The 61,371-nt window shown below is 39.8% G+C and overlaps 3 protein-coding genes across 3 annotated transcripts; 1 reads left to right on the forward strand and 2 right to left on the reverse strand.

Moving 5' to 3' along the window:
- Positions 1-24,234: 24,234 nt before the first annotated feature.
- errfi1a (ERBB receptor feedback inhibitor 1a) lies at positions 24,235-30,648 on the forward strand. The gene is made up of 4 exons (XM_030135109.1): positions 24,235-24,434; positions 27,104-27,305; positions 27,485-27,570; positions 27,792-30,648. The coding sequence occupies exons 2-4, from the start codon at positions 27,157-27,159 to the stop codon at positions 28,829-28,831; spliced, it is 1,275 nt and encodes a 424-aa protein (XP_029990969.1). The 5' UTR covers positions 24,235-24,434; positions 27,104-27,156; the 3' UTR covers positions 28,832-30,648.
- Positions 30,649-41,141: 10,493 nt separating this feature from the next.
- Positions 41,142-44,467, reverse strand: LOC115419924 (mucin-3B-like). Its single transcript, XM_030134998.1, has 9 exons — positions 44,239-44,467; positions 43,929-44,053; positions 43,682-43,746; positions 43,374-43,576; positions 43,084-43,249; positions 41,730-41,894; positions 41,568-41,638; positions 41,366-41,437; positions 41,142-41,253 (listed from the first exon to the last, which is right to left on the reverse strand). The coding sequence occupies exons 1-9, from the start codon at positions 44,465-44,467 to the stop codon at positions 41,225-41,227; spliced, it is 1,125 nt and encodes a 374-aa protein (XP_029990858.1). The 3' UTR covers positions 41,142-41,224.
- Positions 44,468-44,684: 217 nt separating this feature from the next.
- Positions 44,685-58,562, reverse strand: LOC115419925 (cell wall protein DAN4-like). Its single transcript, XM_030134999.1, has 9 exons — positions 58,535-58,562; positions 57,920-58,195; positions 46,553-46,930; positions 46,242-46,366; positions 45,969-46,033; positions 45,660-45,862; positions 45,369-45,534; positions 45,014-45,089; positions 44,685-44,738 (listed from the first exon to the last, which is right to left on the reverse strand). Exons 1-9 carry the CDS (start codon positions 58,560-58,562, stop codon positions 44,685-44,687), a joined length of 1,371 nt encoding a protein of 456 aa, XP_029990859.1.
- Between the last annotated feature and the right edge of the window lie 2,809 nt (positions 58,563-61,371).

Below are 61,371 nucleotides of genomic sequence, written 5' to 3' on the forward strand. Positions count from 1 at the left end.
ATAAGTTGTCAAATTTGGATTTGGGTGTCTTGTTTCTCTGTTTTTTACCTCCGCCAAGGAGGTTATGTTTTTGTCGGTGTTGGTTTGTCTGTTTGTGTGCAAGATAACTCAAAAAGTTATGGACGGATTTGGATGAAAATTTCAGGAAATGTTGATACTGGCACAAGGAACAAATGATTAAATTTTGGTGGTGATTGGGGGTGGGGTGGGGGTGTGTGGGGGCACTCATCTGCCTTGGCAGAGGTCTACACTCTCCGAGTGCTTCTAGTTATTTTTGTTTTTTAAATAAAAATGGAAACACTGGCTACTATCATCAGCCCAGCCAAGCTAACCCTAAAGCCATCAGCATTTAACTCACATTACTGTTATCACCCCATCACTGACCTGAATTTTCCAACCACTGTTGATGAATTTCAGATGAAGGCTCTACCTCTGTATTTTCCAACTGCTCATTAAGGTGCTTAAGTGTATCACTATTTCAATTATTTTTAGTGCCGCCAGCCCAAGGGCAACTCTGTGGCTGAGATGAAGACGGGAGAAATGAGAGGCCAGCATAGGGATGGAAAAAATGATAAAAAGTAAAGAAAAAGAAAATAACTTAGACGGATGGATTGCGATCATCAGAGGAAATGTTCTGAGGTCTTACATATCTTCAAAGGACAGCTTCATATCCTTAATAACCACTGATATATAACCACTGATACAACCCAAGTGGCTTGTTTTAAAACGGCGCCTATATGACTATGTTAACATTACACTGAAACACTGCTTTCTTCTGTCTGTGCAGGGCTTTGCTTCTGTCTTTGAGACTGGTGGAAACAAAAACACAATTCTTCTCCAGTTCAAAACTAGAATCTAATGCAATCAGCTTAAGATAATATAAGACTTCTGACTGTTAGTCAAATCAAGTATCCATCTTCCACAGTGACAGTTCAAAGTTACAGCTTAGGCTAAACTGTCAAATGCGTTTTTGCACATCTGAGGTCTTTGCATTTTATCACTTATTGCTTTGATTGGGCACATGCTAAAAATACATCCCCTTGTGGACAGTAGACACTATAGATAGTTATGTATAGTTAATTAAGTTTTCATGAAGACATAAATGTGACCTATGTCTCTGTCACAGATGTTTGTAATGTCTGAGATTTCCATATTGCTGAAGCTGTGACACAAGTCAGTCAGTATCAGATCATTTAATCTGCAGGAGGGAAGTGAAAACCCACATGGGGAGACCATCTAAATTTGAGACACCCCAGATTGACTTTCCTGCTGCGAGATGACACATTAAACCACTGAGCCGACCCACCATGATGGGATAATTTGTGACTTGTAACAGGACATTTACAAAAAGTGTAAACCTGGAAAACAGGAGTGCGGTTTGCTCTGTTTCCTGTACGCCAGGTTTGACCCAGCTCTATTTCAAATATAAAGTAAAAGACATCTGAACCTCCTCACACCATGTATATTGCATTTTATTTGGATAGATGACTCAGTTTGTGCTCTTGAGACACAGGTTTTGCGTCACTGTGGTGACCTTACAGGAAAATCCACATTGCATTACTCCAGGCAGGTGACAATACCAGTCATGATGACAGCCTAGCACCATGATACAGGGCAGGGCTCTGAACAGGACTGAAGACCCCAGACGCTACTCCCTCGATTAAATCAGACTAATAGTCTTGCAGTTATTGTACTTTATCAGAGCAGCCAGATTTAACTCTCTTTTCTGTTACAGTGCTTAACACAACCTTTATCAGAGGCTCTTATCCTTAACCATAGCTAGTGCAAACTCTACCTGTGTCTGCTAAAGACTCCCCTCCCATGAGAGAGATCAGTCCTGTCTAAATCTGTCGATGTGTAAACACAGACACTCCAGCTGCAGACCCTCCGACTGACTCCGGTGTGACGATTGATAACCTGCGTGCTCCTCCTGACTGACAGCAGGCTTGCGTGTGAAGATGCAGGCTGTCTCACATCTATAAACGTGAAAAACCTGGGGAAGGGGGTGGTGTTAGAGGCCTCACTTAAATTGCAAAACACCTGTATCTGACTCATGCTGTGTTAATCACACACCTTTACGGCAGTACAGCCCTGCACTGTTCCACGCTGACTGACTGAGGCAACGAGGGCCGGAAATTAAAAAGAGCTGACACCGTTTGATCTATATTAAACCTCATATCTTATTTTATTATTTATTAAAATCACATCTATTTATTCATGCATTCATAATTTTTGCATTTAGTACAACTCAGACTGCTCAGACATTTTCTATTCTATTCTATTCTATTCTATTCTATTCTATTCTATTCTATTCTATTCTATTGTTCTCCAATGTTGTGTTTGTTGTTGCTGTTGCATTTTTTGTTATCAAATATTAAGAACAATGAATTATTAAAACTCATATTTGGAATAAAAAAGAAACCCTAAGAAAATACAAAATTAAACGCCAGTGGCAGTGTTTTCCCCTTATTTTTCACTTTGTCCTTTATGTTTACTTGCTTTACTTTGCCAATGGGACTATTTAGAAAACTGCACCTGATATGTCAGTGTGTGTATGTATTTATATATATATATATATATATATATATATATATATATATATATATATATATATATATATGTGTGTGTGTGTGTGTGTGTGTGTGTGTATATATATATATATACATATATACATATATACATATATGCAGGATGGGGAAGCAAAATTTACAATGAATATTTAGTTGTTTTTTCTCAGCAGGCACTACGTCAATTGTTTTGAAACCAAACATATACTGATGTCATAATCATACCTAACACTATTATCCATACCTTTTCAGAAACTTTTGCCCATATGAGTAATCAGGAAACCAAACGTCAAAGAGTGTGTGATTTGCTGAATGCACTCGTCACACCAAAGGAGATTTCAAAAATAGTTGGAGTGTCCATAAAGACTGTTTATAATGTAAAGAAGAGAATGACTATGAGCAAAACTATTACGAGAAAGTCTGGAAGATACTATTAAAGAAGAATGGGAGAAGTTGTCACCCGAATATTTGAGGAACACTTGCGCAAGTTTCAGGAAGCGTGTAAAGGCAGTTATTGAGAAAGAAGGAGGACACATAGAATAAAAACATTTTCGATTATGTACATTTTCTTGCGGCAAATAAATTCTCATGACTTTCAATAAACTAATTGGTCATACACTGTCTTTCAATCCCTGCCTCAAAATATTGTAAATTTTGCTTCCCCACCCTGTATATATATATATATATATATATATATATATATATATATATATATATATATATATATATATGTATATATATATATATATATATTTTTTTTTTTTTTTTTTTTTTTTTTTTTTACCAGCAATACTGACTGTGACTGTGTCCATTCTATTTTCCCAATATGTAACTTGTTTTCAGCGTCACAAAAGCAGAACCACGTGTACACAAACAGAGTTTTACTAGTGTCAGATCCATGTTAACTCCTCTTAAGTGGACTGATATAGAAGATTAGCAGCGATGAATGGCAATCCAACATATAAACATCCACCAGCAGTGTATGTGTACGTTTGTGTGTATGAGTTTGTGTGCAAGCAATGAAAAGAGAGAAAAGAGGTGAAGCATACAGGAGTTTGCGTGTGTGTGTGTGTGTGTGTGTGTGTGTGTGTGTGTACTGAGGGTAAAGTGGATGGTTGACTCCACTGGAATGTGGCGCTGACTCAGTCCGTCTGTCAGCCACGGCCATGTCCGCTCTGTGGACTTATTCACACTCGACGACCCTTTCAGGGGGGCGGCCTGTTGCCTCATGTTGGATTTCCGGGAGGACTCATAGAATTTCAGGGTAAAGAACTCCAAGAAATTCAGGATCATGACTTTGTTTTGGTTCAAACCTGACTTCACTGTTGTGAATCCAACATGTCAAATCTTTTTATTTAACATATCAAAACTTTTTCAAGTAGGCAGGCAGGTGCAGTAAAATGAATAAATGTGAATAAATTGTGGTGTTTGGACTGTTTGAGCTTTAAGAACTAGTTATTGACCTCTAATTTATCAAACAGTGCAGCTATTCCAGCGTTCTGCATTTCTTTCACTGGATATAATTTTAAGTTCACATATTTTCAGGAATAAATATGAGAATTTACAGTATAGCAAGTCATTTTCCTATTTTACCTTTTAAAAATTATGTCAAATATTTTCACATTCCATTTCAGCAATGAAACGAATCTTCTATACATTACTTTTATAACTGATTCCTTATTGTTGTCCCTTTATTTGTTGTTGCGCTTTGAGCTCAAACATGCTATTATTTACAATAGTTAATAAGGTGACTCTTCCAACCATGTCTTTTGCAAAGACACATGCAAGATACGTTTGACTCAAGCGTAAACATTTTCTTCTCTATGGCACCATCTGCAATAACAACTTGTGTCTTCAGTTTCCATCCATCAAATCAGTGTGTGATAATGTGTAATAAACACCGCCGCCTCATGAGGCTGCTAGTATGCTCATGATACCCATCAGTCGTACTTAAATGTGTTAAATGAGAGAATATGAACACAGCATCACTCACAGACGTAAAACTGGAAACCCCCTGACCCCCCCATACCACTCCACTAAAACCATCTACCATGAATGTCCTGGCTGCTGTTTGAGCTCAGTCTGACCGCAGCAGTCAGACTTATCTCATGCATGTGATTGACTGGTGTTGTCATGTAATCACAGTTGTTGCAGGAGAAAAGGCTTTGTCTTAGCCTCCCACACCCCTCGTCCCACCCCTCCAGACAGACAGAGATCTGCTGTGTTTGAGTGTCTTCCTCTACGGGCTCATCAGTACTCCTCCCTCTCCAGATGCTGGCCAGGGAAGACGCCATCGGGACCGAGTGTCTGTCTTTCATTTTGGGATTACCTGGGCCTCCTCCCTCACTGGGGTATCAAAACAAAACATGTCAGGACAGAAGAATGACTGACTTCTGATGCTGTTTGTTCCTAGTCAAAAGCGTGGCTGTTGGTCAGATTTGCATTAGTTTGTTTACATTGATCTATGTTTACAACTGAAGCTTACAAATGTTTCCATCCTAAATTGGCCAATTGCATAGAATTCCTTTAATCTTCATAAAAATATGGTTGCTCTTTAGTCTCTACTTCTACTGAATATATAGTTGGATGTTTCTGCTGCTGAGCTGTGTTAAATTTCTCACACTAAAGTGCCGTGCTGACTTCCGCTGGTGTGCTCGAGTATCAAGTATGCAGAGTCTAAATCATCCAGATAGACTTAAAATATGTCTATCCGCAATTGATCCTGAAGGATCACTGTCACCCCCCCAAGCAAACAGCAGTTTCTCATAGCCCTCACCTCCCAGCCAGAAAGCACTGCTGAAAGTATGTGTAGAGACAGCCACATTAATCACACTGCTGTATAACATGCCCTTTACAGTATTTCAGATGCAGCTTTTGCGTGCATGTGTGTGTGTTTGTGTCTGCACTTCTATCTGTCACCGGTGCAAAACTGTCTCGCAGCGCCTCTTCTCTGACAGAATGAAGTTTGTGGCATGAAAGACAAACAACTCATGAACATACACACTGGGACATGCCACATAAGCACACATAAACACGCACACACTTCCACACTACTTGAACCCCGGGGCAGAATGCCAAAGAGCTGCTGGAATGTGACCCGGTGACCTTGGCTTACAGACTTCCACATGGAGACCGGACACTCGGATGGTGTGGATCGGAAGAGAAGGCCAGAATAGCTCCGGTGTCCGGTAACGGGAGACAGACAGTGTTTGTAAACTGTGGCCATATGACACACACAGAGCCTGCAGCCCACATGGGTATGTACGGACCCAGAGTTAATGCAAACACATGTTCTTATGTTCAGAGGTTCGAAGGCAGGCTGATGGAGAAGACTGACGGGGGGCCCTCGGTTTGAGATCAGTGTGTTCTTTTTCTGTTGTACTACACTGGGTTAACCTTGCAGCCACACATTTTTTCTGCTTTCATAAATCCTGACTTTCCTGTTTGACGTTTAAAGCTTTTTTTTTTTCTTTAAATACAAGCATACAGAGAGAAGCTAAGTTAAGTCATGCAGCAGTGCTTCAGTCTGCAAAGTATACAGTACAAACATTCTACTTGTACATGTGGGTGGACGCAGACTCTATGATGCACATTTATGGACACTCGTATCTCAAATTGCAGGTTTTGCATGTGTTCCTGCACATATACATGACCTAAAACCCACAGCAGCCTCAGTGCCAAATGTTGCACAATATGCTGACCTGTTTTTCCCTCCTGAGTGCATGCAGCAGGATCCAAGTCATGCATCAAAGATGGCAAAGATAAAGTCCATGAAAGCTGTTAAAAGTGTATGACAGTTTTTATAAACAACATCCTAACTAATGGACAGTTTGAGCATCACAATGACAGGCTGGATTTATTTTCTAAAAACCTGATATAAAGGAAAGTCCCCATATTACATTAGCTTATGGTGGTAAAATCAACATTCTGCACTTAGTCTCAGTAATTGTAATTTATTAATGCTCCATGGAAAGGTTTTTTGTTTTTGGGAGATTATACTGAGCTACAACAGCAGAGATGTTTAGTGTAAATCATTCTTTTATTCCTTTGTACAGACAGGCCAGGGGTAAACCCCACCCTCTGTGCTCGGCAAAAGGACAGAGATAGATGTGACGGATCAGGTCCAACCAGTCACAGTGACAAATCTTCAGTGTTGCCCCACAATTATCTGACAAACTCTGCAATACTCACTCTTAAAAACCCTTTGATTTCTTGATAACTCTTTTTCTCAAGTTTCAACAAAGTGTTTTTCACTTTCCTCTATTCATTTATGGAAGACTTTGTCCAGCAGAGGTGATTCCTCATCAAAAATAAAAAAAAAATACAGTCATAAAATTAACAGAAGGTCTCTGTAATCTAATACAATTTAATGTATTCATGATTATTACAGCAGAGCACTGGAGCAATTTCACTTCATGATGTGACGGCCAACTCAGTCAGTCACTACTCTAATTGAAAGTAAACGGCTGAACATATATGACGCAGGAGGCAGCCAGCTTTGAATACTTGGAAGGCTGATTCCAGTGTTGTGTAGTTTGTCCCCTTGTTGTCTTTTTGAGCACACAGGTGTAGATCCTACCTGAGGCAGACCGTCTGGTGCCAATGGGTCATAAAGCAATCAGACAGCAGCAATATATTCCTCTGCCTATCAAATAGCTAACAGAGAAGGAAAGGAGCAGCCTGTTGATCCAGAAACAAACAGCAGACTGGCCTGTCCCCTCCCCATCTGGCCCTGGATGATCTGTTTTGGTCTCTTTCAATCACTGTCACTTCAGAAACAGATTCCCGGTGCCACATACAGACACTCCAGCCGTCCTCCTCTGTGGGTAGAGTTACCAATCATACACTCAGCACTTAGACTGACCATCTAATTTTGAACTAAACTATTGGAAAGGTCTTAAAACAAAGCTGTCGCTGCTAATCTTTGCGGAAAGCCGCACTGTAAACGTATAACTCTATATTACAACAAATTTGATACTGTTCAGAGTGTTTGCCAGGAAAGATTTCCACCTGATCCATTTCTATTTTCATTAAGTTTAAAGCAAATTAAGCTATGCCCAGCACTACCCTCACAACATCTATTCAGGTCAACTATTGAGAGATGCCACTATCACTAGGGCAACAAGTTAAACAAACAATGTGTGGGTTTTGTATGTGTATGAAACACTAGACTCAAATCAGTCAGCCACACAAAATGCAGTCAGTGGGAACTGAAGGATGTCTGCGCCCAGTTCAGCCTGTATTTTCAACCACGTCCTGTCTTTATGAGACATTGTGGGTGGTGGGAAGTTTAAAGCTGTTCAGACTTTTTTTAATCCATGTTTACCACAGTGAGAAACTCTGTAAACACAGGGTTTGCCACAACGTTATTCCAACAAGTCCTCATACATGTATTCTGAGCTGACTGAGGTCTTTCCATAGAGGAGCTGATCTGACTCTTAAGTGTTTAACTTTTCCCACACTTTTTCTAACAGTGTGGCACAGAGCAATGACAGCTCACAATAATAATTTAGTAATTTGTTTAAACTGACCAGAGTTGGAAATAATCTTCATTAAATGAATAAACCTGTGTGGTTGTGCTCAGTCTCTGCATCTGTTTAGCTGCTGCATGCACTTATTTAATACAGTATTGACAAACTCACATTGGTGTCTGTGCTGTTGAGTAATCGTGCCATATGCAGTCTGCACTCCAGGAAAGTTTTTTCCATTTGTGTGTCGCTGTGTGGCTTCTGTAGACAAAGAACATTTAACATATCCAATCAGGATACTCCCTTAGGCCATGAGACAGCTGGTAAAAACTGATTTATATGCAGCACATGTGAGTGCTGCAGGTAAGAGTACACACAAACTACTCTCTCTCTTTTGTAATCACAGGCTCTTATCTAAGTGTTCGAATGAGGGAGGATTTTATCAGCTTATAACACAAGCTGGAGGGAAACAGAGTGTACGCAAAGTGACCAGGCAGGGACATGAAAACAGGAAAGAGCAGCCAGGTGGTAAGACAAACAGAAGATTAGGTGATCATATATGATCACATTCACACATGTTGGGACAAGAACAATAAATACTCTTGAATGAACACTGCGTGACAGCTCATTTTCAAAACTTCTCTCAAATGTTTTACTTTGACACATAAGTAAAAGCAATATTCTTTGCAGGGAGGTAGTTTGTACATAAATCGCTGACCCTGTTATGCAATATAGAAGTGTTAGATTACACATTACAGGAAGTATTTGTTTTCTTTTTTGGTTGATTTTTTTCCATATATTGTGAACTTTTGGATCTGGAATTTCTTTTGCCTTCTTATGTTCAAAGTGAAGTTTATCTGTATGTGTAATACGGCTATGAAATGGACAGTTTATTTTTGATATGTATAATATTTTTGCATTTTATTTATTTTGACGTGTTCGATTTGTTAAGTTACTTTGAGGAACTGACATGGGACTTTGTGATCAGTACAAAAAGATGGGGTAAGAGGGTAGGAGTATATAAATTGAACTTCATCCCACTCCTATTTGAATGTTTTTTGTTTTGTTTTGTTTGTTTTTTTTTTTTTTGTTTTTTTTACATTTTTTTCCCTTGTTGTTTTAGGCTTTTGATATTCGACATAAATTAAATGAATAAAGTATACAGGCACATATACCAAATACTGTGTAAACTGTCTAAACATTGAACAAAACACTTGACATAAACCATAAACGTCTCCCAAAGAATAAGAAGCAGATACTTTAGACTTCTTGTGGTGACTACATGTATATATTTGTTCAAGTACTCATCACTTATAAAATACCTTCATTTACTAAATCTTTAACTGACTTCACTCACACCACAGCACCTATGTAACTTATTTCTATTTTTCTGGCTGTTAAATGGTTTTTGTTTAATCTTATATATTATTCAGCTATTCCCATAGACTTTTTCCCATCATTTCGCTGTGAAATATTTTATTGTATAAATGCACCGTGTGTCATTTCAAAACAATAACAAAAGTAGATGACATTATGACATGGTGAAGGATCATGGGAGTGGCTCACAGACGACATAATGTTCTAAAGTTTGATTCACAGTGCATTAAGTGATGGATACACTCATTTTTTCATTTCATTTCAATGAAGTAATTGTAAGTAGCATTAAACATTGATGTAAACATGACCATATGAAACCATTAAATTGAATAAAATTGCAGATTTCTCTTAAGTTGAACATTTTTTGGACACTTTTGATGTAACCTTAGAACACAAGTTGACAAAATGTAATATAAAAATACAAATACAGGCCTAGCCATTTTTGGATACACTATATGGGCAAACATACTGGGACACATCACACCTACAACTTCTCATTCATGATGAACTGAAGTATTATCAAAATAAAAATATTTATGTCATTTGTCAATAATTAGCGCAATAAATGTCAAATCAGTATTTCTTTCTATTTTTTTCTTGAGTGAGAATTGAAAGTCCAAATGGTTACTTATGGTTTAATATGATTATTTATGGCCAGAAATAAAGAGGTAGAACATTTAGAGCAATTATAATGATTAAAAATATTAAGTAAAACTGAACTGAAACAAACTCTAAGGCATTTTGTAAGTGTTTTAGATGACTGAATGTAAATGAACCATACAGATGAAATGAAAATATTAATAAACTTGTAATATGATATCCATCCATATAGTGTTTTTAAAGTGCAAATGTAACCTACAATACCACTGATATCTGTTTTTTTACTGTGTGGCTGGGAAATAAATGCCATTTTGCTCTGATGAACAACCCAAGAATGACCGCATAAAAGAATTCTTAATCTCAGGTCTTTCAAAAACAAAAGGTAAGGCCAAACTCTTGAACATAAAGGATGAAATGGAAAGTTCCTTAAGTCTTGCAGAGCTCAGTTATTCACCGTGGAAGCATGCTACACACCCTTACTAGAGATGGAGTGACACTCATGACAATGTGCATGACTACACGCTTTGACAGAATGCTCTCTGAAGGGTCGTATGTCACAATTTGGATAATTGTGCGCCTACAATCAGCCACCAGTCACTGTGGCTCCAGTGGTGAAGTCTGTTGTCAGTGATGTGAGCGCTGTGCTCCTACTCAGGGTCAGGCTGCACTCCTTGAGAGCAGACCCAGAGTAATGTCCCCGTCCCATAGCCATATGCCGACCAAACCGCATGAGTCAAGCCTTTGTGGTAAGAGTGGGTGGCTTCTCCTGTGACTACTCCCTGACCCATCTTTCTTAAACTCCCTCACACTCTTCCTCCTGATTTCCATTTGAATCACCACTCAGAAATGAATGTTTACTTCCTGAAGGTTTAAATATCATCAATACTACACTGACTTCGAACAACATGACACATCTCTGTTTGCTGAACTGAAGTCGAGTCACATGAGAAATCTGCCTTACGTCACATGGACACATGCCTGTGCAAACATAGAAGACCAGTAGACAGAAGGGAGTGGTGTTTGTGCTGTTGTACAAGTAAGGTGCAGGCCACTACGTCCATCAGTTACATCTTTGCCATTACAAAATCCATTCCTCCTCTGTGTGTCGACTGTTGTTCGTAGTAACAGGCAACAGGGGACTGGGAAAACACATCTACTGTCATGTCTGCTTAAGAGCCTGCTTCTTCTCACACTGAGTGCCAACACTATGCTGACATACTCCATGAAGTGCTGCCAGGGTTCTAAGCTCTGCTGTTCATCCGGTGCTGATGTATTTGTCTGACACTTAATGCGCATGTGAACATACTGTACGTAAAGTCAAACATAACCTCAGTACATTTCAGTTTTAAATATCCTTTATCTGTTTCCTATTAGCACAAGGGAAGGGAAAAGTCAGAAGGAGCAGAGCTGTTGTTGTCTCTCTTTCAGCTGGGTGCTTCCTGTCCTGATAGGGAGCTGAGTGGAGATATCCCTGAAAGGAACTGTGGGGTAGCAGGGTGCCCTGGACCCCTTTCAATGACTTACAATCTTATCTGCCCTGAGTTTGGTATGCATCCACTAGTTAGTGCAGGGAAAAGTTTGGGAGAGTGTGTTCAACTCACCCTGCCTCCCCTGTCAGCTGCACACTGTATTGTAGGGATGTGCACAGAGCTCAGGAGCTTATGTCTATATTTGTTGAGGCAGCAAAATGATTTGTATTAAAATAAAATAGGTGTCACGGCTGTCCTGTGTTTATCCCCCTAATTCTAGAAAACTGAATAGCAATATAACACTCCACCCAAAATCCCAAACTATGTAGACTATATATTCAATATCTATACAAAGGTTCAGCATACATTTGTGTAAATAAACAGCAGAATGTGTCTTTTTGGATTCCCTGCTCAAGGTGTGAATGCATGTTACTTCCTGAAAGCTTCCTCACCAGTCTGGGGCACGTAACCATGGTAACATCTCGCGTCCACCACCATGTGTGTGATACTGTGGACTGTACTGGCATCTGATACAATGTACTCTGTCATTATGTGTAATACTATAGATTGTATGATTGAGTTGCATCATGGGATATTTGTCCTGGAAAAGTGTCCAGATCATGCAGAAATAATATGTAGCTCACATATTGGTCCCATACTATGGTTTAGGACAGGGGTGTCAAACTCATTTTAGTTCAGGGGCCACATTCCGCGTAATTCGATCTCAAGTGGGCCAAACCATTAAAATAATAGCATAAAAACCTATAAATAAGGACAACTCCAAGTTTTTCTCTTCATTTTAGTGCAATAAAACATTAAATTATGAAATTATTTACATTTACAAACTATCTTTTCACCAAAAAGATGTGAATAACCAGAAAAAAATGTAATTTCTTAAGAAAAATAAGCTAAATTTTAACATTATGCCTCAACTTATCACTTTTACATGTGCATTACACACAATGTTACACAAGCATAATATTGTTGAAATTTTGAAGTTTGGAATGTGTAACTAAAATAAGAATGTCTAGAATATTATGTGCCAACTTATTAACACAACTTACAAATTGGATCTACAAATCCACAAAACATTTAGTATTAGACAGAATATTGTTAAAATTGTACTTAATTTTCAGGTTGTTCGCATTTTACTGTAAGGGTTATTAGACTATTATTTTACTTTAGATCACATTGGGCTCAAACCAGTTCAACGCCTTTGACTGTTCACATCTTTAGTGTAATTTTTGCACTCCATAAAATCTTGCCGCGGGCCAGATTGGAACCTTTGGAGGGCCGGTTTTGGCCTCCGGGCCGCATGTTTGACACCTGTGGTTTAGAACATACTAAAAAATCTTAGATACTATTTTAGCCTCCTAATTATATTCATATGGCATTTCAGACACCACCATTGTGTCCTTCTGTGAAGTACTGTAATAACTATGAATACTTAGAAATACAGTAGACAGTATCTTTTTTTTTTTTTTTTTTTTTTTTAGCATTATTCTACCCGTCTAACCTTTCAGCACTTTATGATTCAAGTGGTCCAAGACTGTCTGCACCTCCTCTTGAGGCTTGAGAAAATGGAGCCTGTGACTAGATTTTGGCAAATAACAGTTCTTTTCAGGAAATTGACAGCTTTAATGACCAGTCACTGTCAAGACAAACACTGCACAGACTCCAAGACGACTGACAAAGCTCCTGTAACTTCATGTTTCCATTGCAACATGAAATCTATTGCTATATTACAGTCCATACAGAAAGGATGAGACAAGTATATTTAAAAGTTTTTGGGATTTCTGCCAACTAAGGCTTTAAATGAAATGGAAGGATACCTTTCATGAATCCAGCAATAAACACACACAACATAGACATAATTGAAAAGAAAATCACTTGCAAACTACCATTCACTTCATAATTCACACTGAGTGGGCAGAGTGTGTATAAACAAGGTAGTATTTTACTGCCAGAGTTAAAGGATAATATATCAGACTAAGTTGTTTACATGAAAGGGTTTATTACAACTTATTTTAATCAGAATGCACTGCTTTGTTTCAGTTTGTGCTCTCCCCTTTTGTTTCCATGTACATCAGCACAAAGACAGTGATGAGGAACACCAGCTATTTGACAAGCTACATTCTCTTTTTTCCCAGAATACAAATACAGTCTACTCTCGTTAAACCGCCCGCCGTTATACCGCCATTTTCGCTCACCGCCGACCAAAACCATTGCACAAAAATCCCCAATGCATTATTCCATTAGCTACCGCCATTTCCGCCTATCGCCATCCGCCAGCCCAGTTCCATGCACAAACAACACTTATACCATTGATTTCCCGACCGTTATACCGCCAGTGTGATTGCCATCGAGTACACATAAATTTTAACAATGCACTGAAACAAACGCGCCAGACGCTGATCGCGACAAGCTACGAGTAGGTCTACGGAACGGCCACCGTTCATTTATCGCAGAACACTCAGTAGGTCAGGATGTCGGGAAGAGGACGTGGGATTAAGCCAAAGCCTCAAGATGATGGGGTGTCATTTCCCGACACGGTATAATAATGCTTAAAATGTTTCCCCACTTTAAATGATCCCTTACAACATAACAGAATCAAGATTTATTTAGAAACGCAATTAGAACGGGTTAGCGGAGGCAGCATAGACATCATATAGTAAAGACATGCACATTATGGACACAACCCGTTGTAACGCCATTTTCGCTATACCACCAATTTGGCCGTGAACGGAAGGTGGCGGTATAACGAGAGTAGACTGTAATTCCCTAAATATTTGTCTCTGCCTTTCGGTCTATCACTGTATTTGTATTCGACGCCTCTCCTACTGTATACTAAACAATTTCCATAGCTGCAGAAAGTTCTGCTCCATCAAACCTTCTTGTCTTGAGCACATTTTGTTTTGTCGCCTCACAGAGCCTCCCCTGTCAAGCCACTTCAGTCTTTCATTGTTTGGCTCTTAATCTGAAAGACTTTGACTGAAAGATTTAATAGGCATTTTTTTAGTATTTGCAGAGTTGAAGCAGCGTGCAAAATAAGCTTCTTTTGCCACTTTAATGAGCATGAACTTAATTAGTGGGTCCTAGTGGGAACACTTGGCAAACTAACCTAAAAAAGATTATAGCTCGGTGGGAAAGGCCCAAAGCACATTTTGTTCCGAAGCATATTGTTTTATATAAAACATATTAGACTGTGCTGATGTTCATCTGCCAAATATCTTTTTAAAAGTCATGTTTTGTATATTGTATAAACTCTCTTTCGACAAACCTGTCATCTGTCTGGGGACACAGTGTTTTTCTCTGTCATTTTCAGCAAGGTGTTATTACTTCTGCCACACACATTTGTTGCTGCTATCATTTCCTTCTGTCAACTTACATTTTTAGATGCCTGCTTTGTGTTTGAACTCTAATCTGAATAAACATTTGGAGACGCCTCTCTGTCTGTCTTGTTTGTCTATCACTCACTGTGTCCTTCCCAGTCTCATTTACACAGTGGTGACCTGAGAGGTTCTGTGGGAACTCACATCCATGTGTGTTTTTGTGTGCCTGCGGTCAAGCTAAATGTAAATATTAAGCTCCTCTTCCTCTGACCTCCAGGTTCTGTGGCAGATATGACTGAAAGAATGATATGAATAAAGTGATGAGCAAACCAGAATATACTGAGTAATTGTGACCTAGGTTAGGTTTCTATATCAAAGAAACATGACGAACCATTGAACAACTGGCTCTTGTCACTTATAAATGAAGTCTTGTGTGACACACAAGTGACACATACTCATGGAAAATTACCTGTGCTTTATAGTGCGATTCTTGCTGGAGTGTGTGCATTTGTTTTAATTAGGTGAGGCTAATTATCAGCTCATAGTTCAGAGAGAGATTTGCTTAAGGGCCATTATCTTTAGTCTGGGGTGTTTGATCTCCATCAAAGCCCATGGGGGAAATCTGTGTGAGCTGATATTTTCATAAAGCTTCCTACTCCTAAGAAATGAGCTGTACTAATCTGTGAAAAACAGCTTAGTGTTTTTTCTTAGTCTTTTTTTTTTTCTTTATAAACAAAGAGCGTTTGTTCATATTTTCAGTCTTCATATTGTGTCTTTTGAGTACAGACATGCTTTGTCATGAAAAACAACATACAAGGCTCTTGAACACTACAGGAGTGTTACAGTGTGCCTTTTCCACTTAGACATGAACCTCTATTTAAAGCCAGCCCTTCAACAAAGGCAGTCTGAGGTCAGAGGAACATGTACGGGAGTGTGATATCTCATAGAGAAGTGTAAAATGACACTTGCTTCCTCGGTTGAGGATAGCTCAGAAATCATGGCATAAATGTGGTTCGAGGCTTAAACAAATCTGTAAGATTATTTTGGAGAATGCAAGAGGAATGATGATCATTTTTGGTAAATATGTTTGTATGTTCACCATTTGTGAAGTCTATACTGTGCAGGTGTGTGTGTGTGTGTGTGTGTGTGTGTGCACGTATTTCTCCATGTCTGTGTATTTAGGAAAGTCTGTTTTTTTACTCGACAAGGAAGTAACAAGTACATTTTGCCCCATGTGCACACACCTCCTACACGCCTTCAGGCTCCAGAGGCTCTTACAGTGTTTGGTCTGGGGCGGCTCCCTGGCTGATTTACTTCCTTCGAGGGACCGCAGTAGTATGACAGTGTCTCCAAGGTCTGAAGATGGAAGGAAGGAAAAAATAAACTCTGAGTTTTGTTTAATGTACAAAACATAATAACTGTTAATTCTACCTTTCATTGCCTCTTTATACAGAAGCTTCCTCTGGTACTGAATAAATCACTGTATGACGTCTATTTCTGGACCCAGGTATTAAGATCTCAAGAACATCCAGCTTTACTTGTTAAAATAGTATGTGCAGCAGCAATAACCCATTATTTTTCTGCAGAGCTGAGAATAATCTGCTGGCTCCAGGATAATTACAGCCCTCATTTGAGCCTGACTTTCAGTGTTCTTTCCACCCAGAGCTAAATTTACAAAGCAGTGAAGAGGCACCATAAGTGATGCTTGCGTATTCTCATGTATTTTGTCTGTTACTAGTATTAGAAGTCAAAACTTGCTATCGTCTACACCTCTAAGAAACCCCCACTTCCACCTGCCCACTCAGCTTCTCCTGATCTGCAGTTACCACAGTTTAAAAGCCAGTTCCTGACTCTAAACTTCTGTCTCTGCAAAATAGACTTTTCAGCCAACCTGCACTCTCTGCTGCTTCACTGTCAGCGTTCTACTTCCAGTTCACATCTTCAGCTGGACATTCCCTGGTTTTGATTCCCTACTGCCAACTGCGACTAACCAGGTCAGTCCACCTATTTTCCACTCTTCCCTGGAGTGTACCTTCAACCCTCCTCCTGCTGTGTCTTACTCCACTCGACCTCCTCCACACCTACCTTTTAAGTGGGTCCAGTCTGGATCCTGTTCTCCATTCTCCTACCTGACAACCTCTGCAATTCTTACCTTTTCAGTCAGTTTATTAAAGAGTCAACAAAGGTCACTGATTGCCAGTGTCTTGAACTTGAGTTCATTTTTCTGACCCATATGTCACAAAAGTATTATAATTCATTTAAAGGTTAACTCACATTATTTTCCCTGTAGGTAAATTCAGTCTTTGCATTTTGCCCATTCTAATACACACAGCACCTTGCACTGGCATTAGCACATACGGAACAGTGAGCTGCCATTAAAGGCACTTGGGGACCGACTCCAGATCTTCATCTATATCTTATTCAATGGCACTGACAGGAAAATCAACCTACAAATAAGGAGAAACCAAAGGATCTGGAGAAAATCAGAAAGAATAGGTTTACTTCACACAGAAAGGCTCTGGTCCAACTGGAAATAAAACAATAAACCTTCTAGCTGTGAGGCAGAAGTGCTAACTTTTGACCATTTTGACTAATATGAGCCACCAGACCTATTTCTAAGCTCCTTGAGTGAGATTATCCAAGTCTTAAAACTCTACAGAGATGGAGAACTGGAAAGCATTGTCCAGCCTGATAATCCAGATTGTCCCAAGCATAAAGATTTATTCATTATAGTATTAGGTGGTAATTTGTGCTTTGTATGGTCTGTATTTCACTGCATTTCACAAGGGTTTACTAATACATGAATCAGTAAAGGTGTAGTAAGGAGGCAACAGTTCAGTATAATTTACATGTTCTTTCTGCTGGACCTGTAATAAGAACACTTGTAAACCTGGGCCTTTGAAGCCTCTGCGGTTCTTCTGTAATTCTAATGGTTGCTGTGAGTTTGCGTTAACTCCTGAAAAACAGGTGGAGATGGTGGTTAAGTTATTCATCTGGCCTTTCTTTCAGCACATAGCCCCCAGGCAATTGCAGTCTTCGAACCTTTATGACTGAATTTAGGACAGGACCATGCATTTCCACCTACGCATACAGTCCCTGGAGCACCACATTTTGCCCCAAACATATGCATCAGCACAGCCAGCTTGCTTGTTGGGAATGGAAACTGGGAGCCGGGCCTCATCTGCATTCTCCAGAACCCCTAGGCTCAGTCATTAAGGGGCTTTGCGTGAGCAGTGGTGCAGATTATTTGTACTGTTTATGTGGCTGCTGCCCACTACCAGATCAGGTAGACCAGCCGACTTTCATAGGATCCCTAAATCCATGTGTGAATAGAACAAAAGGCGCTCTGACAAAGCGCATAAACTGCCCCGAATGACTCAGGCCCAGTCATCAGGCACCGATTCATACATACTCACACACAAACACAAATGAGGAAACAAGATTTGTTCAGCTCGCTGACTGCAGATCATCTGTGGACTTCCACCGCATCCCTCATTACACATGTGTTTTTCTATCTTTACTGTGTATCAAGAGAGCAATGCTTCCTTAACCTCGTGGCTATTGATTTATACCCTACTCCATTAGAAGTGCCCCCCTTTGATGGCCAGCCTGCTGATCTCCTTGGTGGACAACATCTGAAATCTTTATCAGCTGCTGGGCCATTGGTCCTGGTGCGTGCTGTGTTTCTAATATTCCCCATGAGTAAGGCTGAACTAGGAAACCAGAGGAAGCACAAACTCCTCCAGCAATCAGTTGTTATTTAAGATTAATAGATTGCTACATTAACCTTCTCTACATGCTGACATCAGGAAGACCGGAAACCTGCGATACTCATCGGCTAAATGCCAGAAACTCCTGTTTCTGCCTTTTGAAATACAATACAGGCATTACATTGTGGGAACTTTAATGCATTTCCTCACATGGCCCTTCAGGAGTCAATAATGCAGCCCTGAAGAGAAAATGAAAATGTAGGTAGAAGATAAGTGATGTTCGGTACACAGAATATCAGTTGTGGGACCGGAAACAAGGCATGTTAGGAGCCTTTTTCCATCTGCGCCCAGTAGTGCTCCAGTAGAGCAGCCTGAGAGCTGAGTTGGCTCTAAACCAGGGTCTGGAGAGCGTCAAACCAGCGTGACACCCTCCATCACACCACAGCTGTTGTTTTCACAGCTTCTCTCCAAACATCAGACACAAATGAATGTGTTTGTGTGGGTGTCTGTGTGATGGTGAATGCTAACCTACATTACATACCCTTTCTTTTTAGGACTTCCCAAAATGATTAGAATAAAGCCACTTATAATCAGACATCCATAATTGCTAACATGACTTTGATTCAGTCTGAGTCATAGGATGTGCTCACCAATAACTCCCCCGGTCTATGTCTAAAGTGATCCTTGGGTCCTTGAGACTAAACACACCCTGTCATCATCAAGGAGGCGGACTGGCACGCTCCACCCATTACTAACAGCAGACACTTCAACTACTCAACATAACAATGTTGAGGAGTGATGCAATGATGACTCGTTATTGCTGCTTTTGATTATATTGAACATCGACAGAGAAAATACCTGTGTGAGGCCACTTACTCTGAAATCCCTCCATTTCCCAGAAGTCTTTGTACCAATAGAGGAAGTGATTAATAACTGAAGCAGCTGGATGACTCTCAGAAGCTTGGTATGGTTAACATTTAGAAATGCTTTAATATGGTTTTATTTACATAATAGTGAAAGATGACAGTCTGTTGCCTGGGGATTTGTGTTTTGTTTCCACGGCAGGAGCCAAGTGTGTGTGGGTCTGCCAGACCAAACCACAATCCAACAGTAACACAGGGATGTGTCAGCCTGAGCGTTGGCTGTGGTCTTCACAGCTGCACCGACTGGACACATGTCCAGTATAAGAGAATGCATAAGATAAGGGTCTAGAGTTGAGTGATGTTTGTTAAACAGATCTTTAATAATTTGTCCATTGCCTTTTTAAAAGATACAAATCCACAAAAGCAAAAAGCAAAACAAAAAAAACAGAGGAACTAAACAGATAACTTCTAATAGGTAACATGTACACTGTTGGCCATAAAGTTGGAACAAAATATTTGTACCTCTTGAAATGATTGTGATCATGTGATTTATTCTTGACTGCTAAAGTGTAACTGAGGCTCAGTATGTTATCATTGCACCGGGTCAAAGGTTATTACTGATGCGTATAAATAGGAGAAAAAGAGGAATGTGTCTGAAAACAGCATTATTCCAACTTTGTATTTCCTGATTTATAATTTCTAGCATCTAAACATGTGAAGAGTTTTATTTTCTTATGCTTTATCAATACATCATTTATATTTTAGCTTAAATCCAATATAATATAGTAAAAAAAAAAAAAACCTCTAATTCTCAAAGCTGTTAAAATATTGTTCAAAATAAACACTAAGATATTTACCTGAACAATGCATCCATTCATCAGAATAACCTCACGATGACCTACTTTTATTAATGACTTATTTCACACATAAAAATTAAAATCCATCTGCCGCCTGTAAAGCTGCAAAAACAAAACAATGGAGCAAAATTTCCTGATAATTAAAACAAGAAAAACAACTGATATGAAGTTATAAAGAAAGTAATTACCCAGATTTAACAGTGAGACAAGCGCCTCACCCCTGTTCTGTGGAATATTGTGCCAGTTGACAGGCCTGACGTCACCTTACTACAAGTCTCAACCTTTACTGCAGTGTTTATACCAGTGTGAACCTTGGACCTGGGCTGAATATGTACGTAATTTAATTACCTCAGCAGTGAAGGGCAATCAATGCTATGCGCTCTACAGTGAATAAATCATTTACACTGATGATAAAGGTTTTCTCTAGTAAACTCCACCCTTCCGGTTGGAGAGGGATTCATAGTAATCAGCTGTAGCGTCACTTCTTAAGTATACCATTCATTGTGCTGGAGTGTGAACCACAAAGGGGAATTCCTTTTTGCGGCAGTGAGGCTTAAAGGAAAGTGAGCAGAAGGTGTCATTTTTTTTGGGGGGGGGTGGATTTGGTGGATGAAGCTTAAGATGAGTCATGAGGCAGAACCCTCCAAAAAAACAGCAATTTCTCCCTGAAAAGGATATCCTCTGTGACATGACTCCTTTCATCTGCCATCTCAGACTTCCATCGGAGCTGCCTCTGGCTGTGCTGCTTTTCTCCCTCCCTGACGAACTTTATAAGGAACTTCCTGTGAGTGATGACGTCACAGCTGGGCTCACAAGCACGGCTGGGGAGGGGGTAGAGGAGGGAGGAGAGACAGCGCAGACCTGAAGCCTGTTTATTATCCTTCTGAATGTGTCTGTTTGGTCGGACAGAGAAGGAGTTTTACTCATTGATACACACCAATGCACTTCTGTGTGGTTTCATTATCTCATGTCTTACTCACTGAAAACACACTTATTACACTCTACAATTAAACTCATAGTTAAAGTATATTTTGTAATTGTTCAAAATGGCCTCTATTCTATTCTATTCTATTCTATTCTATTCTATTCTATTCTATTCTATTCTATTCTCCTACTATCTTTACTTCAGACACAAAGTCAGAAAACAGCTTTCAAACATGTTGCAGCCTCTTGGAATAATCTACAGAGGGATTATTTTTGGAAGCATTATTTCAATTTAAAAAGATTGCTAATGCAGATTGCCTCTAAATTTTTATTTGTGAATTTACCTTATCGCATATAATTAGATATTATATTCATTCATTTGTTGATGATTGTAATTTTTTTTAATTTATTTATTGTTGCGTCCATGTCTATATCACTGTCTTTATCAGGTCACATATAAGATATGAGAGTAAAATATTTGTTTTTCTAGGTTCTGTTTTTTTACATTTACAGCTGTAAAACTCTAAACCCAACAAATTCACAAGTCCCCCTTCAGTGCTGGTCACAACTGGTCCAGAGGAATCCCAAAAATGTGCCTGAAATTATAAAGGGAGATTAGCAGACTCTGGTCCAAGCAGGGGCCAAATATGTAATGATAAGCTCCTGGGTTTGTGGGCCCCCGTGCCCAAGCTGTAAAATATTTACAAAGTCAAGTACAAGAACACCCTGCTCACTCCACACACCTCTGCTTTATGCCACTATTGATTCAACACACAACTTGTTTGTAGCTATTGTATGGCTGTGTTTGGTTAACGTGCGTTGGGTTTGTTTCGCCCGGTTAGCCTTAGTGACATAGTTAATACAACCGCAGGTCAGAGTCGGCTCAGTGTCTGGAAATAAAGGGTGGAAGAGAAGCAAAACGAACAAACAAATCTCTGCATGTTAATCCAGTGGCCTAGGAAACCTAATTATGGTCACCTTGGTGAATGTTATATCAGGTAAAGAAAGAATAGGTCCAACCCACAACGATCTTAAAAGATGGCAGCTAAACAACACAGGTCCTGTGTGTCGGCAGGAGATCACTACACAAATGCTCTGTTCCCCATTTTTACACCTTGTCTCTGTGCAGCTGTTCCTGTTTATGACACCATGCAGAAAATGCATTTCTGTACTGTGCAGGAATTGCAATGAATTTTTGGTTTTTACAACATAAAGTGGGAAGATGAAGAGCGCAAGAGTTTGCAAATGAACCATTGCATACAACAGCTCAAAGTTTTTAAAATAAACGTTATGGTTCTGCCTGAATTGGTCTGTGAGTCTTCAAGGAATTAACCAATGCAGTGGAGCTGTAACTTTACCGACAGAGCTGCTGCATGCCTGGTTGTTAAGGTTCATTTACACACTGAACGACAATTTTTAGTGGTTATCTGCCTCAGAGATTAAATGTACTAAATCTTACAAACTTTATTAAAATTAATTGAAAAACAAATGACAAAAGTGCTGGTTATTGATGTTTTCAGTATATATGATAAAGTGTAATTATACATAGCCTACAAATCAGTTTATGCACATTTACTGAGGACTTGCAGCTGACATCACTGGTCATGTGATTGTTGTTTACACCGCCGTATTGGTAGGCACGCTATCTGGATCCAGAAAGTCAGAACTGTTACTTTATATCGTGTTTTTCTTTGGACACGTGTTTGCGTGTTTTGTTATTTGCGAGTATGTCTGCTTGTGATAAAGGCACCATAGATGAGTTTCAGTGTTTACTAACAACAGTGATGCCCGGGCAACTCGGAGGCAAAAACACCAGTACCAGCTCCAGCCGGCTCACACCAGCCGTACACCTCCAGGCTCTGCCCCGGAACTCGTGAATAAGCCGATATGTTAGCTCTAAAACGGTCCATTAACTGTCTCTGTCCAAAAGCCGATCCCATCTTCTCTTTCACAGCCGCATAATTTGACTTGACCGCATCGGGAAGGCTGTCCCATAGTAGAAAAGCAGACTGTCACAGACGGGTGGGCAGTATTGTCACCAGCTCCAGCTGAACTCACCGGTGTCGCCTGTCGTAGCTCCGACTGCCACTTCCAGCTGAAGAAACTCTGGCCGCCATCACCGGCAAAGGGAGCAGGTAGATCCACAATCACTCTGTCTCTATAGGGTGACAGGCCAGGGGAAGCCCTCCTGGTAGGTTTAAAGGGGTCTGCATCACCGTACCACATGATGACAATTCTTTTTTTCCACGCCGCTAGGCTAACTATACTGAGAAGCTAGGCTAACTATACTGAGAAGCTAGGCTAACTATACTGAGAAGCTACGCTAACCGCGATAATAACTATAAACAGCGGTCGGCAAAACAGAACCACCGCTGCCACCAATGGAACTGAGCGGTCGTTCTGCCTAACTTATACTTGGTGAAAGCTAAGTAATAAATGGCACACAGGAGTTTAGCAGGTCCATCGTTTAACACGTTGTACGATCTAAGGAAAGCTTGCCTACCAATATGGCGTTGTAAACAGAAAACCACGTGATCATGTGACGTTTGTGCAAAACCTCAATACAATAGATTTATAAATCCTCCAGTAGAAAGAACCTGAAAAGTGAATGTAGTATAATGTGCACAGTGTGTTGAAGTAGATGTGGAGATCTGAAACACCGATTTTCAGAATTTCTTGGAAACTAAAGCCAAACCAACATTTTTGACTTAATTTCTCTTTATTAGTAACTCAAACTTGGTAAAGTGTCTACTTTTTTCTGGAGGCATTTTACTTTTTAGACCAGTGTTATATGTAAGCTAAGTGTATTCTTATGTTTACAGCTGCTGTTTGTGAATAAATGCAGACTTTGCTCACATTAAGTTAAGTTAATGCGCAAAATTAATGAGCCTTTACATGTTCAACTGTGCATGTTCTGCAATCTTCGTGCATCCAGCCTGCCCTGCTGCACGTACACTGTACAGAGGAGGAGGAAGAGGAGGACAGCTCAGATGGAAGCCTGTGCCTTTAAGGGCAAGTGTGTGAGGCGGAGCCAGTGCGTCTCTATAGTGTGGTGGACCTTAAAAGAATATTGCTGCCTACAATGTTAGACTAATCTGAAAGTGACACATTATAATCAGAGCGTCACCAATTCGCTGGCGTCCTGTTTCTGATGTATTAGAAATCTGAAGAATACCGACTGAAACCAAACCCCTGGAGGAACTATATTTGACCAGAGACAACAGAGGAAGGGGTCAGACAGCGGAGGAAAAAGCCCAAGTTATTTAGGTGAGTTCAGACACTAAAGTGAAGGTGGAGGCTACTATAGGAGCCCGTCGCACTGTCTATTGTTTTGTATGTTGGTGCCAGCGAGACGGTGATGCAACTTCAGCTCCTATTGACTCCATTTGTATGTTTTATATGTTGTTTGCACTTTTATCAACAAACTCAGACCTTTAGAGCAAAAACGACCTGATTTTTAGTCGAAATGAATACGTCTAGATTTATTAGCTTTGACAAAACAAATTAAAACATTAGAAAATAAATCTGACATTTACACATGTTTATGATAAATAAGCTTTAACTCAAGGTTTTGTTGTTTTTTTTTGTTTTTTTTTTAAATATATATACGTAACAACATAGAGCGCGCGCTTACAACTGTGCGTTTGTTTTCTATTTAAACTACAATATCATGCTGCGTCTTTTTCCGCCTAAACAAAAGGGAAATAAATCATTGTGTATCATCCTTACCAGGCCTTGGCAAAGAGCTGCCTTGTGTGTTGTGGTATGAGTCACCTGCCTGCTAGAGGGCTTTTAACCATTATTATCTCAATCCGGTAAAGTGAGGGGGTGTGCGCGCGCTGTTTGCTTGCCGCACAGGTAGAGCGGGTATGGTTGCTCGGAAACCGCTGCAGGGGTGTCATGAGCGGGGTGTGAACTCTGCCTTTCATGGCCTGTGTGTGACTACTACAATCCTGGATCTAATAAGTCACATGGCATGGAGGCTGCTGACAAAACTCCCATGAACTGAAACATAAATGTTCTAATCTAATGCATGGTTTGGATGATAGAGTATTTCAGTTAAATCACAATGGTGAGGGAGGAGTGTTCATTTACTATAGTATCTTAATTTTTTATTTTTTTTGCAAAGTAACTAAAACCAAGCAACCTGGTGTTCCACATAGGCATCCTAACATCATCACACCTCCTCCTTCCTTGCACCCGTTGACCCCGTGTGGTCTTATTCCCACCCAGAATCCCACTACGCCCCTATTGTATAAACACAACAGCCAGACTTGACCATAAAAAGAGCCACATTCTCTGTCCAAGTGATCCGAATTAAGTGAGAATTTCTCCTTAATGCTCTGCGTGACTACACATCATTTTTGTAATCCTGTTGCCTGTAAATGCTCCTATGGTTGACTGCCAGGATGAACTGTCTTTGCACCTGTTGCAAGAGGAAGCACAAGCCTCTGGGGGTTCATTATCGAGGATCATGTTGCTTCCCGTCCCCACCGAACCGAATCGACGGCCCTGGGCAGAGGGATTGCATGCCTTGTTGGGCAGTTTGGCTCCGGCTGATGCCCTAGGCTTCCTGTTGTTTTAGAGCTTTGTTTCTCACCAGCTGTCAGGGCAGCAAATAAATATGGCTCATAGGAGACCAGGAGCGAGGGGCCTGTGTTCTTCTCAGTCATCACGCCTACATTATAAGGAGGACAGCGTGTCATTGGGTGTACATGCACCTCATTTGTGGTCTCCAGAAGAGTTGACTGAATGCACCTGTTTTCATGCATTTAGGAAAACAGGACAAATAATGTCAAGGTGGCTGCTGAAGTACTTTAGAGGATTTACTGTACTTATGCAAAATCAGCAGAGCAGTAAACTTAGACACATGTTGATCCCCATGACACAGTTAGAAATGAAAGTCTCCAGACAAATGTCTCCAGTGTTAGTGATATTATGAACAGGTTATTCTGATGTGGGACCAAAATCAAATCAGATATTTCTTCAACCATAGTGCTGATCTCTGATCAGTAATCTGCTGTTTCCTCTCCTATAAATACTGTATACATTGTTCACTCAGCCCTGACACATACTTGACATGACATGAACATGCAGGTCATTTGACATGAGGAGTTCTTGCAACATCAGGTATATCTGTGGTAACAGGAGCAGCCCTTTTCTCTGCTCTTCAGGCCAAGTGAGATTTCAGCACTGGAGCGCAGCACGGTTGAGTTTTAAAATAAACTGTAAATTTCGAAAGAGAAGAGGCCAAATCTGTGGTAAAAGAAAGCTAAACCTTTGGTAATTGGTTCACACCTACACCTGAATGTAGCAGGCTTGAACTGTGCAGATTGAGTTGTTGAAACATTAAGGTCATTCCATGGCCAGAGAATTATCTTGCATGGTGTTGTATCAAAGACGTCATATTCATTTACTGTCACTGGTTCCACCTTAAAAGAGTTTGGAGTGAGTTGAATCCTCTGCTTAAGTTTTGTTTCATAACACACAACCAATGTATTTTCACATCCGGTTTATTTAGAGCGGGTTCTGCATAAGAAGAGGCAACATTTTTGTAATAAGAAACTTCCGTTTGTCAAACTATTGCTTTGATTCTTGCTTTGTAAACTTTGTTGGCATATAATTGGAAAGGCTCCATCATACTAAGCTCTTTTGTCTTTCCTCTGTCTTTAAAGATGGTCGTTTCATCTTCCCACAAAAAGAAAAATCACATGCGCAAGGCCATAACAGAATGTTTGGCTCGGTGGGAAATCTGTTATTTGCTTTTTATTCTAATACTGGTATTTTCTTTCTTTCTTGGCTTCCCTATTGGATGCTGGCTTTACTTTCAGAGCACATTTTTCATGTGCCGTTAGGACACAGTCTGTTCCATCATCTGCTATTGCTTTCAAGCCTCTCTACCTGTCATTCATGGCTGTGTCCTGGCTGTGTTACAGGTGAACAGAAGAAGGGGCAGCCAGCTGGGCGATCTCAGTGTTTCCTGGCTTTGATGCGACCCGAGTGTGCCTGGAGCATGTCCACAGTGGGCTTGACTGCCCAGGAGATCTCTCTTCCCATAGAAAACCCCTTCCTGCGGGGCAGCTACTGTCACAGCATGGCTGGATCCAAATCGTCCTGGGTCTACCCTGAATGGGAAAAGTGAGTGTTCAGGTGCTACTACTAGAAGACCATAACAGAAGCAATATTAGAAGGAGACAGATTTTCAGATTTATACAATATAGTTAAATGTGAGCATTGCCATTGCAAGACTTCTACTAAATCTCTACATAATGTTACTTATTTGACCTGGTGATAAGAAAAGTCATTTTCCTCTGCAGCCCCTACTTCAGTATGGAAAGTTCAACACATCACATCACTAATGCTCAGCTAAAGGGTCCACCTCCGGCATCACAAAGTTCTGAGAGTAAGTGCATGTCACCTGTCATCTTCTACGGAAATTCTGTATTGTACATGTACATGGTAAAAAAGAAAAAGCCAATTCCAGCTACAAAGTATGAAGTCAACCATTTAGTTCCATTTATTATAGCATATATTGAAATTTCACGAGTAAATTGAAGTAGGTGTTAACAAACCTTGACACTCTAGTGTTGTGTGAGGGTAATTTTTATATTTCCTCTTTCACAGGACACAAACACAGTCCCTGCACCCAGAGATTTCCTCCAAAGAAATCCCGGCCCTCCGCTCTCTCCCTGTCCTGCAGTACTGAACCATCTAGCCCCAGTCCTGCAGATGACGGTCAGGTCCCCTCATCCCAGCTCTCTATGTGCAGGTGCAGCAGTCCACCACAAACACCGGATAGATACTCGAAGCCTCTGCCTCCCATCCCTCGGCAACCAGACATCACCACTGAGCAGGCTACAGACAGTGAGGTAGAATTTCTCATAAAATCAGATGACAGGTGCTGCCTGATGTCTGATCAGTGTAGCAAACCATCTCCTTTTCGATATGGAATTCCGAGTCGACGCAGCTTCAGGGACTTCGGGCAAATCAACCCGGCTTACTGTGACAATCCCTTAGGGCCACAGAGCCCGAGGCCAACCCCACCGCAGCACCAGATGCATCTGCAACAGGAAGTCCGTGAAAAGTATGAGCCACCTGAGACGGCCGTCTGTCAGGGGCAGCAGGACAAAGCTCAGAGGAAGTTACGGCGCTCTCACTCTGGCCCTGCTGGATCACTTAACAAGCCTTCTTTCCTGCACATCCCATGCCACAAACGTAACACTCACAGTATGTATAAACCTAAAGGGCCACCCCCTATCCCTCCACGAACATCTGGGGCTTACAGCGATGAGGACAAACCACCCAAGGTACCCCCAAGGGAACCTTTGTCTGGTGGCAGCTCTCGTACCCCGAGTCCTAAGAGTCTACCAGCGTATGTCAACGGGGTGATGCCCCCAACACAAAGTTTTGCACCAGATCCCAAGTACGTAAGTCGGGGTTTACAGAGACAGAACAGTGAGGGCTCCCCCTGTATCATTCCTGTTATAGAGAATGGAGAGAAGAGCGCAACACACTATTATCTTTTGCCTGAGAAGCAAGCTTTTGAGGACTCATCCGAGAAGTTTATCCGGGTCATGGACTGTACTACAGCTCGCAATACAGACGTGTCCAACACAGACTGGGACTATCACAACAGGAGGAAAGCACATGTGCATTTAGTTTGACACGCGTTATATGAAGTAACAGGACTCTTATAAATGAGCGAACAACCACTAAACCAAATGGTGAAACTGGACACTAACAACCCTCAAACCGCTGCTTTTTACCTTTGTTTTTTTTACTCCTTATGTATTCTGAACACACAGGGTATGTGCGCACTGCATTTAGTTACTGGTTATGTTGGAGTATCATCTATCACAACAGAGATACTTTACTTAAGTGTATCTCCAACCATAAGTTGTAGGCAAACTTCAATGTTATAGAACTTATTTTTGATATGACTTTTATTTCATGACATTCACTGTCATTTTTGCTGATGATGTGGTACAGTCAGAAGGTACAAGCAGGCCTTGAACCTGATGTGCTCAGTGTTTTGTGTCTGGATGGAAGAGAATGTTTTGTCAGATGAATGGGGAGGTTTTGATGCTGCTCTTGTGAGTGAAAAGGGACAAAAGGTCAGTAATGTAACCATATATCGCATAATATATCAAGTCTAAATACAAGGCCAATAACTTTTTTTAACAAAATGAAGGATGCTAGCACACACAAATCACCTTTCTGTTTATTATTATTATTATTGTCATGGTATGTTTTGTACCAAGAACTGGGTTCATTACTGATTGCTATTTGTGTCTTCATTGGAAGGCCTACTGCAACTCATGGTGTGGTTGTGTGTATGTATGCGCATGGATGTGTTCTGTTAATGTGAGCAGTAGTGGGAAAAGTGTTTTGTGGATTCTACATAGAATGAATTTCTACTTTTAGTTGAACCTTGTCAACTATACTTGTTACCGTGCTCTGCTTATTGGCAGCGCCTGCTTTTGAGTATAGCTCTCTGAAGTGCACACATCTGGTTGTGTTCTTTCAGTGTCCAGGTCTGTTTTGTTGAACAGAAATTGAATATAAATGAATGTATGCTATTCTTTCTGAAATTCTATCATTTGGACATTTGGAGTAGTCTGTTTTGGTCAAGCTGTGAGTAATTGCTCGGAACTAATTTAATTTATACTACCTCCCTTGATAATTATCCTATATTTCACATATTCTTCGGTGTCGAAAAGGTGAAATTTGAATCTATAAATCCATAAAAGATTAGTCAAAACAGCTTATATCTGACCTGACACACATTGTGATTCAGATTAAGAGCAACACAAGTCAATTTAAACCAGATATCCTTAAATAAAGATTTTAGATCATACAGATATTAGATCACTAAAAGTTAGGCTAACCTGTTAATACAGACGCATTACAAAGACAGTACAGGGTTTTCCTACCTGACATAGACTTTCCTGTTCTGCTCATGCATTCCTGTCTTACATGATTGCAGTGGGTGTGGTCTGAGAGACTTTGGCTGCTGGCAGCCTAGAAAATCTATGAATTTTATTGTCGTAGACTATTCAAGACACATCAGGATTTTAGTAAATGTAGCACATGTATTGAAGTAGCCTTGGTATTGAACATGGTGTTCAGTTTGGGAAACAGAAAACTGCTAAGGTCAAATGGTCATTGAAGTGAACTATTTCTCTCCCTCCTGCTCACAAAGCTTCGCAAATTTCTTTTTGCTTCGACTTAAATGTCTGAAAAATGTTTACATCATACACTGATACTATTTAATCTTAAGGTATTCATATGTCTTATTAGATAATAAAACTGAATGAAGACAAGTTTATTATGAAATAACATCTCTGCTGTGGTGAAAACATGCACTGGGAGAGTACAGTATGCAGTGTACAGTATTTAACAATTCCATTTGTTGTAATGAATAGTTGATGAGTATATAGTCTTTACAAAGAAAGCAAAAATAAAAGTGCTTATTTATGAATCTGCCTCATTCTGCTTCTTTAACCTGCCAGAGTGAACCCTTAACTTAACCAGTTTTATCACCCACACACCCTCATGCTGTGCCTTATTATGACTGGCCTCTATCCAGAAAGAGAAGAGTGACTTACAATGGGTGACTGACAGGTGTGCAGTATATCGCCTTCCTCTTCCTGGTTAGATCATGTTTTCGTCCTGTATGACTGCTTCGATGCTTTGCGGCAGCCAGCTTTTTGCACCCACAGATTTAAGCTCAACAATGTTGCGAGTGTTTTACTCTTGACTTGCCTCCATGTGGTTAGGCATGGAGCCTAAACCACAGTAAACCACACAGTCAAATAATTACCAAATAAGTGGCTGTTCAGCTGCAGTTACAAAGTGAAGCAGCGATCTTATCTATGGGTCTTCTGCTCAGATGGTAATTAGTTTTGTATTATCCCCCTGATGGAACAAAAGGCGAAGGTTTCAACTCTACCTGTAAACCCTTTCACCTGATTCGCTGTTGAGATGTGCAAGGTGACAGCGAGGGTGGTGACTATGGAAACTAAAGACAGGCTGCTCATTTCCAGTGCAGTCTGTTGGGGGCCAGAAAGATCAAGTACCAGATCCTAACCAGGAACATGCTCATCCATTTACTCCTAAAGAAGTAAAAATATTATGTTATTGCAGTGATTCAGCTTTAGAAAAAATAATGCAGGGGAAGCTGTAATTTCAGATTTTTACCTCTTTTCACTATTTCATATTTGACAAGATGTCTGAAACCTTTCATCACACTAGATAAAGACATGATTCATCATGTATCATGATTCAATCCCTTTCTGGCTAAAGTTACTATTTATGACTATTTCTACAATTCCCTTTATATTTCACTGTTAGAGCCACAGTTATACATAAACCTTTTTTACTCATGCACATTGTCAACACCAAGTCTTGGAGTTTCAGTGGGAGAATAAACTTTGGTGGCTTGACTTCAGTCAAATATATTTTTGCCATTCTGATTACAGAAGGGACTATGCCCCGTTCTTCCAATGGATTAGCAAGAACAAAATCATGTTAATGATAAGAATCATAATCATCACGATTACAGCCCCATTAACCAGTATACAGCTTTGGCAGATTGTCACAAGAAGAGACTATTTATTTCATCTGTCTACACTCTATAAAGATGATGTGCTGTTGGGGATGTCTACAAACTAATAAACCACTCGTGATATAAATAGCACGCTAATATTTATATCACCATAAGTGTAAGTGACTGAACTGAAAAAGGTGAGCTGGATTTGGCTGCACTAGTGTAATGACTTAACAGAACGTGCCCGCACTTGAAAAGCCTTGGCCTTCAGTCCACGCCAATGTTTTTGCACATAAGGATGGACAGACAGACAGATGACGAACTGATGACAATACCCTGCAGCAAGGGCCGAGGGTAAAAACTGATAAGTGAAGGAGCTGATCAGGCATATTATGTCAAATGATTTTAGCAATAAAAGACCTACCATCTGCACAGCAATTACTGTAGAGACTATGACTAGATTAATCCTCAACAGTGATAGAAACCAGGGTAACAGAGGCAACAAATACACAGGTTTACAGTCTTAAAATAACTAGGTTGAAGACATAATAAATCTCTAACAAATGTCTGTTATTTTAATATGTGATTTAATTACGTATTTAAATGTCTATAGAAATTCTAATTTATTAAAACAATCATCTTTAAAAGAAAAAAAATCATAATATACCATGATGTGTTGTCATGTAATACCTGCCAGCCATTTTCCAAACAAGCAATTGATACTGAGAAGCTAAAACTGTATTATATTTCTGATATATCTTAACATATATACCATAGCAACACAAGATATACAAAAAAATTCCTGTATAATAACCAGATATAGCTAGAAAACATACAATAATTGCACTGACGTTTGTTTTCTGTATTTTCTTATCATTTGCATCAAGGGGAGGACAGAGTTGTAAATATTTAACTCGGACTAAAGTGCTGCTAGTTAAATTTTACTCAGGTCACAGTTCCTATTCAGTACATTAAACAAGAAGAAGAAGTGTGCCACTAGGTGGAGACAAACAGGCAATACTGAATACTTTTAAAAATTTAAATCTTTTTTTTTAACATTTTGTTTTATTTTGTTCTGGCTCTGTTCTGTAACTTAACTGCATCGTATTGCCATTGTCGCAACTAATTAAGTGCAAAAAAAAACACACAAAAAAACAGAGTACAGATCATATACTGGTAACAACTGATAAAATGGTGAAATATTTTCACAAACGTTGTCACTGAGTCTGAAAAAAACAGGGAGTTTTTTTATGATTATTTATCCTTGATAAATTAACTCAAAAGTTTGTAAAAGGTCCCTCTGCCTCTACCTCATGTCTGCACAGACGATTAACGTCATCTAGTGGCACAAACTTGTAATTGCCTGAAACTGGTGTGGACTCCCACGATCAACCACTACAGGCAGTGGGGTGTGGACCCTGATGCTGGTTCAGGGCCCACTGGAGGGATTAGATCTCTCAACAGCCTGGGATCACATGATGATTCCCAGAGGAGCTGGAGGAGGTTCCTGGATACAAAGAGGCCAGAGGGGCTTTGCTCCTCCTGTTGGTATGGCAACACAAACATGAACTGGACAGATGGGTTGACTAAAATGATAGATACTGACTAAATAAAGTAGGACAGATGTTCATAATTTTCATTCATTCATTTTCTGAATCGCTTAATTCTGTTCTTCTGTTGGAACTTAAAATATTCATACACACACTCACAACAATGTCAGACACATGTCTTCCATAAATTAATCATAAGTAGATTCTGATTACAGGATGGTGATCATGGAAAGTTTAGTCCACCTCCAAAATTACAGAAAGCGATATATATATATATATATATATATATATATATATATATATATATGTAATTTTGAAAAAAAAAAAAAAAAATCTGAGGCCCCATTTACGTGACGTTTCACTCGGAAAAAATACAACATAAGGGTGTGTTTATGTACAATTGTCGAGTTCGTAAGTAGTATTTACCATAATTCCCATAGCACTTGAAGGCAGCATGAGTCGATCTGTTTGTTCAGGGACATCAAAAGTCTGAACCCTCCAGTAGAAATACTGACACTGAAGGAAAAATACAAGGAGTTTTACTCAAGTTAAAGTAAACAGAGTTCATTTAAAATGTATTTCTACGTTTCTTGCAGCTGTTTCTGTTCATGTAACTAAAACTCACACACTCTGTGTAAGATTTATTAACACACACGATGGTCTAAAGTGTTTCACAATAAAACTAGAGCAGCAAATAATAGAAGCCTAATAAAAAGTTAAACTCCAGCAAAACTGAGACCCTCATCATTGCCCCGGACAGTGCAATCCCAGGGATCAAACATCACCTCGGAGACCTGAGTTCCTCGGTAAAGACCAAACTGAGGAATCTGGGTGTCATCTTTGACCAGGACATGTCTTTAGAATTCTACTCCAAACACCTAGTCAAAAACTGTTTCTTCCACCTACGCAACATCTCCAAACTCAGATCTATGGTGTCCACAAATGAGCTCGAGATGATCGTTCACGCTTTCGTATCTTCTCGCTTAGACTACTGCAACAGCCTGTTTACATGCTTAAACAAGAAGGAGCTGGCCCGTCTACAGTTTGTCCAGAACTCTGCTGCCAGGCTCCTGACCCGCACAAACAGGAGAACCCACATCACTCCCATCCTTAAATCTCTCCACTGGCTCCCTGTTCTATATCGTCTTCATTTCAAAATTCTTGTGCTAACTTTCCGGGCCCTACATGGCCAGGCCCCTGCATACATTGCTTCCCTGATCCAGCCCTACAGCTCAACTCGTAGCTTGAGGTCTTCAGGACAGCACCTGCTGATGGTTCCACGGACCTGTTTTAGCACACGCGGTGACAGGTCTTTTAAAGCTGTGGCACCACGTCTATGGAATGACCTGCCTCTACACCTACGGTCCATGGACTCTGTAGAGAGCTTTAAGAAACACCTCAAAACCCTCCTGTTCAAAAAGGCTTTTTAGTCTCCCACCTGACCCAGGACCACCACAACTGATTACACTCTATGTATTCATCATAACGTACTCCATGTGTCATCCCCCCCCCCAGTCTCTCTATATCTCTATCGCTCTCTCTTTTCTCCTCCTTTACTCTCTCTCTCTCTCTTTAACCCCAACTGGTCAAGGCAGACAGCCATCCTTCAGGAGTCTGGGTCTGCTCGAGGTTTCTGCCCGTTAAAGGGAAGTTTTTCCTCGCCACTGTCACCAGTCACAAGTGTTTGCTCCTGAAGGATTCTGTTGGGTCTCTGTAAACTTAATTTGATTCTGATTTGAATTGATAAAGCACTTTGTGACTCTGTCTGTGAAAAGTGCTCTATAAATAAAATGTACTTTACTTTACTTTACTTTAAATATATAATAAAATACAGAGAAAAACAGTGCAAAAAACCCCCATAAAGGTATATTAGTCATTACAATGTTATTAAATTATTATTATATTTTTGCACTCATTTATGTACATTTCTTTTATCATGTTGATAATATATTGCCAAGTACGTATTGTATAAATTGCAATTCTGTGTTTTAATATGTTTATTTGATGTATATTTAACGCTATATACACTATATGGACAAAAGTATTGGGACACATCATGGCTACAGCTGCAAGATGTCCTGTTCATGCTGATTTGATATATAAACATCAATATTACTTTAAAGTGTATGGGAGATTTTTCTTCCTAAGTGAGATGTGAAGAAAGTAGATGGTTAGTTGTGCTAGAAAATCATTATTTACAATCAGACCATGAAAAATATTTTAGATGTTTTGAGGTAGAACATTTAAAATCACAGTCATGGATAAAATAAATCAATTTTAAGAAGTCAAAGTTGAGAGAAATGAAGTAAAAACCATGTCTGAGGTGTTTTATATATGTTCTTCTAGTCTCTAGTCTTCTTGGCCCTTTCAAGTTTAGGCAGGAAAAACCCAAAAATATTTTGACAATATATATAGCAAATGTAACGCAATAATTTCCCCTGGGATTAATAAAGAATTGTGATTCTGATTAGTTCTAACACTAATAGTACAGTTCACTACTGACCTCTGGTGGTGAAATGAAGTATGCCAGTTGGAGACTGCATAAATTCAATGTACACTATTGTATTAAATGCAATGTTTCTCTTTTTTTCCCCATATCCTCTCAAAGCCCAGAAATGCATTTATGTCATCTGTAGGGGACAAGAGTTTCACAGCTTTACTACAAAGAAGAATTAAAAACAGAAGGTCAAGGTTACTTTATTTATACCCGCAGGTAGATTTGTTTTGCAGTCTTGGTGATTGCCTTGGCATTACAACAACACATACATTGAACATGCAAGACAGGCACTTGATCACGCTTACAGACAGGACAAAAAGACAGGACAAAAAGTGCTCAGAGTTCCACTATTCATCGGTATAGCAGCATGGATAAGTAAAAGAATAAAATAAATAAGATCAAATAAATAAAAACAAGATGCAATAAAACACAATAAATACCAGAAAAGATAAAAACAATCCGGGATAAAAACCAGCATAAGAACATAAAATTTAAAAATTTGAAGTCACAATAATAATAAATAGAGCAAAGAAATGGAATAAATAACTAAATAAGTTAGTAAAGTGCAATGTCACTATTTCTTATTGAGCTCAATGACGGCGACAGGAACAAAGCTGTTTTTATAACGCTGTGTCCTGCACCTTGGGACTAAGAACCTCCATCCAGAGGAAAGAAGCTGAAATTCGCCTTGTAAAGGATGGGAGTCATTGTTAAGAACTGATGAAGCCACCCTCTGGACCTGTTTAGTGTACAGGGAGGCGGGACACGACTGGGACTCACCAATCAGGCAACTGGACCATCTCACCATTTGATTCAGTCAAAAAGACAAAAAGATAAAACAGACTCAATAAAGGAACAATAAAACAAAGTTAAAATGGTTTGGTCAGTGTGGAAGTGTGCCAGTTTCCTAAGGCAGTGGAGGCGCTGATGGCCCTTTTTACACACAGATCTGCAGTTTTCATTAAAACTCAGTTTTTCATCAATTATCATCCCAAGATATTTGCATGATTGCACTTGCTCTACAGTATAAAAACAGAACAAAAACGCTATCCACAGCAAAGGACATTATTCCATAAAACAAAATTAAAACTCTATCTGAAAAAACTGTTGCTTTATGCTGTTTCCAGTTAGGACAATTATTAAATGTTAAAATAAAGCCCTAACTTTTACTGTCCTGGGTCTGGGAGGTTATCGTCCAATCCTTTCTATGACTTGTGTGTTTGTTTGTCAGGTATCGCCTCCCTACATCCTTGCCACCGTTGTCCTGTAACATAACACTGTGGCCTCGTCTCAGCCCCGACAACAATAAGAAACTCTACATTTTCACAGATGACTTGGGAACAAACAGGTCAGATTTAACGCTCTAATCACAGTCTTATCACTGTCCAAGGCCATAAATACAGACTGTCATCACTGTTCAAACTGCAGGATTTATTTAGATTGATTCTATTTATCTTTATTTAACCAGGAAATCCCACTGACATTAGACATCTCTGATCTCAGCTTGTCATCTTTTCATGGTCATCAGATATGACCTATTTGGACGTTCAGAGGCTCCGTAGTGAACGTGGAAACACCATCATCTTCTACAAGACTGATTCACCGGTAAAACCCATGGAGTTGGATCAATGACAGTGGATGGAGACACTTGGCGTATGTTCAGTTCATGAAGATTTTACCAGAAAAGTCACTTTTCTTTTGTTTTTGAAATAATAACCTTTGAATTTACTCAGAGCTTTAGTGAACATCTACATGATCAGTGATAATGTAAATTAAATATAAGAAAGTACATGATTTACACTGAAAAAAAATGCAAAATACAGAGGATAATGGGAAAATAAATGGTGATAAATCACTTAAGAAAGGTTAAATAGATAGAGTCGCTATAAAACTACTTCTTTTAATCATTCATCTCTGGGAAATGACATAATAAATTTAAGTCTCTAATGAAGAAAATTTATCTGAAATGTTCATTTGTGATTGTTTGTCAGATGTATTGGGTTAAAATGTGAAATTACACAAAAAAAAAGTCAATGTACTTTTTCTTCAGTTTTCTCTGTTTTGATATAATCTTTGAATTTACTCTGAGCTTTAATGAACATCTACACGATTAGAGGAATAAATATAGAAAAATACACGATTTACACTGAAAAATCAAAAACGCAGAGGATGATATTATAATAAATGATAATAAATCACTTAGGAAAGGTTAAAAATAGAGAAAAAAATCATTTGGAAGTCACAACAAAACTAGATCTAGGTCTTTAAGGATTAAATAACTGCTCTCTATTTATTTATGTATTCTGTTAATGTGTTTAAATAAGTTCACTATAAATAAAATGCATTATTACATATATTATTATCATCAGTACTATTACTATTACTGACTAAACCATCCAATCTGATAAAAGTTATTTAAATGCTAAGCCGCAGCAAAAAAGGAATGGATTGGAATCATAAAAGAAATATACCCTAACCTTAATTTGTGGAGGAAGAAAAGTCATTTTGATACAGCAGCTCCTCAACAAACACATAAATAGTATATGTATGATTCAGGAGTAAAACAGCCCCTTATAGCGAGTACCAAAAATACTAAAAATGGACCTTGGACTTATTTTATTTATTTATGTATTTATTTATTTATTTATTTATTACTTTTATTTAAAATACAATGCACCACATGTAAAACACAGTCCATCAGTCCTGGTGCATCTACAGCCGGTCCGTCCATGCCAGTGGATCTCTACTTCACCGTGGTTCTCCCAAAGGTTTCTATTTTCCCACTGGGTTTTTGGAGTTTTTCCTTGCCGAGAAGGAGGGTCTAAGGACGGGGGATGCCCAGGACATTAATTCATTCCCTTCTTCTACTGTTTATTTGATTGTTGTTTGTTTTCATATCCATATTTTATGTTATATACCTGTTGTGAAGCACACTGAGTCTGATCTACCTCTCCGAGTGCTTTTCTAGTTAGTTTTGCTTTGTTTAAGGCAATAAGAAATTCAGTTCAGTCAGCCTGTGCTCCCATCTCCCCCCTCCTCATTTCAAGACATGGTTTGGTCCAGATGCTAGCGCTGCTAGCTGGTGCTAGTATGGTAAATATACAGGGTGTCCCAAAACATTGATATCATTTGAGATGTTCATATCAGAGTGACTACATGGTCAGGAGATTCTTCTAATTTTTGGTCCAAAATTTAAAATTATATCATTTCTAAAAGTAACAATAAAATAAATATAACATCCCAAAATGTAATTACTTATTTTAAACATGATACTAACAATATAGAATTTATTGTTAATTTATTTATATTATTTGGAAAATTTCATATACATAAAAACAAATATACTAAAACACACCCAATTTTAAAATTTTCCTATTAGAATTTGAAAATTATATTAAATCTTTAGAATTCATATATAATAATAATAATAATAATAATAATAATAATAATAATAATAATAATAATAATAATAATAAGCACTAACACATTGGCTATTTATAAACAATTTTTCAATACTGACTGAAGTCTCTGTTGCATTTATTTCTTTATATTTGTCCGATTTATTATTTATTTACTTATTTACTTTTTTTATTATTATAATTTGTATTTTATGCTTTGTATTTTTAAATCTATGCATTCTTTTCTTAAACTTATATGTTCAAATGCTTTTCCTCTTGATATCTTGATGTTTGTTTGTTTTTTAAATTTTGTACTGTATACTCAAATGTTGTTAATAAAGTTGTTAAAAAAAAAAAAAGGCTACATGGTCAGGAGAAATTATACTTAATAGGATTTATTTCGGAAATAAAATGTTTTATTCTACAAATCTACTTTCCTGTTGGTGCTTGTTTATGAAATTTTCTAATAAATTCACGTTGCATATTCACATTTGACTGATTTTGGGCGTACGTAAGTACACAGAACACCTTTTCTGTTGCAGTACATGGCATGTCTATTCCTGAAAGAAGAACAATAAAAATGATTACATTTTTTGAGCAAAAAGAGCAAACAAATTTTGAACAAATAATGGGTCATAAAATAATGCCTTTTTTTTGGGGGGGGGGGGGGGGGGGGGACACCCTGTACTTCTATCCAAAAAGGAAAACTGTCATTTATTTGTAGTAGTTTTGGAAATGTAAAAGATGGCTTGCACCTTTCTCATCAATCTTGCATGAAATCATAAAATCTATTTTAAGCTAAAATTTCTGTCCATGCCTGTATAATCTCGTATTTTTATGGTTTGTGGTACTGAAGTAGTGGGACCCAAAGTGACATTTTTTCATGGGGTTTCTAATCTCTTGCGCCTCCCCTGCTCCTGTCTTGTCATCAGTGCTGCCATCTCTAAACCGTACATCACTGGTCTCACTGTCGTCCTGTACACTTTTCCTTTCATTTGTGCTGATGCTGTTTTGTCACACATCACTCCTGACACTTTTCTCCACCCTGCCTGCACTCTCCTCTTCACCTCCAATCCAAACCTCTGCATTACTCTGAACTGTTGACCCTAAATACTTCTTGTCTCCCTGACCTCTCACCTCACTGTTTCACCTCCCTTTTGGTAAATGTACTGCAGATAAACAAAGCTTTCAACAAAAGACAACAGATAAAATGTACTAGATGACAGAACATGTTTCTGGATAATAACAGCAAGGAGACAGAGTAGGCAAATGTTTGTACCAAATTAACTACATATTTGTTTACATGTTGGTTTGAGCTTTTGTTTCTCAACACTGGACCACTGGCATAGTTCTGTTTTAAACTTCTAATTATTGAAATAAATAAAAGAAATGACTAATAACAATAATGTAGAACAATGCTACGTCCAAAGAAAAGTTGCAATAAAATATTTGACCTCCTCTCATGAAATGATTGTGACAATGTGATTTATTCTTGGTAAAGAGTAGCTCAGTATGTAGTCATTGGGCTTAAAGGTGATCATGTGTATAAACAGGAATAAGAAGAGAAATATGTGTGAAAATAAAATTATTCCAACTTGACAGACAGACAGACAGATAGATAGACAGATAGATAGATAGATAGATAGATAGATAGATAGATAGATAGATAGATAGATAGATAGATAGATAGATAGATAGATAGATAGATAGATAGATAGATAGATAGATAGATAGATAGATAGATAGATAGATAGATAGATAGATAGATAGATAGATAGATAGATGTACTTTATTGATCTCAAACTGGGAAACTGTTGGGTAACAGTGTCCTTTAGAACACTTTAGGTTTATTACTGAATATGAACAGCTAGGGTGTAAATGAACAACAACAACAGACTCTGCATCAACAGGTTTATTTTTATGAGGGTATACAACATTATAATTAATTATATTTTTGCATAAATAAAGATATAAATAATCTAAAATGAAATCAATAGATATGTAATTATTGCTAGCATGGACACTCATAATCAAAACAAACATTTATAGTCTAGGGTTGATGTTCAGAAACCTCTGGATGATGTGTTAACACCTGGAAAGACACAAGAAGGAACTGCATTAATATTTTAATATTTGAAAGAAATCCAAAAGAATGCATTTTTGTCAATATTGGTATATATTGTTTAAGTAGATACCACAAATACCTGCAACATTTTCTGCATGAGGCCTAAAACCCTGTGGTGTGTAAGTGCCTGCAAAGCCCAGGTTGTGATCTCCTGTGTAAAAAGATTTGAAAACATTCAAATAAAGAAGAAATGCAGAAAAATGAGGGGAAAAAAAGCATTAAAATTGTTGAAACAAGAGTTAAACTGTGGTATCGATGATAACAAAATTATCAGGACACACCTGTGTGAGAAAAGTCAAAGAAATCCTCCTCAAAAGCAGACAGTCTTCTGTCATAGGAATTACTTCTTTTCCTAAAGATGACAGATGATTTATAACTTTATCAGGTCACAAGAAACATAAAATATTGAGCATTAAAATAAGGGCTTTGGGACTGTGACCCACCACATGCCACTGTGCCTCTTTTTGACAAGGACAGCGATAACGATGATAATCAAGAGCAGGAGGGCTCCGGCCAGTGATCCAAACAGGGCTCCGTAGAAACCTGGGCCGTAGCGGAAGAGATCACACTGTGGACCAGAATACTGTTCAAGGCTGGAGCTGTAGCATCTGCAGTGAAAGGCCAAAGGAGGGCATTCATTAAACAGAGGTCATACTGAGAATACACACATTAAACTAAAAGTAATACGGCCCTGAAACTGAATCTGGATTTGAAAACAGGTACAGACATTTTCTGTGAAAGTCTGTAACCTATCAAAAACACTACTACTACTACTACTACTACTACTACTACTACTCCTACTACTACAACCACTACCACTACTACTACTACCACTACTACTACTATTCCTACCACTATTACTACTACTGCTACTACTACTACTACTACCACTAGTACTCTTCTTACTACACCTACTACTACTACTCCTACCACTATTACTACTACTGCTGTTACTACTACTACTACTACTACTACTACTACTACTACTACTACTACTACTACTATTCTTACTACTACTACCACGACTATTCCTACCACTACTACTTCTACTACTACCACTACTACTCTACTACTACTACCACTACAACTACTACCACAACCACTACTATTACTACTACTACTACTGCTACTACTATTCCTACCACTAGTACTACTACTGCTACTACTACTGCTACTACTACTACTACAACTATTACTACTATTCCTACTACTACTACCACAACAACTGCCTCTCAAAACCCATCCCTGTGTCCTCATCATGAGGGGTGGAAGCAGGTAATGCTGACCAACAGGGTTCTGGAGGAATGCATGGGCCAATCCCCTGTGCCGTGGATAAAAATGACTACAGAAACACTGATGAAGAGCAAAAAACCCAGAGTGGGTGGAGGTGATTTATCAATGGCCTATGTTCCAAAAGGAATACAAAGGCCTAATGATGAATGACTACTACTACTCCTACTCCTACTACTCCTACTAGTACTGTTACTACTGCAAGTCCTCCTACTACGTCTACTACTACTACTAACCTTACAACATTTCTGGTCCTGCTATCATCCTGGACACATTTCCTGTAATTCCTGCAGATACTCTTTTATCATGCATCACTCCTGACACTTTACTCCAACCTGCCTGCACTCTTCTCTTTGAGAACACTGACAAACTTACATGTCCAATGAAACATAATCTTGCAAGAGTTACACTTTATATTTAACATTAAGTTAAAATCACTGTCTAAAGGTAATACCTCAAAAATATAAATATAATATAAATAAAGGTATTCATATTGTTATGACTTACTTGCAGATGGGTCCTTTATAAATATTATTATAACAGTCTCCATGTCGATTACAGTAGTTTGGGTGAGTTTTGCAAGGTCCGACACACTCCCATTGACCATTGGAAAGCTCAGGTGTGTAATCAACAAAGTTAGAGCAGTTAATAAAGGGTTCCAGTTGTGTGATATCTGCATGAGATTGAGGAGTAATGTACATATTAGTTTGTATGGGTGCCATCATGCAAATATGTAGACACTGTGAAACACAGTTACATGTCAGTTATATTATTAGTAGTGAAAAAAAATCACTTACTTGTGATATTTGGTGCCTGAAAAGTGACGTTATTTAACTGTGCACTTGTTGCATTCACAGCCGAGGCAATCTTCTTGAGGTTTGTCGTGTCATTCAATATGCCAGTCAACACCCCATCCAAATGATCATTGACAAAATTGATTTGAGTTTGATTGTTTGGATAGATGTACTCTACTTCAGTGTCAGCAATTACACTTCCACTTCTGAATGAGAGAGACAAAAAAAACCATTAATTACATCAAAGGAACAGTACATAATTACAACTAACTACAAATGAAGTTTTTTTTAGTAAACTAAATAACACCTACGATAACTTGACGACTTTTACTTTTTTGAAGGTGGATGGATCAGCTTCAAAGCATAAAGGTTCCAGCTACAAATTATAATGCAAGACACAATATGGCAGTAAATCAGTATGATCTTCAACATCCAAAAGACATAAATATACTGTCTAAATAATATATAGATGAAAAAGTGAAGAGCATAAAATAATTAAATGATGAATGTAATTCAAGTGAAATTACATGATAGACAAGAGTAAAAAGGAAAAAATACCTCAGACAATAATCCTTTGATGAATGTTATTGCTTCAGGTGAATTTAAATTTTCAAAAGCAATAACAAAAGTAATATCAATTTTCAAGGTGACGTTTACTTTTCGAGATGGCAGTGTTCCTGGATCTGCAAAACAAATATAGAAACCTTGTATTATCACTGTCCACGACTACACCACAATAATGTACTGCTGCTGAAGCGACATTAACATTTACCACAGAACTGAAAATTCCAACTTGAAAATAAAACATTGAGGATTTACATGCTGGTAAAAGTCAATAAAATTAACTGTTGGAGCAGAGAAACCTCACCGATGTTGGGAGAGGTGTCATTCACTCCATAAATGCATTCATCTCCATAGACGGAATCAGGACAGCGAGGAGTTGTAGACGGTATGGTCCCAGTAACAGTAGTGTTGGGAAAGATTTTAGTGGTGCTTGACAAAGTGCTGACTGTTGGTACTGTGGATGTACTAACTGTTGATGTGGGGCTAGTATTGTTATCAAGAGAAGTTGAGGTGAAATGGTTGGTTGCTGGCATGGATGTGGAAGTGGGACTTGAAGAAAACTCAGTACTTGAGTAATATTTGGTAATAGTAGAGGGATGATGGACCTTATTAGTTGTGGTGACTGTATTTGTAGTAAATGTTGATGATGGAATTACAGATACTGTCGTTGCTGATACTTTTGCAGATGTCTCCATTATGGCAGATGAAGACTGTGGTTGAGCTGGTGAGGAGATAGTGACTTTAGGTGATTCATGTGTTGTTGATGGAAGACCTGTTGTTGTTGTTGTTGTTGTTGTTGTTGAGCTGTGTCCAGTAGAGATTTCAGTGAAATGACTAGTTTTTGGTGCAGTTGTGGACTGTGAACTTGATGAAACCTCAGAACGTGTGGAGGAATGAGTAATTGTTGTTGAATGATGAATATTTGTCATTGTTGTAAGTCCAGTTTTGCTGGCTGTTGAGACTGTCATCAGTGTCTCTGTTGTTCCTGCAGATGTCAGTGTTGTGGCAGATGTCGATCGTAGTTCAGGTGGAGAGGACATGTGGACAGTACTGGCTGTAGTTGATTCATTTTCAGTTACTGGAGGGGTAGTTGGTTTAGCTTCATAGTGCTCACACCTTGAACCATAATAACGGCCAAGGGTAGTATTGTAACACCTAAGATGACAGGATGAAAAGTGAGTTATTTTATCAGTATTCATGCAAAGAAGAAGCACTTTAAACATATTTAATCACATCCTTGAACAAAATATACTTTCTAAAAGAAGTATTTCATTTAAAACTGGATTTTTTTTTTTGGTCAAAAAAGAATGATAACTCCTTCAAAATACCTTCACATTTATTTTCAGTATTATCATAAGATTACTGTCTGGGGGTAAAACTTGAAAATCATGATAGGACCAAACGCTAATTAAAAATACAATTGTTATGACTTACTTGCAGATGGGTCCTTTATAAATATTATTATAACAGTCTCCATGTCGATTACAGTAGTTTGGGTGAGTTTTGCAAGGTCCGACACACTCCCATTGACCATTGGAAAGCTCAGGTGTGTAATCAACAAAGTTAGAGCAGTTAATAAAGGGTTCCAGTTGTGTGATATCTGCATGAGATTGAGGAGTAATGTACATATTAGTGTGTATGGGTGCCATCATGCAAATATGTAGACACTGTGAAATACGGTTACATGTCAATTATATTATTAGTAGTAAAAAAAAAATCACTTACTTGTGATATTTGGTGCCTGAAAAGTGACGTTATTTAACTGTGCACTTGTTGCATTCACAGCCGAGGCAATCTTCTTGAGGTTTGTCGTGTCATTCAATATGCCAGTCAACACCCCATCCAAATGATCATTGACAAAATTGATTTGAGTTTGATTGTTTGGATAGATGTACTCTACTTCAGTGTCAGCAATTACACTTCCACTTCTAAATGAGAGGGAAAAAAAAAAAACATTAATTACATCAAAGCAGCAGTACATAATTACAACTAACTACAAATGAAGTTTTTTTTAGTAAACTAAATAACACCTACGATAACTTGACGACTTTTACTTTTTTGAAGGTGGATGGATCAGCTTCAAAGCATAAAGGTTCCAGCTACAAATTATAATGCAAGACACAATATAGGAGTAAATCAGCATGATCTTCAACATCCAAAAGACATAAATATATAAGTAATATAGAGATGAAAAAGCGAAGAGCATAATAAATGAAATTAAGAATGTCATTCATAATTTGATAATGATATATGTCAGTAAAAGTGAAATTACATGATAGGCAGGAGTAAAAAGGGAAAAAAAAATACCTCAGACAATAATGCGTTGATGAATGTTATTGCTTCAGGTGAATTTAAATTGTCAAAAGCAATATCAAAAGTAATATCAATTTTCAAGGTGACGTTTACTTTTCGAGATGGCAGTGTTCCTGTATCTGCAAAATAAATATGGAGACATTATATTATCACTGTCCAAAACTAATTCACAAAATTGCAATGTTGCTGCAGCGCCATTAACATTGACCATGGAATTGAAAATAACAAATTAAAAGTAAAACATTAAGATTTAACATGCTGGTGTGAGTCAATGAAATTGACTGTTAAGAGTTGAAAAACCTCACCGATGTTAACAGAGGTGTCATTCACTCCATAAATGCATTCATTTCCATAGATGAACTCAGGACAGTGAGGAGTTGTAGATGGTATGGTTGAGGAGAAGTGGTCTGTTGGTTCTACTGGTGTGGTGATAGAAGCTGTGGTTGATATGTCAATAGTTACGGTAATCGACTCTGGAGTATTGGTGCCAGGTTTTGTGGTTGTCATGGTTGTAGATGCGGGACTAGATGAAAAAGTAGAACTTGATGAGGAATGAGTAATTGTTGTGGAATGCGGACTGGAAGTAGATTCTGTGACTCCCTCGGTAGTGCCAGGTCTTGTGGTTGTCATGGTTGTGAATAAGGGACTAGATGAAAATGCAGAACTTGGGGAGGACTGAGTAACTGTTGTGGGATGAGAACTGGTAGTAGATTCTGTGACTATCCCAGTAAGGCTAGGTTTCGTGGTTGTCATGGTTGTAATTGCGGGACTAGATGAAAATGCAGAACTTGGGGAGGAATGAGTAATTGTTGTGTGATGAGGACTGGTAGAAGATTCTGTGACTCCCTCTGTAGTGCCAGGTCTTGTGGTTGTCATGGTTGTAGATGCGGGACTAGATGAAAACGTAGAACTTGATGAGGAATGAGTAATTTTTGTGGGATGAGGACTGGAAGAAGATTCTGTGACTCTCTCGGTAGTGCCAGGTCTTGTGGTGGTCATGGTTGTGAATAAGGGACTAGATGAAAATGCAGAACTTGGGGAGGAATGAGTAATTGTTGTGGGATGAGGACTGGTAGAAGATTCTGTGACTATACCTGTAATGCTAGGTTTCGTGGTTGTCATGGTTGTAATTGCGGGACTAGATGAAAATGCAGGACTTGGGGAGGAATGAGTAATTGTTGAGGGATGAGGACTGGTAGTAGATTCTGTAATTCCCTCTGTAGTGCCAGGTTTTGTGGTTGTAATGGTTGGAGATCCTGGAGTGGATGAAAACGCAGGACTTAGGGAGGAATGAGTAACTGTTGTAGGATGAGGACTGGAAGTAAATTCTGTGACTATACCAGTAATGCTAGGTGTTGTGGTTGTCATGGTTGTAGATGCGGGACTAGATGAAAATGCAGAACTTGGGGAGGAATGAGTAATTGTCGTGGGATGAGGACTGGAAGTAAATTCTGTGACTAAACCAGTAATTCTAGGTGTTGTTGTTGTAATGGTTGGAGATCCTGGAGTAGATGAAAATGCAGAACTTGGGGAGGAATGAGTAACTGTTGTAGGATGAGGACTGGAAGTAAATTCTGTGACTATACCAGTAATGCTAGGTGTTGTGGTTGTCATGGTTGTAGATGCGGGACTAGATGAAAATTCAGAACTTGGGGAGGAATGAGTAATTGTCGTGGGATGAGAACTGGTAGTAGATTCTGTGACTATACCAGTAATGCTAGGTGTTGTGGTTGTCATGGTTGTAGATGCAAGACTAGATGAAAATGCAGAACTTGGGGAGGAATGAGTAATTGTTGTGGGATGAGGACTGGAAGTAAATTCTGTGACTATACCAGTAATGCTAGGTGTTGTGGTTGTCATGGTTGTAGATGCGGGACTAGATGAAAATGCAGAACTTGGGGAGGACTGAGTAACTGTTGTAGGATGAGGACTGGAAGTAAATTCTGTGACTATACCAGTAATGCTAGGTGTTGTGGTTGTCATGGTTGTAGATGCGGGACTAGATGAAAATGCAGAACTTGGGGAGGAATGAGTAATTGTCGTGGGATGAGAACTGGTAGTAGATTCTGTGACTATACCTGTAATGCTAGTTTTTGTGGTTGTCATGGTTGTAATTGCGGGACTAGATGAAAATGCAGAACTTGGGGAGGACTGAGTAACTGTCGTGGGATGAGAACTGGTAGTAGATTCTGTGACTATCCCTGTAATGCTAGGTGTTGTGGTTGTCATGGTTGTAGATGCGGGACTAGATGAAAATGCAGAACTTGGGGAGGAATGAGTAATTGCCGTGGGATGAGAACTGGTAGTAGATTCTGTGACTAAACCAGTAATTCTAGGTGTTGTTGTTGTAATGGTTGGAGATCCTGGAGTAGATGAAAATGCAGAACTTGGGGAGGACTGAGTAACTGTTGTAGGATGAGGACTGGAAGTAAATTCTGTGACTATACCAGTAATGCTAGGTGTTGTGGTTGTCATGGTTGTAGATGCGGGACTAGATGAAAATTCAGAACTTGGGGAGGAATGAGTAATTGTCGTGGGATGAGAACTGGTAGTAGATTCTGTGACTATACCAGTAATGCTAGGTGTTGTGGTTGTCATGGTTGTAGATGCGGAACTAGATGAAAATGCAGAACTTGGGGAGGAATGAGTAATTGTCGTGGGATGAGAACTGGTAGTAGATTCTGTGACTAAACCAGTAATTATAGGTGTTGTTGTTGTAATGGTTGGAGATCCTGGAGTAGATGAAAATGCAGAACTTGGGGAGGATTGAGTAACTGTTGTAGGATGAGGACTGGAAGTAAATTCTGTGACTATACCAGTAATGCTAGGTGTTGTGGTTGTCATGGTTGTAGATGCGGGACTAGACGAAAATGCAGAACTTGGGGAGGAATGAGTAATTGTCGTGGGATGAGAACTGGTAGTAGATTCTGTGACTATACCTGTAATGCTAGTTTTTGTGGTTGTCATGGTTGTAATTGCGGGACTAGATGAAAATGCAGAACTTGGGGAGGACTGAGTAACTGTCGTGGGATGAGAACTGGTAGTAGATTCTGTGACTATCCCTGTAATGCTAGGTGTTGTGGTTGTCATGGTTGTAGATGCTGGACTAGACGAAAATGCAGAACTTGGGGAGGAATGAGTAATTGTTGTGGGATGAGGACTGGAAGTAAATTCTGTGACTATACCAGTAATGCTAGGTGTTGTGGTTGTCATGGTTGTAGATGCGGGACTAGATGAAAATTCAGAACTTGGGGAGGAATGAGTAATTGTTGTGGGATGAGGACTGGAAGTAAATTCTGTGACTATACCAGTAATGCTAGGTGTTGTGGTTGTCATGATTGTAGATAAGGGACTAGATGAAAATGCAGAACTTGGGGAGGACTGAGTAACTGTTTTGGGATGAGGACTGGAAGTAAATTCTGTGACTATACCAGTAATGCTAGGTGTTGTGGTTGTCATGGTTGTAGATGCTGGACTAGACGAAAATGCAGAACTTGGGGAGGAATGAGTAATTGTTGTGGGATGAGGACTGGTAGAAGATTCTGTGACTCCCTCGGTAGTGCCAGGTTTTGTGGTTGTCATGGTTGCAGATGCGGGTTGAGATGAAAACGTAGAACTTGGGGAGGACTGAGTAATTGTCGTGGGATGAGAACTGGTAGTAGATTCTGTGACTAAACCAGTAATTCTAGGTGTTGTTGTTGTAATGGTTGGAGATCCTGGAGTAGATGAAAATGCAGAACTTGGGGAGGACTGAGTAACTGTTGTAGGATGAGGACTGGAAGTAAATTCTGTGACTATACCAGTAATGCTAGGTGTTGTGGTTGTCATGGTTGTAGATGCGGGACTAGATGAAAATGCAGAACTTGGGGAGGACTGAGTAACTGTCGTGGGATGAGAACTGGTAGTAGATTCTGTGACTATCCCTGTAATGCTAGGTGTTGTGGTTGTCATGGTTGTAGATGCGGGACTAGATGAAAATGCAGAACTTGGGGAGGAATGAGTAATTGTCGTGGGATGAGAACTGGTAGTAGATTCTGTGACTATCCCTGTAATGCTAGTTTTTGTGGTTGTCATGGTTGTAATTGCGGGACTAGATGAAAATGCAGAACTTGGGGAGGACTGAGTAACTGTCGTGGGATGAGAACTGGTAGTAGATTCTGTGACTATCCCTGTAATGCTAGGTGTTGTGGTTGTCATGGTTGTAGATGCGGGACTAGATGAAAATGCAGAACTTGGGGAGGACTGAGTAATTGTTGTGGGATGAGGACTGGAAGTAAATTCTGTGACTATACCAGTAATGCTAGGTGTTGTGGTTGTCATGGTTGGAGATCCTGGAGTAGATGAAAATGCAGAACTTGGGGAGGAATGAGTAACTGTTGTGGGGTGAGAACTGGTAGTAGATTCTGTGACTATACCTGTAATGCTAGGTGTTGTGGTTGTCATGGTTGTAATTGCGGGACTAGATGAAAATGCAGAACTTGGGGAGGACTGAGTAACTGTTGTGGGATGAGGACTGGAAGTAGATTCTGTGACTATACCAGTAAGGCTAGGTGTTGTGGTTGTCATGGTTGGAGATCCTGGAGTAGATGAAAATGCAGAACTTGGGGAGGACTGAGTAACTGTTGTGGGATGAGAACTGGTAGTAGATTCTGTGACTATACCTGTAATGCTAGGTTTTGTGGTTGTCATGGTTGTAATTGCCGGACTAGATGAAAATGAAGAACTTGGGGAGGAATGAGTAATTGTTGTGTGATGAGGACTGGAAGTAAATTCTGTGACTATACCAGTAATGCTAGGTGTTGTGGTTGTCATGGTTGTAGATAAGGGACTAGATGAAAATGCAGAACTTGGGGAGGAATGAGTAATTGTTGTGGGATGAGGACTGGTAGAAGATTCTGTGACTCCCTCGGTAGTGCCAGGTGTTGTGGTTGTCATGGTTGCAGATGCGGGTTGAGATGAAAACGTAGAACTTGGGGAGGACTGAGTAATTGTCGTGGGATGAGAACTGGTAGTAGATTCTGTGACTAAACCAGTAATTCTAGGTGTTGTTGTTGTAATGGTTGGAGATCCTGGAGTAGATGAAAATGCAGAACTTGGGGAGGACTGAGTAACTGTTGTAGGATGAGGACTGGAAGTAAATTCTGTGACTATACCAGTAATGCTAGGTGTTGTGGTTGTCATGGTTGTAGATGCGGGACTAGATGAAAATGCAGAACTTGGGGAGGACTGAGTAACTGTCGTGGGATGAGAACTGGAAGTAGATTCTGTGACTATCCCTGTAATGCTAGGTGTTGTGGTTGTCATGGTTGTAGATGCGGGACTAGATGAAAATGCAGAACTTGGGGAGGAATGAGTAATTGTCGTGGGATGAGAACTGGTAGTAGATTCTGTGACTATCCCTGTAATGCTAGTTTTTGTGGTTGTCATGGTTGTAATTGCGGGACTAGATGAAAATGCAGAACTTGGGGAGGACTGAGTAACTGTCGTGGGATGAGAACTGGTAGTAGATTCTGTGACTATCCCTGTAATGCTAGGTGTTGTGGTTGTCATGGTTGTAGATGCGGGACTAGATGAAAATGCAGAACTTGGGGAGGACTGAGTAACTGTTGTGGGATGAGGACTGGAAGTAGATTCTGTGACTATACCAGTAAGGCTAGGTGTTGTGGTTGTCATGGTTGGAGATCCTGGAGTAGATGAAAATGCAGAACTTGGGGAGGACTGAGTAACTGTTGTGGGATGAGAACTGGTAGTAGATTCTGTGACTATACCTGTAATGCTAGGTTTTGTGGTTGTCATGGTTGTAATTGCCGGACTAGATGAAAATGAAGAACTTGGGGAGGAATGAGTAATTGTTGTGTGATGAGGACTGGAAGTAAATTCTGTGACTATACCAGTAATGCTAGGTGTTGTGGTTGTCATGGTTGGAGATCCTGGAGTAGATGAAAATGCAGAACTTGGGGAGGAATGAGTAACTGTTGTGGGATGAGAACTGGAAGTAAATTCTGTGACTATACCAGTAATGCTAGGTGTTGTGGTTGTCATGGTTGGAGATCCTGGAGTAGATGAAAATGCAGAACTTGGGGAGGAATGAGAAACTGTTGTGGGATGAGAACTGGTAGTAGATTCTGTGACTATACCTGTAATGCTAGGTGTTGTGGTTGTCATGGTTGTAATTGCGGGACTAGATGAAAATGCAGAACTTGGGGAGGACTGAGTAACTGTCGTGGGATGAGAACTGGTAGTAGATTCTGTGACTATCCCTGTAATGCTAGGTGTTGTGGTTGTCATGGTTGGAGATAAGGGACTAGATGAAAATGCAGAACTTGGGGAGGACTGAGTAACTGTTTTGGGATGAGGACTGGAAGTAAATTCTGTGACTATACCAGTAATGCTAGGTGTTGTGGTTGTCATGGTTGGAGATCCTGGAGTAGATGAAAATGCAGAACTGGGGGAGGAATGAGAAACTGTTGTGGGATGAGAACTGGTAGTAGATTCTGTGACGATACCTGTAATGCTAGGTGTTGTGGTTGTCATGGTTGTAGATGCTGGACTAGACGAAAATGCAGAACTTGGGGAGGAATGAGTAATTGTTGTGGGATGCAGATTGGTAGTAGGTTCTGTAATTCCCTCTGTAGTGCCAGGTTTTGTGGTTGTCATGGTTTGAGATCCTGGAGTGGATGAAAACGTAGGACTTGGGGAGGAATGAGTAATTGTTGTGGGATGAGGACTGGTAGTAGATTCTGTGACTCCCTCAGTAGTGCCAGGTTTTGTGGTTTTCATGGTTGTGGATACTCGACTAGATGAAAATGCAGAACTTGGGGAGGACTGAGTAATTGTTGTGGGATGAGAACTGGAAGTAAATTCTGTGACTAAACCAGTAATGCTAGGTGTTGTGGTTGTAATGGTTGGAGATCCTGGAGTAGATGAAAATGCAGAACTTAGGGAGGACTGAGTAACTGTTGTGGGATGAGGACTGGAAGTAGATTCTGTGACTATACCAGTAATGCTAGGTGTTGTGGTTGTCATGGTTGGAGATCCTGGAGTAGATGAAAATGCAGAACTTGGGGAGGAATGAGTAACTGTTGTGGGGTGAGAACTGGTAGTAGATTCTGTGACTATACCTGTAATGCTAGGTGTTGTGGTTGTCATGGTTGTAGATAAGGGACTAGATGAAAATGCAGAACTTGGGGAGGACTGAGTAAGTGTTGTGGGATGAGGACTGGAAGTAAATTCTGTGACTATACCAGTAATGCTAGGTGTTGTGGTTGTCATGGTTGGAGATCCTGGAGTAGATGAAAATGCAGAACTTGGGGAGGAATGAGTAACTGTTGTGGGATGAGAACTGGAAGTAAATTCTGTGACTATACCAGTAATGCTAGGTGTTGTGGTTGTCATGGTTGGAGATCCTGGAGTAGATGAAAATGCAGAACTTGGGGAGGAATGAGAAACTGTTGTGGGATGAGAACTGGTAGTAGATTCTGTGACTATACCTGTAATGCTAGGTGTTGTGGTTGTCATGGTTGTAATTGCGGGACTAGATGAAAATGCAGAACTTGGGGAGGACTGAGTAATTGTTGTGGGATGAGAACTGGAAGTAAATTCTGTGACTAAACCAGTAATGCTAGGTGTTGTGGTTGTCATGGTTGGAGATAAGGGACTAGATGAAAATGCAGAACTTGGGGAGGACTGAGTAACTGTTTTGGGATGAGGACTGGAAGTAAATTCTGTGACTATACCAGTAATGCTAGGTGTTGTGGTTGTCATGGTTGGAGATCCTGGAGTAGATGAAAATGCAGAACTGGGGGAGGAATGAGTAACTGTTGTGGGATGAGAACTGGTAGTAGATTCTGTGACGATACCTGTAATGCTAGGTGTTGTGGTTGTCATGGTTGTAGATGCTGGACTAGACGAAAATGCAGAACTTGGGGAGGAATGAGTAATTGTTGTGGGATGCAGATTGGTAGTAGGTTCTGTAATTCCCTCTGTAGTGCCAGGTTTTGTGGTTGTCATGGTTTGAGATCCTGGAGTGGATGAAAACGTAGGACTTGGGGAGGAATGAGTAATTGTTGTGGGATGAGGACTGGTAGTAGATTCTGTGACTCCCTCAGTAGTGCCAGGTTTTGTGGTTTTCATGGTTGTGGATACTCGACTAGATGAAAATGCAGAACTTGGGGAGGACTGAGTAATTGTTGTGGGATGAGAACTGGAAGTAAATTCTGTGACTAAACCAGTAATGCTAGGTGTTGTGGTTGTAATGGTTGGAGATCCTGGAGTAGATGAAAATGCAGAACTTGGGGAGGACTGAGTAACTGTTGTGGGATGAGGACTGGAAGTAGATTCTGTGACTATACCAGTAATGCTAGGTGTTGTGGTTGTCATGGTTGTAGATAAGGGACTAGATGAAAATGCAGAACTTGGGGAGGACTGAGTAACTGTTGTGGGATGAGGACTGGAAGTAAATTCTGTGACTATACCTGTAATGCTAGGTTTTGTGGTTGTCATGGTTGTAATTGCCGGACTAGATGAAAATGAAGAACTTGGGGAGGAATGAGTAATTGTTGTGTGATGAGGACTGGAAGTAAATTCTGTGACTATACCAGTAATGCTAGGTGTTGTGGTTGTCATGGTTGGAGATCCTGGAGTAGATGAAAATGCAGAACTTGGGGAGGAATGAGTAACTGTTGTGGGATGAGAACTGGAAGTAAATTCTGTGACTATACCAGTAATGCTAGGTGTTGTGGTTGTCATGGTTGGAGATCCTGGAGTAGATGAAAATGCAGAACTTGGGGAGGAATGAGAAACTTTTGTGGGATGAGGATTGGTAGTAGATTCTGTGACTATACCTGTAATGCTAGGTGTTGTGGTTGTCATGGTTGGAGATAAGGGACTGGATGAAAATGCAGAACTTGGGGAGGACTGAGTAACTGTTTTGGGATGAGGACTGGAAGTAAATTCTGTGACTATACCAGTAATGCTAGGTGTTGTGGTTGTCATGGTTGGAGATCCTGGAGTAGATGAAAATGCAGAACTGGGAGAGGAATGAGTAACTGTTGTGGGATGAGAACTGGTAGTAGATTCTGTGACGATACCTGTAATGCTAGGTGTTGTGGTTGTCATGGTTGTAGATGCTGGACTAGACGAAAATGCAGAACTTGGGGAGGAATGAGTAATTGTTGTGGGATGCAGATTGGTAGTAGGTTCTGTAATTCCCTCTGTAGTGCCAGGTTTTGTGGTTGTCATGGTTTGAGATCCTGGAGTGGATGAAAACGTAGGACTTGGGGAGGAATGAGTAATTGTTGTGGGATGAGGACTGGTAGTAGATTCTGTGACTCCCTCAGTAGTGCCAGGTTTTGTGGTTTTCATGGTTGTGGATACTCGACTAGATGAAAATGCAGAACTTGGGGAGGACTGAGTAATTGTTGTGGGATGAGAACTGGAAGTAAGTTCTGTGACTAAACCAGTAATGCTAGGTGTTGTGGTTGTAATGGTTGGAGATCCTGGAGTAGATGAAAATGCAGAACTTGGGGAGGACTGAGTAACTGCTGTGAGGTGAGAACTGGTAGTAGATTCTGTGACTATACCAGTAATGCTAGGTGTTGTGGTTGTCATGGTTGTAGATAAGGGACTAGATGAAAATGCAGAACTTGGGGAGGACTGAGTAAGTGTTGTGGGATGAGGACTGGAAGTAAATTCTGTGACTATACCAGTAATGCTAGGTGTTGTGGTTGTCATGGTTGGAGATCCTGGAGTAGATGAAAATTCAGAACTTGGGGAGGAATGAGAAACTGTTGTGGGATGAGAACTGGTAGTAGATTCTGTGACTATACCAGTAATGCTAGGTGTTGTGGTTGTCATGGTTGTAATTGCAGGACTAGATGAAAATGCAGAACTTGGGGAGGAATGAGTAACTTTTGTGGGATGAGGACTGGTAGTAGATTCTGTGACTATCCCTGTAATGCTAGGTTTCGTGGTTGTCATGGTTGTGGATGCTGGACTAGACGAAAATGCAGAACTTGGGGAGGACTGAGTAATTGTTGTGGGATGAGAACTGGAAGTAAATTCTGTGACTAAACCAGTAATGCTAGGTGTTGTGGTTGTCACGGCTGTAGATGTGGGACTAGATGAAAATTCAGAACTTGGGGAGGAATGAGTAACTGTTTTGGGATGAGGACTGGAAGTAAATTCTGTGACTATACCAGTAATGCTAGGTGTTGTGGTTGTCATGGTTGTAGATAAGGGACTAGATGAAAATGCAGAACTTGGGGAGGACTGAGTAACTGTTTTGGGATGAGGACTGGAAGTAAATTCTGTGACTATACCAGTAATGCTAGGTGTTGTGGTTGTCATGGTTGGAGATCCTGGAGTAGATGAAAATGCAGAACTTGGGGAGGAATGAGAAACTGTTGTGGGATGAGAACTGGTAGTAGATTCTGTGACTATACCTGTAATGCTAGGTGTTGTGGTTGTCATGGTTGTAATTGCGGGACTAGATGAAAATGCAGAACTTGGGGAGGACTGAGTAATTGTTGTGGGATGAGAACTGGAAGTAAATTCTGTGACTAAACCAGTAATGCTAGGTGTTGTGGTTGTCATGGTTGGAGATCCTGGAGTAGATGAAAACGCAGGACTTGGGGAGGAATGAATAATTGTTGTGGGATGAGGACTGGTGGTAGATACTGTGACTCCCTCAGTAGTGCCAGGTTTTGTGGTTGTCATGGTTGTGGAAGCCGGACTAGAGGAAAATGCAGAACTTGGGGAGGACTGAGTAATTGTTGTGGGATGAGAACTGGAAGTAAATTCTGTGACTAAACCAGTAATGCTAGGTGTTGTGGTTGTCATGGTTGGAGATCCTGGAGTAGATGAAAATGCAGAACTGGGAGAGGAATGAGTAACTGTTGTGGGATGAGAACTGGTAGTAGATTCTGTGACGATACCTGTAATGCTAGGTGTTGTGGTTGTCATGGTTGTAGATGCTGGACTAGACGAAAATGCAGAACTTGGGGAGGAATGAGTAATTGTTGTGGGATGCAGATTGGTAGTAGGTTCTGTAATTCCCTCTGTAGTGCCAGGTTTTGTGGTTGTCATGGTTTGAGATCCTGGAGTGGATGAAAACGTAGGACTTGGGGAGGAATGAGTAATTGTTGTGGGATGAGGACTGGTAGTAGATTCTGTGACTCCCTCAGTAGTGCCAGGTTTTGTGGTTTTCATGGTTGTGGATACTCGACTAGATGAAAATGCAGAACTTGGGGAGGACTGAGTAATTGTTGTGGGATGAGAACTGGAAGTAAGTTCTGTGACTAAACCAGTAATGCTAGGTGTTGTGGTTGTAATGGTTGGAGATCCTGGAGTAGATGAAAATGCAGAACTTGGGGAGGACTGAGTAACTGTTGTGGGGTGAGAACTGGTAGTAGATTCTGTGACTATACCAGTAATGCTAGGTGTTGTGGTTGTCATGGTTGTAGATAAGGGACTAGATGAAAATGCAGAACTTGGGGAGGACTGAGTAAGTGTTGTGGGATGAGGACTGGAAGTAAATTCTGTGACTATACCAGTAATGCTAGGTGTTGTGGTTGTCATGGTTGGAGATCCTGGAGTAGATGAAAATTCAGAACTTGGGGAGGAATGAGAAACTGTTGTGGGATGAGAACTGGTAGTAGATTCTGTGACTATACCAGTAATGCTAGGTGTTGTGGTTGTCATGGTTGTAATTGCAGGACTAGATGAAAATGCAGAACTTGGGGAGGAATGAGTAACTTTTGTGGGATGAGGACTGGTAGTAGATTCTGTGACTATCCCTGTAATGCTAGGTTTCGTGGTTGTCATGGTTGTGGATGCTGGACTAGACGAAAATGCAGAACTTGGGGAGGACTGAGTAATTGTTGTGGGATGAGAACTGGAAGTAAATTCTGTGACTAAACCAGTAATGCTAGGTGTTGTGGTTGTCACGGCTGTAGATGTGGGACTAGATGAAAATTCAGAACTTGGGGAGGAATGAGTAACTGTTTTGGGATGAGGACTGGAAGTAAATTCTGTGACTATACCAGTAATGCTAGGTGTTGTGGTTGTCATGGTTGTAGATAAGGGACTAGATGAAAATGCAGAACTTGGGGAGGACTGAGTAACTGTTTTGGGATGAGGACTGGAAGTAAATTCTGTGACTATACCAGTAATGCTAGGTGTTGTGGTTGTCATGGTTGGAGATCCTGGAGTAGATGAAAATGCAGAACTTGGGGAGGAATGAGAAACTGTTGTGGGATGAGAACTGGTAGTAGATTCTGTGACTATACCTGTAATGCTAGGTGTTGTGGTTGTCATGGTTGTAATTGCGGGACTAGATGAAAATGCAGAACTTGGGGAGGACTGAGTAATTGTTGTGGGATGAGAACTGGAAGTAAATTCTGTGACTAAACCAGTAATGCTAGGTGTTGTGGTTGTCATGGTTGGAGATCCTGGAGTAGATGAAAACGCAGGACTTGGGGAGGAATGAATAATTGTTGTGGGATGAGGACTGGTGGTAGATACTGTGACTCCCTCAGTAGTGCCAGGTTTTGTGGTTGTCATGGTTGTGGAAGCCGGACTAGAGGAAAATGCAGAACTTGGGGAGGACTGAGTAATTGTTGTGGGATGAGAACTGGAAGTAAATTCTGTGACTAAACCAGTAATGCTAGGTGTTGTGGTTGTCATGGTTGGAGATCCTGGAGTAGATGAAAATGCAGAACTGGGAGAGGAATGAGTAACTGTTGTGGGATGAGAACTGGTAGTAGATTCTGTGACGATACCTGTAATGCTAGGTGTTGTGGTTGTCATGGTTGTAGATGCTGGACTAGACGAAAATGCAGAACTTGGGGAGGAATGAGTAATTGTTGTGGGATGCAGATTGGTAGTAGGTTCTGTAATTCCCTCTGTAGTGCCAGGTTTTGTGGTTGTCATGGTTTGAGATCCTGGAGTGGATGAAAACGTAGGACTTGGGGAGGAATGAGTAATTGTTGTGGGATGAGGACTGGTAGTAGATTCTGTGACTCCCTCAGTAGTGCCAGGTTTTGTGGTTTTCATGGTTGTGGATACTCGACTAGATGAAAATGCAGAACTTGGGGAGGACTGAGTAATTGTTGTGGGATGAGAACTGGAAGTAAGTTCTGTGACTAAACCAGTAATGCTAGGTGTTGTGGTTGTAATGGTTGGAGATCCTGGAGTAGATGAAAATGCAGAACTTGGGGAGGACTGAGTAACTGTTGTGGGGTGAGAACTGGTAGTAGATTCTGTGACTATACCAGTAATGCTAGGTGTTGTGGTTGTCATGGTTGTAGATAAGGGACTAGATGAAAATGCAGAACTTGGGGAGGACTGAGTAAGTGTTGTGGGATGAGGACTGGAAGTAAATTCTGTGACTATACCAGTAATGCTAGGTGTTGTGGTTGTCATGGTTGGAGATCCTGGAGTAGATGAAAATTCAGAACTTGGGGAGGAATGAGAAACTGTTGTGGGATGAGAACTGGTAGTAGATTCTGTGACTATACCAGTAATGCTAGGTGTTGTGGTTGTCATGGTTGTAATTGCAGGACTAGATGAAAATGCAGAACTTGGGGAGGAATGAGTAACTTTTGTGGGATGAGGACTGGTAGTAGATTCTGTGACTATCCCTGTAATGCTAGGTTTCGTGGTTGTCATGGTTGTGGATGCTGGACTAGACGAAAATGCAGAACTTGGGGAGGACTGAGTAATTGTTGTGGGATGAGAACTGGAAGTAAATTCTGTGACTAAACCAGTAATGCTAGGTGTTGTGGTTGTCACGGCTGTAGATGTGGGACTAGATGAAAATTCAGAACTTGGGGAGGAATGAGTAACTGTTTTGGGATGAGGACTGGAAGTAAATTCTGTGACTATACCAGTAATGCTAGGTGTTGTGGTTGTCATGGTTGGAGATAAGGGACTAGATGAAAATGCAGAACTTGGGGAGGACTGAGTAACTGTTTTGGGATGAGGACTGGAAGTAAATTCTGTGACTATACCAGTAATGCTAGGTGTTGTGGTTGTCATGGTTGGAGATCCTGGAGTAGATGAAAATGCAGAACTTGGGGAGGAATGAGAAACTGTTGTGGGATGAGAACTGGTAGTAGATTCTGTGACTATACCTGTAATGCTAGGTGTTGTGGTTGTCATGGTTGTAATTGCGGGACTAGATGAAAATGCAGAACTTGGGGAGGACTGAGTAATTGTTGTGGGATGAGAACTGGAAGTAAATTCTGTGACTAAACCAGTAATGCTAGGTGTTGTGGTTGTCATGGTTGGAGATCCTGGAGTAGATGAAAACGCAGGACTTGGGGAGGAATGAATAATTGTTGTGGGATGAGGACTGGTGGTAGATACTGTGACTCCCTCAGTAGTGCCAGGTTTTGTGGTTGTCATGGTTGTGGAAGCCGGACTAGAGGAAAATGCAGAACTTGGGGAGGAATGAGTTATTATTGTGGGATGAGGACTGGTGGTAAATTCTGTGAGCCCCTGTGTAGTGCCAGGTATTGTGGTTGTCGTTGTGGCACCTGGACGAGAGGAAAATCCAGAACTTGGAGAGGAAGGAGTAATCGTTGCAGAAGGATAAGTAGAAGTAGGTGTTGCAACTCCACTTGTGGTACGAGTTGAGGTCATTCTCGTAGATGATCGTATTGTTGCTGATGTTGACTCAAGTCCAGGTTGTGAGGAGATGAAGTCAGTTCTGGCTGAAGTTGATTCATTTTCAGTTACTGGGGTTGTAGTTGTTTTACTTGCATAGTACTCACACTGTGGGCCATAATATTTTCCAGTGATAGTTTCATAACACCTAAGTTGAAGACATGAAAAGAAAGATATGTCATTTTTAATGGTAAGAAATAGTACTGAAACCGTATGTAATCACATGAAGAGAATATGTACTCTGCAAATAGTACTTAACTTACTAGTAGAATTTTTGTCAGAAATGATTGATTATTTAAAATTTCAACGTTTTAGAATTCAAAAGTCAAGATAGGAATAAATACTAATCAAAAATACAATTGTTATGGCTTACTTGCAGATGGGTCCGTTATGAATGTCATTTGAACAGTTTCCGTTGTAATTACAATATCCAGGGATTGTTTTACAAGGTCCAACA

The sequence above is a fragment of the Sphaeramia orbicularis genome, chromosome 5 (genome assembly GCF_902148855.1).
Source record: "Sphaeramia orbicularis chromosome 5, fSphaOr1.1, whole genome shotgun sequence".
Classification (NCBI taxonomy): Eukaryota; Metazoa; Chordata; class Actinopteri; order Kurtiformes; family Apogonidae; genus Sphaeramia; species Sphaeramia orbicularis.

What these genes read in the sequence shown, in the direction of transcription:
- errfi1a (XM_030135109.1), top strand. Translation starts at nt 27,157, where the DNA reads ATGCGACCCGAGTGTGCCTGGAGCATGTCCACAGTGGGCTTGACTGCC. An exon ending in GTCTACCCTGAATGGGAAAA is followed by an intron (nt 27,306 to 27,484) that starts GTGAGTGTTCAG and finishes TTTCCTCTGCAG; the next exon opens with CCCCTACTTCAGTATGGAAA. An exon ending in GGCATCACAAAGTTCTGAGA is followed by an intron (nt 27,571 to 27,791) that starts GTAAGTGCATGT and finishes CCTCTTTCACAG; the next exon opens with GACACAAACACAGTCCCTGC.
- LOC115419924 (XM_030134998.1), bottom strand. Translation starts at nt 44,467, where the DNA reads ATGCCAGCAACCAACCATTTCACCTCAACTTCTCTTGATAACAATACT. An exon ending in GTAAAAGTCGTCAAGTTATC is followed by an intron (nt 43,577 to 43,681) that starts GTAGGTGTTATT and finishes TCTCTCATTCAG; the next exon opens with AAGTGGAAGTGTAATTGCTG. An exon ending in AAGAGGCACAGTGGCATGTG is followed by an intron (nt 41,639 to 41,729) that starts GTGGGTCACAGT and finishes TGTCATCTTTAG; the next exon opens with GAAAAGAAGTAATTCCTATG.
- LOC115419925 (XM_030134999.1), bottom strand. Translation starts at nt 58,562, where the DNA reads ATGACAACCACAACACCTAGCATTACAG. An exon ending in CACAACACCTAGCATTACTG is followed by an intron (nt 46,931 to 57,919) that starts GTATAGTCACAG and finishes ATCCCACAACAG; the next exon opens with TTACTCAGTCCTCCCCAAGT. An exon ending in CTAAACCAACTACCCCTCCA is followed by an intron (nt 44,739 to 45,013) that starts GTAACTGAAAAT and finishes TACTGGACACAG; the next exon opens with CTCAACAACAACAACAACAA.